The sequence below is a fragment of the Gymnogyps californianus genome, chromosome 4, assembly GCF_018139145.2.
Source record: "Gymnogyps californianus isolate 813 chromosome 4, ASM1813914v2, whole genome shotgun sequence".
In the NCBI taxonomy this organism is placed as follows: Eukaryota; Metazoa; Chordata; class Aves; order Accipitriformes; family Cathartidae; genus Gymnogyps; species Gymnogyps californianus.
In genome coordinates this window covers 50893236-50954183 of record NC_059474.1, presented here as the reverse complement: position 1 = coordinate 50954183, position 60948 = coordinate 50893236, and the positions used below count along the sequence as shown (strand labels likewise).

The window sequence follows — 60948 nt, the reverse complement described above, 5'->3', positions numbered from 1 at the left end:
GTTATGAAGGAGAGCACGTAGAATTAACCAGCCAAGCTTGCGAAGAGAGAATCACACTGCACCGTGACCCAGGGGGCCTGGCTGGTTTTCTAACAGTCCGGATGGGGACACAGGTTTCGCCTACATAAGGAAAAGAGCACTTCACAGCTGACAGTAGGTGTCAGCAGCAGATGACAATTTGTGCTGAACAGGATCTCCTTGACTCGAAAGCAAAGACAGGAACAACTTCCTGACCTGTTTCAGCCTACTTTGAGCTTGATTTTGACCTCAATTTCAGAAACAGCACAGATCAGTTCGTTTCTGTCTATGCTGCAACCGCATGAACTTCTGCGCTGATCTAACTTCACTTGTTACTGCTACCAAGTAACAAGCTGTGTATCAAACTACAAAAAGCCCCAAACAGGTCTGAGTTTATTGAACACCAAACCTGTTACAGTTCTAAGTCTCCCACTCTTGCTGGAGTGGTGCAGAAAGCACTGGTGGTATTATTCAAATCCATAGCAATAAAGTACTCCTCCTCCTCCTGGAAAAAGAACATTGATAAAGTATTCCCAGTGTGAAGGTCAACTCTGCAAAGTTGTTCCACCTCAACATTTTATCTACATTCATTATGCTTTCTTTTTTTCCCTTTTCTTTTTCCCTCAACCATAATTGTTTTCTGTCCATTAAAGCAGATGTGATGCATTTACAGCTGCTAAACGACATGAAAATGACTACAGGAGTTGACTGGGAGGTGATAACTCCCATCATTACTCAGCAGCAGCAAAAGGTGTTTTGGATTGCTGTTAATTCCAGTGCTGCCTCAATAAATACATCCCCATATGCTGATTACAAGGGCACAGGAGGCCTATAGAATATGGCTAGCAGGGGCCATGATCTCAGTGCTATGATCTCAAGGCCAAGTCTCAGACGATCCTGTACAATGACATCCAAATACAGTTGCAGAGCAAAGACTGCACAAGAGTCTCAGTGCCAGGGAAGTCAAGGCAAATCCAGGAAACGAGCAAAAATTCCCTGTGCAGTAGCTCACGAGAACCTGGTCTTTAAGCAGACGGTGATTTGTCTCCGCCAAACGTCACAGTGGACAGTTTGAAGACTGAATTGGGCTATGGCTCAGATGGTCCTCAGAGCAAAAAGTGCCAATACATATCACTGATTATTGCCCTTAGGACTTCTCCAGGGACACAGGATGAAACTTTCAAGCCCAGTAAAATAATCCTGATACAACTGCTATTAGAGCTGCCTAGTATTTCCTGCTGTTGTGTGAGAAGAGCAAACAGACAGGACATACTGGGGCACAGGCTCCACCTGCAAGCCTGGCTTTGGGTAGTGCAGGTTTAAACTTGCTACCCTTCATCACGCTTACTTGCTGCTCTTTCCATTTCTGGCCTTCTCTGTTCATTCCAATACACACTGCAGTGGGAAGAAACACGGATGCAGGGCCAAGCCCCCTTCTTGTGCTCAGCACTAGCATCATGGCATTTTCAGAAGCATCTGATATCCTTAAACATACATCTACCTACAGGATTTGCAATGGCATGCCTGTGGAGTGGCTGAGCCAGCACGTCCTAGGCCAGCTTTCTGGTTATACAAGTCTTAGTCATTCCTAAGGCAGGATGGAGAGGATGTTTCCAGGTCTTCTCCATGCTGCTAGTTCACCAGAACTTAATCTGCTCCAGCCACCAGCTGCCAATATTGCACCCTCGACAAAAATGCCTCTCTGACAGAAGGCTGAAAAAAGTTCACACAGACATACTGCCCACAAAGGTCAATTCGCAGCCTGTTTGCTCCCTTGACTTCATCTCAATCTACTCCAGCTATCCCCAGCTCAATGTACTTTTTGCAAGTGCTTGTCACTTCCTTACTGAAGAAACATTGACACTCAGCAGGAAGAGAGGAAGCCATAAGACGGAAGACAGTGGGAGATAAGAAATACAGGCCACATAAAGGGAGTCTGCTGATTATTTTCATTAGCACTAGCAAAACACAGCTGCAATAGATGTCAGAAAGTGAAAACTACTGTAGTCAGACACGATATTGGGAAAGCAAGAGAATCGGCTGCAGAGGAAGAATTCAGCAAAATATGCCGAGGGATATGGAGCCTCTCCCACGCAGCACTTAACCCTGAACTGCCCCAATAGGTATGGGAGGAGAACAAGGGACCTGACAATATGTTTCATTACACACAAGAGACAACAGCATCGTCTGTTAGTACAGACTGCATCTCCGTGAGATTTTTTTTTTTAATTTTTGTGGTTTTGCTCATATACTTTAGTTTGGAGGCAGCTGGGCTATTTCTGTACCAGAATCACTGGTTGATAGGTACTCTGAAAACATTAAGAACTAATACTAATTTGCTTTACTAAGGAGGGAAAAATACAGCACTTGTAATTGGTGCTAAGTGGACAGCCTGCGTACAAATACTGCATTTTCAGCTTTTAGATGGCTGTGCAGGCAGGCATTGCTTGCTACTTTTTCAGCAATTTCTCTGTGCAACAACTCCTAGCATTGGAAATTGTGCCACCTGGCTTAATTTCCCTTTTGGAATTTAGTGATGTAAAGTGATGATTACGGAAGATTTTTGTTTTTTAAAACAATACCATCTTGCTTTGCTGATAAGTCTAACACACACCTTGCACCCAGAGAAAGGAGCAAGTTGCATAGCATGACAGTCTGCAGAACTAGCCGAGATCTGACCTGGGAGCTGAGTCACAAGACAACAGTGGCATAGAGAAAGCTTATCTCTGCACATCTTTTTTTCTTTCATCACATGCTTCAGGGGAAGTCAGCTGTAAAACCAGGAGTTTCATTCCTGTAATGAGCTTTGTGTGAGGATGTAAGCCAAAGCTATGTCAGAGTATGAGCAGAACTAGTCCCAGGTGCCAAGTAGAACTGCAATTATCCTACAACAGCATTTAACAGTTTAAGCATTTACATATGCCTTGCAACTATGAAGTTGCTGTGAAGACTCTGCCAAAACCCTGTCCAGGAGCAGAAGGAAGACTTAGGACCTTCCAGATCAGATGTTCAGGAATGAAGCTCAAGGTCTCTCACCAGTATGAGCTCTAAGCTGCCTTCCACAAGTTCTTTTCATTCAGGAGCCTCACCACCACCCTTGACCTTCGATCAAGGAAATTTTGATATTAGAATTTGCAGGCCTCCATTTAACCCTACTTTACTACTGCCAAGAAGTTGAACTGCCATGTCTCTGTTCAGCAGGGACACATTCTCAGTATAAGAAGCAGATCCATCAGCTGCTATCCCAGGGTAGAGTTCTGCTATACCCACAAACGGGAACAGCAGCAGGGATCGTAACTTCTTTTGGAGGGTTCAGCTAATCACCTTGTAAAATCAGGAACTCACCAACATAACAGAACTTTTCTGCAGACTCAGATGTGAAACCTTGATTTACAAGAAATCCTTAATTTCCTTACACAGTTCAGTATTTAGTTATTGAAAATCCAATCAATAAAATAACTCTATTCCCAGTATTGTTTTATTTTGTTGAAACAATATACAGCTTACCAGCTCTGCGTCTGGGGGTAAAGGATGTTATTACACCACCCGTGAAGTGGATGAGACATAGCCACCACTGAAAAACAGACAGTGCCATCCCTGCAGGCCTCAAGATACTGCTTTAAAGACATAAGAACTCCTTATTCACTTATTTCATTACTTTATCAAAGGGAAGGGCAAAAATATCCTACAAACAAATTCAGAAACTATGGTAATTCATCAGGTTCATGCATCAAATCACATTTCATGCAGAAACTATAAATACAAATGAAAAAATTGCCTAAAACATTTCATAACACACCATAATTTGAGAGCAAACTTCAGCTTCAAAATACCCAGTTAGCAAAAATCCAGTTTAATTGTTATCTAATTAGTTGGCAAAGAGAGTATTGACTGTGACAAGTTTCAGTCTGAATACACTTAGAAATAAGTAAAAATTCCACATGTAAAACACATTATTTTGCTGTATTTGATCAAAAAGATAAAGATTTATCACATACTTTTCCTCATAAAAGGTAAAACTTTCTAACAGGCCAATAGTAAGGTCTATGCCATTTCCCTTTCTAGGTTGATCTTAAAGATTTCTTTTTTTTGTTGTTGTTGCTTAAGCCAGACATCAAACTCAGGCATTATCATTTGAGCCAATTATTTCTGGACTCATGAATGGACATAGTTTCTTTATGATGAGTAACACTGAAGTCACTTTCCTAGACTAACCATACCTGCTAAATCTCCTTGTGGAGATGCAGCTTTTATCAGCAAAACAGTGCTCTGCTTTTGCTGTAAGAGTTTACATCAATTCCCAGACACAGTATTTTCACAAGGATGAAAGCTATGCTTCTTAGACTGCTGCCACCATAGAAAAGCTGCACACACAGACACACGCTTCTAAGCTGTATTAGGATGGCCTCTGGAGAAGACCTGGTGGTCAAGCAGCCCATTTTTCACTCTTCCCCTCTCCCCTCCCCTCCTAATTCTGAGAAATTTCTGGGTTTTTTCAGCAATGCCTCTCCCTGGGCACAGTCCATCACACAAGAATCATATGACACTTCTCAGAGCCCCAAAATACCATCACAGAACAAAGCAAGGCCTCTCTGCTTCCCACTCTTTGACAGCACTTTGTTTTTAAAAAGTACATTTGGGAAAGTTTACATCCCATTAGACATTCAATTTCCTTCCTTTGCTTAGTCTCAAGGCCTGCTATGTTCTAGAGATACTACCAGCTTTGGATTAAGAATGCTCCCTTCCCTTCTGCAATGAGCACCTTTGGTTTACTGTGTCCTGGAGAGTTCATCTAGCAGGACAGACCGTTTACATCAGAAGTTTTCACAGCATTGCTAACATTCACCGTAAAAAGAAAAGTTTGGAGCCTGAATATGGGCAAAGTGTCTGTAGCCACTTGAATTTACATGACCTTAGTCTTCCAGAAAAAGGTCGAAATTAGAGAAGTCTTGTCTCATTTCAGGTTATTTATTTTTTTTCCCCACCACAATTTATACACAAAATCCCCCAGGTTTGCACAGCCACTTGGATAAACCCTAAAACATGGAATGTCCTCGAATCTGCAAATTTTGGCTCCAATAGTCACATAGCACAGACACAAAGATTATATTAATGTTAGTCTCTATACATATATAGTTCTGCTCTTTTCCACTAAGGAAAAACCCCAACACTCATCTGCGTAGCTGACTGCATTTACAGTAATGTTCACATGAATTTTACAAAGACAAACAAAAGTAGCTTCAAAGAGCAGCACCTCTTAGATATCAGGTGGATTACACACTAGGTCTTTCAGATGCTGGACCACCAAGAAAAAAAAAACTCAGAAATTCTGGATTAAATGAAATTAAGCCCATAACATGAGTAAGCTACTTGCTTTGAAAAATCTGGTAATGCTACCATTGCCACAATCCCTCAAGTATAGACAGATATAGAGGCACTGTAACATCATTCTTCTTAACTTGGATGAGTTTATTTTGTATCTTACGAGAAGCCGCTGTTTTGAAATAGCAGATGTTCCAGCACCTATGATACCCTAAACAAGAAGGAGAGTCCACATTTCCACAGGAAAAGAGAGGAATTCTTTGCCTAGTCCTTCACACCTCTTTTCATATCCACTTCTGAGGCCTACTGCTAATTAAAAAAGGTACTAGTACACAGGAAGATTTAGTTCAATCACTCAGATGTAATAATGTCAAGGATTTCATCTTCTTTTTGTGCCCCCAAAGCCTGCAAAGAAAAAAAAAGTGTCAGCTCCACCATAGCCTTTCCACTCGGCTCTCTAGTTCTAAAAAGGCTAAAGGTGGCAAGCGAGATGAATTAAACATATTCACATAAAGCAGAACAGCAAACAACTGTGGGCTGACTGGCCTGAAAAACATTCTGTTCTTGCAGATTAGACAACCTGCTTTCTACAAAGAAATCACATTTGTACATGTTTGCTAGAGAAGGGCATGTGTAGTGCACACCAAAGAGGAAAGCCTTAAACTAATCTACCTTGCAGATGAAGACAAACCCAATACTGGTGGTACCATGCCCACTGTAGGCCTGTGGGGCGTTTCATGCCCCACAATGCTGCCCTACTTTCATAGGAAACAGAAATAAGGGACATTGTTACATGCCCACCTGTACCAACTGGTAAAATAAAACAAAGAATGCTTGCTGAACCTCAACTACCATCTGTATATCTTTGATAGTTCAAAGTCTCTCGAGGTTCAGGAGATTAAACGGTCTTTTTGCCTTACCAGAAGCAGTTCTGGTTCCTGAACTGCTGCCTTGTGTGTAATTGCTTGACTGCCCATTCATCGGAGGTGCAGCTGTGGGATCTGTCCACATACTGTAATATGGGGAACGTGGCTGTGCTCTGATGAGAAACAGAGTAGAAGGAAGGCTTCATTAGTGACCTCATGAAAAATTAAGAAGTTACCATTCCAAACAAAGGGACTGCATCTCTGAAGGAAAACTGTAAGCAGGCAGTTGTTTCAAAGCTGGAAATCCTCCTGTTTAATATAATTAACATGTTGAGAGCAAGGATATCCAGTGTTGTCACAGTAACATCTGTAGACTTTCAAAAGGAAATTAAACCTCATTCTTCAGGATAAGCAATTCTAACAATTGCAAATGAGGAAATTTTTCCCTCTGAAATTCTGACCTTAGATTCTGTCAGACAAGAAAGTAGATTTGACATCTGAAGCTTAAATGCATTTTGGCAACACCTATGTCCCAGCCATGGAAGACAAAAGAAAACATTCCTCTGTTCTGTTAACTATTTTGAAAAGGTTGTATCAGTAAGACTAGCATATCATGACCTTTGACTCACTGATTTAAATTACTTGCTTCTATGGATATGGAATTTCCTGCTGTTGAAATTTACAAATAGCTATCTCACACTCTGGCACCACCATTTTCAGGCACATCATTTCAAACGACTGGAAAAAACATAAAATAATAGTGGACCAAAGACTGTTTTCAAAGAAAAGAAGCCCAAGTTAGGAAGCTTGTTCATGTATTTGGACTTAAATATTCAGTTAGGCCTCTAATCTTGAACAATAAGAGGTGGCTACTGAAATGGGGTGTGTGTGTGGAAATCAAGGAACCAAGCAGTATGTAGATATTCAGCCTCTAAAGCTCTACTCAAAGTGAATTTATAGACAATTTCTACTGTTGATGGCATCACCGTCCCAGTTTCATCTCTATGAGATCAAGACTGCACATTGGACACTTTAGAAATTCTCTTACATCCCAAGTTTTTACTTCCTTAATAAACAGGCAATCCTGATAAGGCTTCTGTCATTACCAAAAAACCCTTTACAATGGAGGAAGATGCTTTAACACACTCCTGTCCACATGATCTTACTCCTAAACTTTCAATATAAAACAAACATATGTGGTTATATTTAATCTGTTATATTACTGCATTCCTGCAGGATTAGACTTGATACACATGCAGTTATTTGATAAATAGAGGAAACTGCTTGGGCTCTAAAGAGTCCCTGCAGGAGCCACATATTTTCTCTAGTGAAGCCTAAAATGGGAGCAATTGCTCCCTTTAAACTGTTTATCTAAAAATGATGCATTTTAAATGTTTAAAAGTGTTTAGCAAATATGACCAGCAGATGTTTACTTCAACACTGAAACTGCTTTTGAACACTGTGTTATGTTTTTCCAAAGTGCAACTTACATATGACCTACAAGTCCTTTGGAAAACCACACCCCTTGGATTTCCATACATGGGCCATTAGGAGTCTGTAGACTAAAGGCTGTTTAATCTGACCACACTGAGTATCACAGAAGAGCAGCTGCCATCCAGACTGTCTTTAGGAGAGATGACACTGATACAAGAGATCTATCTACAGATGGTTCTATGCTCAATATTATTATCTATGTTTTAGGGCAGTCTGCAGATGGATTGTTTAAATGCTCATTTTAAATTTGCAGGCCATCATGTCAGGTCAGATTAATCAGCTAAAGCAGAATGAAGTACCTCAGCCTTCCCAATTCTTCTTCCCTAGAAACATGTTTAAAATGTCTCTGCTGCTGGAGCTATAGATTGCTCCTCAAAATTGTTCTAGAGGTAGGATTTTATAGGTTGAACGATACAGGCCTGAAAGCTTAGAAACAATGTAAACATAGTATATGCCATACCCCCGACAGCTTAAATACTTAAAATCTGATAGCATGCATATTTTACCTGTGACTGCCAGCCAAGTAGCCTAGCAAGCCTCCTGCTCCTAATCCAGTCCAAAATCCTGGTCCTGAATTCGTTCCATGATGGGAATGAGTCCCAAAGCTGTTGCCTTCTTAAACAAAATGAAAATGGAAAATATACCAGTTAGTGGCACCTAATCCTCAGGCCAGCTGTTCCAAGATGACTCTCTTCTGTTAAAGGTAATGGAAAATTAGACAATAAACTCCCCCTGATTTCAGTAGATTCTTGATCAAGCTTAACTGTGAGGCCTTTCAAGTTCAGAAAGCAGGACAAAACATAGAAACAAACACTAATTTAAAGAGTTTTATGTTAAAAATTAGCTTCCACTCAATCTCACAGCCCTGATGTTTGCAAAATATGGTAAAGAGTCCCTGCCTGCAGATTTATAAACAGACAAGTTAGATTATTCTTTCTTCATTTCCTTTTCTATTTTTAATCTGCTCAAGGTCACACAGCAGGCCAGAAGCAGACACAGGAACAGAAATCAAGTACATAAGACCAAACAGTGAACTAACCACTAAGACACACAGCTTCTAATCTCACTCAGAACAGCTGCACATTTTGAGTAACCGTGGCTCAGTCTAATGGCTAATGTTACTTTGTACTGTTTCTGGTAATCCTAGTCTGGTATTTGTTATCAAAAGACATGCTAACTGCAATCACACTGCAAAGTTTTTATTATGCATGAGTCACCAAGCTTGACAAATACCTTGATGAAACTGCAAGCGTATCAAGTGGGTTGTGGGCGGAGGAGTGTCACAGATTTTTTACATGTGACCTGCACAACAGGAGGTTCTGACTCAGAACCAAATGCCTTCCATTTAGAAATAAAAAGAGAAAATGCAAAACCAAAGTAGAATAATTTTCTGGTCTAGAGAAAAACACAGATGCAAGAATAAGCTCAACCACAGGTTTAACACATAAGGAAGTGTAAAAGGCAAGGACTGAAGATAGCATTAGGGTCTCCCTGAAATATGCCCACCTAAACAAGTGGACCAGAGATTTTGTATGTAAAAGTTATACGCTGCCTGGTTTGTCTTCAAACTGGCGTGGATTGTCTGAAACCACGCAAGATAAAAAAAATTTAAGTAATCAGTTTAAGTCTACATTGGATTTGATGTTGAATTTCATTTTGAATGCATTGGGAGAAAGAAACTCTCATTGGGATGATATACCCATTAAACTATGCTGATTTGGAACAAAAAAAAAATAGTACTTACTGTAAAAACAATGTTAATCAGGGAGATGAACTAACTCATTTGTTCAAAAGCACCATGGCTGAACGTTGACTCAGAAAACTGAGTCATTTTTTGTTGAAATATCTAGAGTAAACATTAAGGATCATGTCAAACCACTAACAGAGAAAAAGTAGAATTTAATTAAGATAGGCTAGCTCAACAGGTTTCACAGGACACATTGTGCATGTTAAGGGGATTTAAAATGAGGCAAATCAAATATTAACAGCAATAAGTGAACAACATTGCTTTTCATTACCGTCCAGATTTTCAAAGACTAATACATTCCTGGAACACATGGACATACACACTCAGAGATGTGATTTTGCTCCGCTGCCAAAATTTAAGGCAGACACTAAATGTATGAAGTAGCATAACACTTAATATTTTTAAGCTGGCCCCACATTCAAGAGGTTTTCCTCCTTACTCTGTTCAAAATCTAAGGAGAAATCATTGACACTCATTATTAAAAATGCTGTAAGTTAAGCCTTATATGGCTCCCAATGTGCGTTTTAAGTGTCTCAATTTTCAGTAATCATCAAGAAAACATATTTTCAAGGCCCTACCCTTGCTAGATTTCAGACTCCGGCAATGAAAAATGCATTGGTGCAATTAATTGACAAGGAACAGGACAGAAAAAAAATAAAGTAACTCTTCACTCTGTTTTGCCTGCACCCAGTATGACAGAGTCCTGTTTTGTGATCAGGGCTCTTAGTATGTAACACAATAATGCCAGTGGCAAGTGGCATGCTCACACAAGGTCACAGATGCACATGCAGCATAGACAGACTGTCTGAAGTCTGAAATAACTACATGGAAACCAATTTGCAAAGCCACTAGTAATACAGAAGCAGAATCCCTTTAATTTTCTGCTGCAGCTATGTCTGAAAATTTCTGCTGCACGTGCCCTGCACAAGGGTATCCAAAAGAGTTATATTGGCACCCTCTGTTGGCCAAGTGGCTTGAGCAAACCTGGAAGAAAGCAGTAACAAGCATTACTAAAATGTAAGCTTTTGACTAAGGAAACTTAATCCTTGCGATTTATTTACTTGATAGAACCCATTCTCTATCTCACAAAAAAAAAAAAAAGATGGAAATTATGCAACCTGTCAGAATACAATTTGAGTTTCAGTGCTGTGGGCCTCTCACATGTTCACAGGGTTAAATGAGTTGGTCAGACACCAGATGAATAATGTTTATTTCCCTTAGACACTATGACCATCTAAGGCAGACCATTTATTAAGTGACAAAAGTCAGCAGTTTTCCAGGAAAAGAAAAAGTGCATCTTTTCCTAGCAGCAGCCTTGTCACTGCTCATACAATTTCCAGCTTCAGATGAAAGGCACCACATGAGATTCAGGTGCTGCACCTCTAATGATAGTTCACAGACACTGTTCTCTGCTCTGGAAACCAAATCTTTCAACCACTGGGACAACACTGAAGCACCTGTTAAACAGAGGACTGGTACATGATACTCAACTCCATCAACTGTTTTGTGAATGAAATAAGGGGTCAGGTAGCCCAACGGCTGAAAGACCCTTCTGTAAAGTTTCAAAGCGCTTCTTTGGCATAAGCTTGTTTCTGCCTGCGTGAGACCTATTTCTCTTCCACGTTACTTATGAAAATTATTCTTCCCTGTCACAATCCTCCTATTTCACAGAGTATGAAAAGAATGTTTGCAGAACATGGGGAGATGGATTTTCAAAGGTTCAAACGGCAGCTTGCTGCACAGCGTGCCCTGAAAGCCTGTTGGAAACCAAGTTCTTATTTTCACTTTTGAACAAAGAACAGAATGCAAAGCTGGCTGCAGCAGCGTCAACTGCCAATGCATTGGTTTTAAGTCTATCCCACCTGCGCTTACTGCAGATAAAACAGTACAATCCTGCTTGCTCTTTTGAGTACTATAAACGGCTTAGAGCCCTACCTGTGAAGCTGGACTTAAAACCAGGCGGAGGAGGAGGAGGTGCCTGCTGACTCTGCCAGGAAGGCCTAGTGAATCCATCACTGTCACCAAAACTCTGCTGAGGCTGCTGGTTACTGAGGAAGAGCTTGTATACACCAAAAGCAAGAACCAGAAGAACAATTATAACAATCGCTCCAGCACCAGAATCAGAAGAATCCTTCCTTGACTGGTAATAACTAGAGCCAAAGCTTCCAGAGTTCTTCACTTTCCTTTCACCTTCCTCAGTCAGCTCCAGTCTGAACAGCAAGCTACAGGAGCCTCTTAAGATGTAAGGATCATCTGGATAATCGTAACCTTCACAGCTCACTTCGATTCGTCCAAAACGGTAGGTATTTTCCAAGTCTGCTTTGCACTGCCACTGAAAAAATAAACACAATACAAAGTAAAACATCCTGCTCCAGAGATGAAAATACCTGTCTGCTTCCCCAAATATGCTCTGAAATAAAGCTGTAATTGCTAACAAATCACCTAAAAGGCCACAGGGTAAGAAATTTCTGAGCACTCTTATTTTGAAAAGGACTAGGAATTTGAAGTGAACTAAGAATGTTTTTTTAGAATCCTAAAAGTTAAAAAAATTCGATCTTTCAGAACACAGAAGAGTTGTAACTCTGGAAGATTTTGGTTTTCTTCACTGAACCGTTTTTTCAAGTATCCCTTCTTTAGGTATAGGAACACTTCTAAAAATAACCTGTACCCTATGCAACAGTTACTTAATAAATGCCTATCCCATGTAAACTAGATGGCAGCTACAAAAACATAGTATGGCAGACTGAAATCCAGTGCACCTGATTCCATTTGTGTCCACACAGAAATCAAAAGAAGTTGGGACAGACATCATTAGACATTCATATGCAACACTTAACAATCAGACTGCGATTCTGCAGTTGAATATATGCAGATTCCTCAGTCTCACATTTCCTTGAAGTACCTGAACTTAGGTATCACCTCTAACTGCAAGTGACACGTATTTTGGAAAAAAAAAGAAAAAAGTAGTTTCTAAATTAATAATGCAGGACAGCAGTACCAACTGCCAATTCAAATTTGACTGTACTTTTACAATACTGTATCAGTTTTAACAATTATCTTCAGCCTTGCTTCCTGGTTAATCTATTGGCAGAAGCCTAGGTAACAGCTAACAAAACAGAAACACACAACTATTTACTGACTAGTACTGACGTACTAACATGCAAGAGGAAGTCATGTAAGGCTGAAATTTCATTTTTAAAAGGTAGAGCTGAAGTGCTGCAAATATCTATAGCCCTTTCTACTCTAATAAAAACTGGAAATCCACGCAGCAATATCACATCAAGAGCATCCTCTGGGGTTCACAAGAGTTTGATTTTTATAAACTGGAGCAACATTTTAATTAAAACCAACAAAGGTTGGCTATGCAGTGTTTTTATATTAGAGCCTTCAGGGATATTTCAAAGATATACCTACAGCAGTTCTGGAAAGTCCAAACCCAGAAAGTATTTAGGTTAAGTTTTTGTTGTCAAAGGTCCTCTAACAAAAAGCAAACTGAACTGACACCCTAGCCCATTACTCTTTTCTCCTTCAGGAGTTACCAAGTCTGGGGGAAGATGATTTCATTACATGTTTATCAAACTTTTAACAGTTACCTGTACATCATAGCCATCCCAACCTTTGTTGTAACACTGAACAACCTCAGGGACATGGGAACATCCAGCAGCGCCTCCTGTGCACTGTAACTGAGGGACTGCAGCTGTCCGCCGGGATGTCGTGTACTGACCTCTGTGGAGAGTGAGCGCCTGCACCTCCCGCAGCAGAACCCTCCCTGAAACAGGTAGCACAAAGGTCAACGTTTGTCCAGATGCGTTCCCCTTAGCCGCAAGGGCCTCCTTTCAGGAAAAGGCTGACAATACAAAGGACGCAACAGCGTGCTTCTTCAAGAGGCGAAGCTCTAAGAAGCACCAGACGCTCAGAGGGGAACGCGGCAGAGATCCCCGTTTCCTTCCGAGGGGGCTCCGGGTTATTCCTCTCGGAGTGTACAACCACCACCGACCGCCCAGCGGGATTACTACTGACCGCGGCACAAGCCGATTTAAAGGGAGCCCAAACCAAAAAGCCTTCCCGGCGCAGGCCCCGGCACGCCCCCTCCCCCGCACCGGGCCGCCGCTAACCCAGCGGCGCTGCACAGCGCTCCGGTGTGAGAAGCCACCGCGCCCCCGCCCCGCCGCCATGGTGAGGGGACAGGCAGAAGGGGCAGCTGAGGGGCTCGAGGCTCCTTCCACCGCGAGGGCCTCGCGGAGACACACCCAGCCCCACGGATCTCACCCAGCTGGTCCCAGCACCGCGCGGGGCCCGCGGCAGCGCAGAGGAGGAACAGGAAGAGCGCGGCAGCAGCCCCAGCCCGCCCGGCGGCCGCCATGACAGCCCTCAGGTGAGTCGACCCTCTTCTCCGGGCGCGGCGCCTCGCATTGGATGATCCTACCGGAAGGGGCGGGGCCGGAAGGCGAGCATGCGCACCGCCAAGCCGCCCTGAAGCCCCGCCCTAGTAGCCATCAGGGCCAATGGGTGGCGAGGGAGCGGAGCTCCGCGTGACGGCGCGGCAGCTTCCCGCGCTTCGGGGAGGGGGCGGAGCTGGCGCCGTGGGCCCTTCACGCGCGCATCACGTAGCGCGCGTCGTGCGGCCGGAGCGGGCGAGGAGAGCGGGCGGGGCGCGCTCGGCGCCTGCGCGCTCCCCTCCCGGAAGCGGCTCCCGGCCGCGCTAGTTCCGCTTCCCGGCGCGCGCCCCTCCGCCAGTGCGGCTCGCGGGACGGGCGGCGCCATGGCCGGCATCAAAGGTGCGCGGGGGGCGGGGGCGGAGCGGTTGCCCTGGCAACGGCGGCGGGGCGCCCCCCCCCCCCCCCCCCCCCGGTGGGCCGCGCAGCGCCGAGCGCCCCGCCGCCTGGCGGAGGCCCTACGGCGGCCGGGGCGGGGAGGGCGGCTCTGGGGCCTCCGCCGGTGGGGCCGCACCCCCGCGGGAGACCCGGCCGGCCGTGCGGGCGCGGGGCGGGGCGGTTCTCGCAGGGAGGGGCGGTGAAGGGGCCGTGCGGCCCTCGTCGGGCGGGAGGGGCCGGCAGCCGCCGTCGGAGCCGGCGAACCCCGGTCTGCCGGACGTCCGGGGCTGCCCTGAGCCGCCCTCTGCCTGGAGAGAGGAGCGGGGCTTCCCGAGGGGCTGCCCGCCCTGCCACCCCCGGGCCCGGGGGGGGGCGGTGGGAGCCCTGCCTCGGCAGGGGGAAGGCAGGGCGGCTGGCCCCACTCTGGGCTCTCGCTGTGGCAGAGCCGCGGTCGCGTCTACTTGAAGGCTGCGGTCGGTGTTTTATGCAGCGTATCGGATACGCTTCATCTGTTGTCGATTTGTGTTCTCGTTGTAGCCTTGATTAGCCTGTCCTTTGGGGGAGCAGTCGGACTAATGTTCTTGATGCTTGGATGTGCCCTTCCCCAATACAAGTAACGTGCACTCTCTTCCTATTCTATATTTCTTTTTGCATGCCTGTAACTGCAGAATAGCTTGCCTTTCATAATGATGGACTGGTAAGTCCTCTGTGTGTGTAGGAGGCTTTGGCGTTGGTTTTTTTTCCTGGCTTCAAAAGATTGGGGCGGGAAAAAAGACCATCCAGGAGTTAATTCACCATAAAAGTGAAGGCAACGAAAGTTAAATTACCAGGCCTGGCTGCAAACTGTTAAAGAACGCACTGTCCTAACATGTCTCCAGTGTTGTCCCTCTGTGGCTGATAAGCAGATAGCATCTCCGCAGTAGATAGCAAGCGTGTATTCTCAGGGAAGCGTTTGCATTTTCTGTGGCTACTTAGTGGTAGGTGGGCTGTCGGTGACTATCAGGTGGACCCTTGGCTGTGTACCACACTTGGTAGCGTAGTGTCTGGAGTAATTGCAGCTGCTGTCGTACTTTCGGTCTCTTGATTCCTATCTCTTGGTTTCCAGGAGATAAGAAGTAGTAGACCAAAAGTTCAGAAAGCTAGGCCCATGGCTTTGACCCTTTGGAAGTGAATGCTGACTTTACAGAAAATCTTTTAAATCGACTTACTTAATGTTAAATAAATATCAAATATCCTGTTGATAGTCCCGTTAGTGGTTGTGAATTGCAGTTCTCTACATATATGACTAGCTTTCTTATGCCAGCTTTCTTTTGTTATAAAACCAGGGCTGGTGACAGAAACCCTTAGGAAGGAGATCATTATGCAGTCACCCTTCAAACAATGCAATAAAGTTTTATTGAAACAATGTGCAGTTGCATTGGTGTGTCTGAGAAATCTACTTTGGCGAGCTGCAAGCAATAAAAGAAAATGTTGCCAAATATGCTGGTGTAATTTTTGTAGCTTTTTGTTGGTTGCGTTCAGTTTTTAAAAAAAAAAAAGTCTCGGTGCCCCGTGGCGGCTGAGTATTGGCTGAGAACAATACTCTCTTCCATGTATGTGCACTGAAAGCTTACAGGCAAAATGACGTGAGGGCTCTACAAAGGTATCTCTGCAATTCTTAAGTAAAGCTGACAGGTTAAACTGAGAGTTAAGCTCATCTTGTGAGGTGGCATTAGATTTAGGCTTGCTTAGTGAAATCTTGCTTTATGAATATCCTGTTAGTGAGCTCTCTGCTGCTGCCGTTGAGGTCAGCTGAAGCCGCTCACAGACATGGTCTGTTGGATTAATGTCAGCTTGTTCCAAAGCGAAGGATTTGCCTTTTCTGGTCTTGTGTCTGTCTTTCCTGAATGTGGATGCTGGATGGGGAAAATGCCTTGCATTGATTTTAGGAAGAACAGGAAGTAAATCAAGTTAAATTTAACTTTTCTTCTCCTTTCTTTTTCAGCCAGTACTGGCCACTGTTTGTTCTGTTTTTTTACATCCTTTCTCCTATCCCGTACTGCATAGCAAGAAGATTAGTAGATGACACAGATGCTGCGAGTAATGCCTGCAAGGAGCTAGCAATATTTCTTACAACAGGCATTGTTGTCTCAGCATTTGGGCTACCGATAGTGTTTGCAAGAGCAGAACTGGTTAGTAATATTTCAATCTATGATTTATTTATTTATTTTTTGCTCGAAAACTTTGTTCTGTATCTTTTTTTACTGAAGGTAAAGCGTTCATGCACTAAGCAGCTCTTACAAATACGTACTTAAGATGCTTGCAGTGGAAACAGAATAAGAGTTCTGTTGGCAAGAAAAACTAATACTAGAAGTGGAAGCATGGCAAAATGTTGTGATTGCCAGTTGCTTCACATGGTCGTGGAATAAACGCTAACATCCTATATGCGATGCAGAGAAAATGAGATAGAAAATAGTGTGAAAACTTGACAGGCAAGTTACCAAATGTAAAAGCATATAGAATATTTTGAAGGCAATTTGTGGAATAGTTGGGCTAAAGAAGCATGAATAAACAATGCATTTTTGCACTCACTGTAAATGATACGTGGTGTTATTTTTTAAACCTCCGAGTTGTCATTACATCTTTCCCAGTGTACAGCTTTTCACTAAAATCCTTTAAAAGATGACCTTGTTTGTATGAATTTCAGAGAGCACTACTAAGTCAAAAAACATGGAGTGCACTTTCATAAAACCTCTTTAGGCAAGAACAGCTCAGACGGTCAGTTTGAATGCCTCACACCCTTTGACTAATCCACTTACTCTCCTTGGAAAACATTTACCTCCTTTTTTGTTACTGGGATATCTGCTGGCATTTTGAAGACCTGCACCCTTAAATGTCTGTTTAAAAAATCTTATAGCGTGGTTAGCAAGTATAGCTGGGCTGCAGATGTGTTTGATGCTGTTGCCTAGCCTTACTTTACTATTTTTGGATGTTACAGCAAAACAGCTGTGCCGGCTAGCCAGCGCTTTGAACACGACCAGAAGAAGCTTGCAGTGCTGCTTGGCTAACTGTGAATTGGTCGAGTCATTTTGGGTAAACCCAGCCTTCTTGGCGTAACCACAAATAATGAGCTAGTACCTTCTTGCATCATGGACCTGTTGCTGAACTTTGTAATGGGACATTAAGATGCTACCTTTTGTCTTGTCAGTATTCAGTTCAAAACGTGTCTAACTAAATTCCCCTTGTTCACAGATTTACTGGGGCGCGTGCGCACTTGTTCTTACGGGGAATACAGTCATCTTTGCCACGATCCTAGGATTTTTCTTGGTCTTTGGCAGCAATGACGACTTCAGCTGGCAGCAGTGGTGAAAGGAAGATAAGAGAACTATCACAGGCATCTTGTCATGCAGTGGCCATCCATACAAATGAGAGAATGGGCAATAAAGAGAAGTAGCGTAGCAAGCCTCTTGAGTATTCTAGATGCTCCTTTTCACCTTGTTCATTCTGAGTGTACTACTGTTGCTGACAGGGATTCTGCATTTTTATGAAGTGGAGAGATGATTGATTTCATTTTTACCTATGGTATGTTTTTAGGTGCTCTCTGGGTTTAAAATTGTCATCCTTCTGTCCGGTGTTTATGTGAAGCTTTAAATCTGGAACAAGAACATTTAAACGTGGTTTCAAAGAAGATTTAAAGTTGTGTTTCTGGGGCTTTTTTGGTTTTGTGGTTTTGTTTTTGGTGTTTTTTTTTTTTTTAAGTTAAGCATTAATACTGTGTTTCAAAATAACTTTTTTCATATAGTGATTAAATTATGTACAAGCTGAATGGAGGTAAGAGATTGCACACCACCATTGTCAATTACCAGATCAATAGATTGTTGCTATGTTTTAGCAGAGGCAAGGCGGGGAGTACCAGTTGCAGATTTTTCTTCTGCCCATACCTCAAACTGGGTGATGAATGTTGACAGCCTTCATTTCAGGAGAAGGCTGAGGAGCAGGTAGAGTTATTTGGGAGAAGTCCTAAATTTTAACACCGCTAGCACTTTTACCTGCTTTGTTATCAGTTCTTGTGTGGATGTGACATTCAAATACTCTGTAAATGTATTGATGCTATGACATACAAAACTGAAGTGTATTGTAGGAGAAGGGAAAATGATGTTTAAATTCCATTTTTTTAAAAAAATCTTTTGAACTCTTTCTATTTATAAGTATTGTATGGTTTTGAACTTTTATGTCAGCTTTTTACCACAAAGATGGTAACATGTTCATTTATGGAACTACTGGTCTGTGTTAATTTGAAGCATATACAAAGCTATTTCCTCCTTCCCCTTTTTAATTTATTTTATACATAGTATATATATAAAATAAAACAGCTTTTCAAATGTAGATTAAAACTTTGTGTTAAACTTGCCTAAGAATGATCCCCCCCTCCCAATGCAGTTGAGGCACGACTTTTTTGGAAGTCACTGGCTGAACTGATTTCACTGACTGTTTTTAAGTTCTTATGCACTATCGGTTAATAAGATTTAATGTTATGTCTGTAACTATAGCTTGTGTTCTGTAAGACTGCACACGTAGCTTCAAATATTTAAGACAAGTTTTCTGCATACCTCTCAATTGTCTGGATTTTTCATTTAAAGAAATCTGCCATTAGACATTCTATCATGAGGTAGTTGATGAGTGCCAGTTAACCAGGTTTGATTGTACCACATGCAGTGATAAACTTGACCAAACGTACTTCTAAACTATATTTTTGTTCAATTCTTTAAAAAAAAGTCTAGGAAACTTACTGTGTATAACTAAAAGCTGATGGTTGCTTAGGTTTTGCTGAACAATGGAGCAGTATGAAAAGGCACAGAATTGCAGGTCTCAGCTCTGGTATTTGTACACAGGTGTAAACAAAGTATAAAGCTTGAATATTTGAAGTCTGATGGTAACGGTAGTTACTTAGACGATATGCTCAAGGAACTGATACCAGAGGTAGGGGCAGCAGGGGGTAGCTACCTACACGCGCTGCTGTGTTAATGTTGTCCTGTGTATAAAATAAGAGCTCAATTTTATCCATGGTTGTAGAGGAACAAATAGGTGCCAAGACCCTAGCACAGAAGCCAGGCCATAGCAGATGGTCTTTCAGCCATAAGTACGTGCTTCACCAGGCTGCCTGCGATGGTGACGTTCGGAGGTGCCTAAGGGCTGTAGAATCACTCGTTCCATCACCTTTTTCAGTGAGACTTCTGCATCCCTGTCCCCAGCACGACGGATGCTTCGGAATATCTTCCAAACCAGTGGCTAGATTTGCAGTCCTTTGCAGTCCTCGCGAAGGAGGAACGCTTGGGACTTGTACAAATCTTCTGGATCTGTTACCAACGCCTTTTTTGTGGTCTGGAACTGTGTTTTCTTCTTCATTCCTGTGCTGCTAAGCCCACTTCCCCACGTGATGCTACTCTCTGGATCACTGGCCATAGAGCTGACCATGGATGTGTTGGCAGTGCATCTTTTGTATGTTAATTGCATTACAGCGTTACCTTCTTTTGCTTGCACGATTGAGTACGTGCAGTATTGCTCTGACTGATGAGCTAGACACTTGAGAGGTGTGATCCTTCCATATAATATGCACTGAGATAGCATTACCATCCTTCTAGAGGGCAGAACTTTGAACGATAAAAACTTTAAATAGAAATCTTGAGTTCTGTATGTTTAATCAAAAATACTCTAATAAAAGAGTATTTTGTTTAAAGTATTTTTTTTCTTTCTCTATTGTGGTTGTCATTCCTGTTGAAGAGATGTCACTAGATTACTCAGTAGTCCTTCAGAGTGAGTATTCGTGTCCTTGACCTTGGACTACTCTATAAAAAGAGGCTCCATCGTCCAGCGCTGTATTGGTTGCAGTGAGCTGGCTTTGCTGGCCGCGTCTCTTGCATCTGCAGTTTATCTTCAGTTTGTGTTTGAAGTCCAAATTCTGGTATGTTGGTGGTATTATTATACAAAGTGATAGCCACCTTCACCCTCAAGACGTATTTGTAACTTCGTAATTTTTATTTAAAAAACCCAGCCTTTGTAATATTTGTAATCATTCATGGCATTTCTGAAATTTGGAAACTGGTGACTGATGGCAGTCTTTTAGCAGAAGAAAGTAATGGGAATTGGTGGAAAATCCTTTTTTGGGAGGGGGTAATCGCACCCTTCCCCCTCCCCACACACACTCACTTTGGTCCTATCTGTTGGTTTTATTAACTTTTTTTTTTTTAGTTTATTCTGCGGGGAAAAAAGTTGGTTAAAATATTAACAAATAAAAAAAAATTTCTTCAGTTAAAACATTGGAAGTGGAGCCGAGTAATTTGGCCATAACCGAGATGCCACAGCTACACACATTTTTTTTTTCATGAAATCGAACTAAACTCACAACGTCGCGTGCACGAGTAAAAAGCCTGAGCGTCATGAAGAAAATTACAGTGCATCAGCTCAGCAGGCGGGCACCCCCTGCCTACGGCCACCCGCCTCATCGGGAGGCGGCCGGATCGGGGCGCGGAGGGAGGCTGCGGGCAGGGACGACGGCGGCGTGAGGGGCTCGGGCTGCCGGAGGAGCGGGAGGACCGGCGGAGGGCGGGGCCCCGCCCGGCCCTTCGCGACGTGGCGGCCGGCGCGCGCGGCCCTTCCGCTTCCGGGGCAGCCGCCGGCCCCGCCCCCTCCCGACGTGTTTCTCCTCCCAGTTCCAAGATGGCGGCGGCGGCGGCGGCTGGCGGTGCGGGGGCCGCGGCGGCGCTGTGGAGCGAGGTGAATCGCTGCGGCCAGAACGGCGACTTCGTCCGCGCGCTCAAGTCCGTTAACAAGAGTGAGTGAGTGCCGCCCCTGCCGCCGTGTCGGCGCCGGGCCCTGCCGCGCCGCAGGAGACGGCTGCGTGCGGGCCGGGCGCGGGGCCGTTCCTGGCGTCCGTGCCTCCCCCGCTTCATATCTCTCCCGGTCGGCGTCGCTCCCCGTGGTCTCTGCCCGGGCGGGCTTGGCTTTGTGCAGGGCCGCTGTGGCGGGGGCACGGCTGTGGTGGGGAAGGGGCGGTCTCCGTCTGTAGGCTTCGTGCCGGGCGGCGGGAGCAGGGCTGCGCGGCCGGCGGCGCTCCGGCGCGCTCCTGGAGCTTTTCCTGTGCTAGGGGAGAGGCGAGAGGCAAAAGCGGGTGGGGGAGCCGAGCGGGGCAGCCGCCTAGGCCCCGCTCCTGCACCGGCACCATCCGTTGCTTCTGTTGCATCGCGTAGCCCTTGCTGTGGGCCAAGCTTTCGGAGTTACTCGTGGGTTTTCCTTCAGTTTTGATCGTGGGAGGAAGGAGGGCTTTTCCCCCTGGGAACTGGAGGAGTGGTGGTGTGCATGTGGACCAGGTGACTTGGGAGCGATAACTTGCTCGGGAGTGAGAGTCCACATTGAGATGCGTTGTTTTGATAATTTGGCATCCAAAATGGGATTGCAATATAAGGCACATTATGGCTAGAAGTTCTCTCTTTGCTGTTTGTAGGGAGTAGGGACTCATCTCCTGTCCTGGCAGATCTGAGAGTTGGGATCACGTGAAAAAATCAAATACCAAAACCTATTTCTGTCTCCTAGTTCTCCCTCACTGTCTTCCACTGGTAGAAAGTATTAGCATACAAAGTGACTACCTGTCTAGAGCCATACTATTCTTCCATATCAGGTGCTTTTCTTCCTGTATACGCTTTACGTGGCACTCAGGTTTTAGCACTGTGTTCTCTGCCTGGAAGTGAAATGCCAATGAAAGATTTGTCCAGGTGTGTACAGCTCCTTTGGTGCAGCTCTGTTCCAGGCACGTTAGCACAGCGGTCACTTTGGGTAAGTTCAGTATTTATACTGAATTCTTTTATGCTGACAGGATTTGTTTCATGATCTGAGCCAAAGCAAGCCATGCCAGGACCCTTTTAAATTGACGTGACTGCTCTCTATAATGGGTTTTTGCAACTGTAACAACATATGGCTCTTGCAAAGCCTTAATGTGTCCGATAATGAGTTAGATTGTTGTGTTGAAACTCGTTTCTCCTCCAGTACTGCAGATCAGCAAAGACGATGTGACTGCACTTCAGTGTAAAGTAGTGTGTCTTATCCAGAACGGGAACTTCAAGGAAGCCCTCGGTGTAATCAACACTCACACTAAAGTGTTAACCAGGTGAGTTGTGTCTTGCTGTACTCTACAGAATATGAAACCACAAGTCCTTGAGAAGCTGCTGCAGCTTCAGTGGAAGGGACTAATAGGCAGCAAAATAAAGAGCAGGAGGTGCTCAGAGCCATTGGGATTGGGCTGCTCAGTGAAACACCGATTTGTTCTGGGTGTGAGAGGTGGTCTGGATGAGTTTAAGACAGTCTTAACATCTTGCTGTTACTGTTGAAGGGATTGTCCCTAATCTAGTTTTCTGCCACTTTCATGAGCTGATTCTGCTTGTTGACGTGATTGAGCACCATAGCTGGTACAAGGGAAGAGGACAGATCTCATGGGGAGTGAAGGGAGAAGCTCTTGCCAGTGGCAGTGAGCTGTTAGCTTTGCTTGGCTGTCTCATCATACTGTTCCTTGGGGTCCTTTTCTTTGCCAGCCTGAAGGTACTGCTTCAGCTTTTGGGGTGGTGCAAGCCCTTTGTGCATGTTCTCAAAATCAGGACCTTGGAGACAACTTGTGTTTGAGAACAAGTCAAGCTTCCCATTTGTGTCATTAAGCAGACTCTAATTTTCTTCCTAATAAAGATGCTCTTTGTGCAACGACTAGGATGAAAATTGCTACCCTGCCTGGCAGCAAAATTTTTGTATTTCAGATACTGCTGTTGTTAAGGAACTTCCCAGAAAAGTGTGTTGTAGTATCAGTGTGATGAAACATACCCTCGTTTATGTTCACATCTGAATAAAACATAATAACCTTATTCACGAATTCCTTCTTTCCTGGGATGGAAGGGATTTAATTTAAGTTTTTTTAGCTTGTTTTTTTAGTATATGGTGAGGAGGAGTAATATCTCTAAATTCAACTGGCTTCAGAGTTCTCCCTATAATTTCTTTAGCTTGGCTCTACTGTGTGTCTGTCTCTGTGTCCTGCAGAGCAGGGAAAGTGGTGGTTCTTGCTCTGTCTTGAAGTAGTCCTATCCTGCACTGAGGCTGGCCCACTGCTTTGCTTTAATTCTTAATGCCGTTCATTTGTTTTCAGACTCCCTTAATAGTCAGCTGGACTGAGATCATTTTAAATAGGCAAAGAAATAGCTGGTGACAAGTGGCACCAGCGATGAACTAAGGGAATCACTGATTAATTTTCCTTTGGCTTAAGTGGTAACTCAGGGGGTAGGGAGAACACAGCATTCAAGGTTCTGCTTGTTTGATAATGCTTCCCTGCTGCTGCAAGCTTGCTTTGAAGCCAAATTTATGTTAACATCAGCAAACCCTTTTGCTGCAGTTCTGTGCTGATATTTCAAAATAGGTTAATGTTACCGTTGGCTTAGTATCAGACTATAAGAGGGACTGTGTTTTATACCATTTCCTTTCTCTCTCTGTGCAAGTCGATTGTCTTTGAAAGTTTGCAATAACAATCTTTTGCTGTAATGATATGCCTTCTCCTTAAGGAGGAGTCACATAAGGAAGTTTGGTATCGTTTTACCTTTAAGCATTTGATTTGCATAATCAGTAGGAGGCGGGGGGGGGATTTGAAATGCCACATGTCTGGAAACACCAGAAAAAATGAACCTCTTCTTTTAGGTGAAATTTTGATATTCCTTCTCTGTTGAACACAAAGTAGGTTTAAGATATTTTCAGTGCTCAACAGATACATAATTCAGTAATCTGGGATCATGTGCTCACCTCTGGTGTTTGGCTCTTTGGGAATGTAGCAGTCTGTGACTAATTAGGGCTGCTTAAACAAGTGTGTTCGGGTGGGTGAGTGCTGTTGAATGAAGACTACAGTGCATGCTGTCAGCCTTTGTCTTGTCCTTGCAGTGACATTATTGCCTTTGAGAAGGCCTACTGTGAATACAGGTTGAATCGTATTGAAAATGCTCTCAAGACCATTCAGAGTGCCAGTCAGCAGACAGACAAGCTGAAGGAGCTTTATGGACAAGTGGTAATTACAAGCTTTTCTTCCTGGTGGGAGTTTCATATGCTGGATGCCTTGTCCCTCCTCTAATGTGAGGCAAGTATGGGGACAGTATTTCCTTCTCTGTCTTGAAGGTAAGGAGAGGTACAGTTCCCAACTGCTCCAACTTCTGTGGAGCTTCAGTCACCTGTTGCTGGAGGCAGAGTCGTCATCTTATTGCCACTGAACCACAGCAATACATTTGTGACTCCCTCTCCCTTCCTGGGTCTGCCCTGATAATAGCCATCTGGCTGAAGGGATGGATGATGGAAGAGAGCTGATGAGATTTATTTGTGGTTGAGCCATCTGCTTGCATTGGATACCTGTCCAGGAATGGTTTGCGGGACCTGACATCTCAGGCGTTAGAAGTGAAGCAGAAAAGGAGTTGCGTTTCTTCTCTGGTTTCTCTCTGGTTGATCAGAACAGTTTTGTGAAGAATTGGCTGTCTTCTCTCAGCTGCATGAAAGACCATTCATTTAATCTCTCTCATAGAGAGGTGATCTAATCTGGAAAAAGGCTGTTTGAGGACAAAACTGTAAACTGCTGCTTTTAAAGAAGCTGTTTTAGGAGTAAGAACTGTGCCGTTTGTGTGCGGGTATCTGGTGTCATTGCTTGAGTCCTTGCAAATGTAATCTATAGAGTTTGCTCTTAAAGGTAGATGCAAACATTAGTAATGTTCAGCTTAAAACATATGATGCTCTGCTGCTGCCAGTCCATGGGGAGGGAGGAAGGAGGCTGTAGTTACTAGCATATACAGGGAAATACTCTTCTGAAGGCTAATCCCTTCCCCTTCTCAGTTGTACAGGTTGGAGCGTTACGATGATTGTCTGGCTGCATACAGGGATCTCATCCGCAACTCCCAGGATGAGTATGAGGAAGAGAGAAAAACCAACCTCTCTGCTGTTGTGGCAGCACAAAGCACATGGGAGAAGGTGATGCCAGTAAGTAAGTGTGTGTGTATATGTGTGTAAGAGTGAGAGCCCAAGGAATAAAGGATATGGAATCAGAGATGTTTAGCAGGATAGAAACGTGTTCCTGTCTCTTAATGACTTCTGAGTGTATTGAAGATCACCTAGTGGTTTCCCCTGGATGGAGGAATAAACGCTGTTATTGTTCATGAGTTATACTTCACCTTTGATCTCTAGGAGACTTGCATTAGTAGATGTCACAGCAGAGCAGTAAGTACATCTCTCTGAGTCTGCATTAGGCAGAACACCTGTGGTGGCTAACACTTTCCTCTGTCTCATTACCCTCTTGCCCAGGGTAAAGCTAACTGCCTGGATCAACCAGCCATGCTTGGGAATATTTTTGTTAATGAACAGTGCAGATTGTAATGTTCTCATTTTTTCAGAAATCTTTGTCCTTGGAGGTCTGCACAGCATGCTCAGCTTTCTGTTCAGCGCTGTGGATCCACTTTCTAGTTCTCTAGAGTAGCGGTTCTTACCTGCCCTCTTTCAGCAGCCTGAGTAGTCCCCAAGTTCAGGCTGGAGTTGCATTGCTGCCTTGTCAATTGCCTCTGACTTTGTTGTGCAGTGTGAAGGAAGATCCTTTGCACTGTGACTTACTTGCCAGGTGTGTGCCCTTTTAAAATTGCCTCTAAATTTATTTTGCAAGGAATAGTTTGAATGTACATGAAAACTATAGTTTGTGTCCGTTGCCTGTCAAATCTGTATAGATCAGTTGGTGTTTATGCAGTGTTATATTTGCTTTTCATGCTAGGAGGATTTGGGCCTTCGAGAAGCTACCTACGAGCTGTGTTATAACAGTGCATGTGCATTGATTGGGCAAGGAAAGTTGAATGAAGCAATGAAAAAACTACAGAAAGCAGAAGGTAAAAAACATGGTGAGGTGAGAGGGAAGCTTTGTGCGATAGAAGTAGTTACTTGCTCTCTATAGACACACTTAATCAGAGAGAAAGAGGTTTTGAAAATTTAAAAACTGACCAGCAGCAGGATTTGTTTTAAGTTTCCAGATGGTTCCTGACAGAACTGGTGTTTTTGTAGAAGCGTTCCTCTGCAGCTCTTTTCCAGAGCCATGTGGCAGGTACCATCTCCTGGCTCTCTTACAGCCCCCTGATTGGTGTTCAACGCCTTTGAGCAGTTTTTTGAAGTAGGAAGTAGACGTAAGGGTAATCTCATAAGCATGAGATGTTTCATCTATTCTAACTCCTGGTTTTGTTAGTATATGTATATATATAAACATATACTATAAAAAATAAAAATACTTCATGGTCTGAATTAGGTATGAAATTAGTATAAGCCAATAAATGAGCTTTTTTGCAAAGAGGATTTTTTTTTATATGGGGTGGAAGGGGGATTTTGTGTGTGTTTTAAAAAAAAAAAAGAAAAAAGGCTGGGGGGGAGAATTAGGAAGAATTGGTTTCTTTCTGATCTAATTGCTCTTGCAGATAAATAGGTCAGTTCTGTCCCGATTTTGATGATAGAATAGCAGCTCTCCCATACAACTGATTTATTAAGCATGTGTAATTTGAGCCTATGTGCTGTGATAGTTGTCCTTTGGAGAGCAAAACAAGTGATGTTCTGGTGAGGTATACGAGAAAGTTAAGAAGTGACTGGTGTGTGTACTGAAAACCGATGGAATTGCTGCCCCGTAAAGGGTGGTGTAATCTGAATATTGCAGGCTTGGAGCACTTAAAATAACTCCCAAGATGGTGAGCAGTTGCAGCCGAGTGATCCCTATGGAAAAGATCAGGAGCTAGGTTTAAGGAAATTGGCTCAGGAGAGAAAATGAGTGTGTGACTCTGCTGTCAGAAGGCAGCTCTGGGAGGGACAGTATATCCTGTGCATTTGATATTTCTTCTGCATCATCTAGTCTTCTCCCTCATGCTCAGTCCCATCCATCATCAGACTTGTAGTCTGACGTGCCCTTGTAATGCTGCAGAAGTTTCAGGGATACATGAAAAAAGTATATGTTCCCGCATGCTTCTAGGCTATTTTTTTTCCCCTAAAGCCTTCTAAATTGTGTTCTTCAATTTGTTTTTCCTTCTAGAGCTGTGCCGCCAGTCGCTGTCAGAAGACTCTGTAAGTTCTTGATGATGTTCTGGAAAGTGTTCGCTTTGCACCAGCATGAACGAGGGTGCGGTCATAAAGCGTCCTGCAGATAGCCAGAGGATAGCCAAAGCTGCTGTGCAGTGTTGCCCAGCAAGATTTGCCACTGCTGCTGGTACCCGCTTGTGAGGCTGGGGCAGCAATCGTGGTTGTTGCAGAAGGGTAGCTAACACTGCAGGCTGTTTGCTGCTGTGCTCCTTGCACAGTTGCCTATGCTGGTGCAGGCAGGATGGGTACAGGTTGTCTGAAACCTCCCTGTGACCCACCCCTGCTATCGATGAACACGCTGAGTGGGTGGTGGGAAACACAGGAAATTGGTAATCACTGTCATCGGTTCGAGCAGAGGGGCAGATTCAGTGCACAAGTTAAGAGTATCTTCAGATTCTTGCAAGAGCAGGTGAACTTTTCTTTTCTCCTGACTTAAGCCAGATACGCTTGTATTTGTGCTGTGGCTACAACCTTCACCTGTAGTAGCTGGGGTACTTTGCTGCTAATACTGCCCAAGAGAGCTCATAGACATTTGCCAGCAGAATGCTGAAGCCAGGGGAAGAGAGGTGAGATGGCAGCTTTTTTTCTTTTTGCCTTGATTTTCCTCCAGGATGTGACAGAGGAAGACACTGAGGCTGAACTGGCCATTATTCATGGTCAGATGGCTTATATCATGCAACTGCAGGGTCGTACAGAGGATGCTCTACAGCTCTACAATCAAATAATCAAGTTGAAGTAAGGGCTTTTCTAAAACAAATGCTCAGTCTGCCATCTGTAGAGAGACCACTGTTTAATAACAATGCGCTTTCTACTTTTCTTATCTGCAGGCCAACAGATGTAGGACTGCTTGCTGTCATTGCAAATAACATCATCACAATTAACAAGGTATAGAATTACCTTGCTGCTTTCAATGTGGTTACTCAGCCTGCTTCTCTGCTTCTGTGGAGAGAAGGGAGATAACCAGGAAAGACTTTTTCCTAAACAGTAGTTAAATCACAGACCCAGAGACCTTTTCTTCTTCAAGGTATGTAGTGAAATCTTCTCATGATGTGTGATTTCCCCAGGACCAAAATGTATTTGACTCAAAGAAAAAGGTGAAGCTGACCAATGCAGAAGGCGTTGAGCATAAACTCTCCAAGAAACAGCTCCAGGCAATTGAATTCAACAAAGCTTTGCTGGCAATGTACACTAACCAGGTAGGGGAATCTGATCCGCAGTAAGTAGATACAGATTTCCTCCACAGGAGTTTGGCTAGGCAAAACTGGATATGCAGCAGTTCTGTATCAGAAGATAAGACCACTTGCTTTAGGCATATAGGTGAGGAGAAAAAAAAAAAATCATCCCTAAAAGAACAGCCAGCCAGTTGTGTAGTGACTTGAGTGTTGCTGTAGGGAGGACGGTGTGGAGATGACTAGAAGACAGAAGGGGTGTGTGGGGTTGTTAGGTGCATCTGAAGTGCTACTAAGGGGACTTGTTCTTGGTTCTGTGTACCCATTTCAGGGAAGCCATCGCTAGCATCTCTTCTTAGATACAACTGGTATGTTAGCCCTGCATTAGGTGCTTGCAGAGATTGAGAAAAGTGTATTCTCTCTTCCCACTCCTCAGGCAGATCAGTGCCGCAAGCTGTCGGCAAGCCTGCAGTCGCAGAGCCCTGAGCATCTGCTCCCTGTGCTTATCCAGGCAGCCCAACTGTGTCGCGAGAAGCAGCATGCAAAGGCCATAGGGCTTCTGCAGGTAGGTTAAGAGAAAGTACTCTTTTGGCCAAGCTCCATTTAAACTTGTGCTTTGTGTTCTCGTTTGCTGTTTCCCTTAGCTTGTTTTGTCTGGTTTAAATTTCCAGGGGTATCTGACTGTGCTTATTTTGGTTTGGTTTAATGCTGCTGGAAAGCATTTACACCCAACTGAACAATGCCACTTTTAAAGGCAAATAGTTCCCTTGTACCTCTCATTTTTATGCTTAGGAAGCTGTAGTAGACTTCTTCTACGGTAAGCAGTGGGCTCTGCTGCTCTGCTTGCAAGCAGTTTGCAATAGCCTCCTTTTTGAAGGGAGTGAGTGGCCTGGGATGGAAATTTGAGAGGATGATGGGCCACTGGCACACTTTGGGGCCCTCCTCTGCTGTGTGCTGAAGCCTGCCTGTGCTGGAAAGCTTCCTTTGGCTCTTGCCAGCCTGCTGTGACTGAGCATGAGATATGATTCACCAGAGCAGCTGCCTGGTGCCCACACACATATTGAATTGTTCTTTCTTCTGACTCTCAGGACTTTGCAGACCAGCACCCTGCCAGTGCAGCTGAGATCAAGCTGACGATGGCCCAGCTAAAAATTGCTCAAGGTATCCAGTGTCCTCCTTTGTTGGGAAGTGTCTGCACATGATAATGGTACAAGGGGTGAGAAAAACAGGCTTTGGGACAATCTTTGCTGCAGTCACTGTTGTGACAGGGGTGCAGAGCAGAGGTGCTTTCAGTCGGGTATTCTGTATATATGGCTATGGCAGGATAACACTCATAGCTTAATGTCTGTATGTCCAGGCTCCACAGATCCCTGGCAGAGATGCCCATGGTCTTTGTGAGTAATAGGGCTGAATCTGTTCTGGGGCAGGAGGGTCTTGGGAGCAGCGTGGGGCTCCCTGATGCTACCATTCCTGTGTACAGTTGGGCAGTGCAGAATTGCTCCTGGAAGAGAAGACCCTGCTTGCAAAAGCTTGCTCCTGAACCCTTGCAGGATGTGGCAAGGGCAGAAAGATCCTTTGTGTGGAGGCCTGTCCTTTATTCCTAGAAACGGGGGAGATATTCTGAGAAGGGGATTGTTATGTCCCCATTGCTTACCTTTGGCTGGAAGTTCACAGGCAGGGGGAAGTGTTACTGTGTCACTCAGAGCATGTTCCTCCCTGTCTCTCTTCTAGGCAGTGTCACCAAAGCCTGCATGATCCTGAGGAGCATAGAAGAACTGCAGCACAAGCCTGGTATGGTAAGCAAAACTCAGTCTGAACTGTGTGAGGTTTTTCCCTTGTAGCACAGCTTTGTACTACCTGCTCCCTGTTGCCTCTTCCCTGTGGTTTTCACTTGACCTGAATGTCTGCAGGGAATTTGAGCCCATCTTCCTTGTCTTGGACAAAGGCGGGATTATAACTTGCATCAAGTGGCCTGAATTTAGCCACAGAAGTACTCTGCCTGTCAGCAGAGATGCTCTCTGCCTATGTTCCCACTCTCTCGTAATCCCTCAGACCTGTGTGTTGCCTGGATTTACTTGCATAACATGACTGGAGAAGCTGCTTCCCTGGTATGTACTGTTGAGAAGTTTTTGAAGCAGCTTTAGGACAACAGGCATTAGGGAGAAAGTGCCATATGTTCCATCCCCACAGCGTCACCCTGGTCTGCATGCATGTCCACATCTGGTATTCGGAAAAGCTTGATGACCTTGAAAATGCTCAAGTGTACAGCGTAAGCGTCTTGAGCAGAGGCTGACAGTCGTAGGTCTGTTCCAATTGCAAGTGTGAATGATCAAAGTAATTTACAGGGGCAGTCAGCAGTACCAGCTCCTTGCCCTGGGTCACCTCTAGTTGTGACTGGGGTGTAGACACACAGGTGGTGTCTGTATCATCTCTTCAGTGCTGATTTCTTTTTTCATGGCTCTTGGGATAAAGAATAGGGGAAGAAAAAGGGTTTCTATGAAACTGTGTCCAGTGGCAAGCAAAGAAAGTGTCAAGACAAGAAGGTTCTTTCTGTGAATGCAGTCTTAAGCTTATACCATAGGAGAAAGATTGGTGGGGACATTTCCTGGGGAGGGACCTGGGTAGGAGGGTCTCCCCTAGGTATCCTGCCTGTTACCACAGCTGGTTTTTAGGGACAGAGCAGAAAGCTCACATTGACCCTGCTTTTAGGAAATCCTGTCACTTAACTGCTGACTCTCTGGCTATAGGCGGCTTGTGTGAAGACCTGCTATAAGCTGCTCTTGAATGTTTGCAGGTGTCTGCGTTGGTGACAATGTACAGTCATGAAGAGGACATTGACAGTGCAATCGAGGTCTTCACACAGGCTATCCAGTGGTATCAGCAATTCCAGGCAAGTCAGACCAGAGGAGCTAATGCTCAAGGATTTGTCTCAGTCTTTTCTAGCTAGTCCAACTCAGCTTTTCCTGTTGATGCATAGCCCCAGCAGCTCATCCGGTTGGGGTTTTGGAGACCTGTGAGCTCCTGTTTTGTGAGCATTTGTTTTATCGCTGTTGCGTGGTTTTAGATGTGTTGCAAACAGGGAGCAGCAGCTCCTGTCAGATTAGGAAAGTGGCGTCAATGAGTGCCCAAATGTAGCAATCAGGCCTTCTCCCTGATGAGAAAGCATTGTGGAGCAGCAAGCTGCCTTGTCCCACACAGTTCTGCCTCACATCCTAGAGTGCAAAGGTGGTTTACTTTCTGCATGACAGGGCGCTAACTCAGTTCTTCTTGGCCAGGTCTCAGGGGTATTAAAGCCAGCTAGAGCTGGGCTCCATGCTGTGATAATGAGGAACTAATTATGGCTGCTCTGTCTTTCAGCCAAAGTCTCCTGTCCATTTGTCGCTGATAAGGGAAGCTGCCAACTTCAAACTAAAGCATGGCAGGAAGAAGGAAGCAATCAGCGACTTGGAGGAGCTCTGGAAGTGAGTTGGGTGGTTGCTGAACAGGACGTCTCTACCCAGAGCCCTCTGCAAGCTGTCTGGTGCTAGGCAGTGTCTGCAATGTTGGTTGGCTGGCAGCCATCCTTTAGAGTTGCTTTTGCACAGGGGCTCCAGTGCAAAGCCATATTTTGGAAGGAGGGGGGATAATTCATTTGATCTATAGCTGATGTTCACTTGAAAACCTGGTTGACTTGTCCCAGAGGCCTCTTGTGTGCAGTGACGGTTGCTTTGGGAACTGGGATGCATCATTTTTTCTAGTGCTACATAAACCATGGATGTCTAGGTTTTAGCTTTTATTATACACTTGATGGGATTTTTTGGGAGGGACTGTTAACTTGGCTTCACTACTGGGACCTGAGGGATTTTTGCTTTTCATTGCCTGCTTCATGATGCTGTGGAGATGTCTGCACCTGCCTTCGTCCACAGTAGTGATGTTTGGTGATGTGCTCTGGAGGACACCACAGACTGACATGCCTGTCCCCACAGACAGCAGCTATGCTGCAGCAGCAAGCACTGCATGGTGATACCAGTCTTTGGGATGAGCGTGTACCTTGGTAACTTGGTCCTTTTTTTTTTTTTTTTTCCCCCTACAAAGGCAAAACCCAAAAGATGTGCATACTCTGGCACAGCTCATCTCTGCCTACTCCCTGGTGGACTCTGAAAAAGCTAAAGTGTATCCTTTTGATGGTGGTATCAGAGCAAAGAAAGAGGCGTTTGGGCATTGCTCCCTTGGATTTCAGCTGTGTGGGGAATTCAGACCCACTCTCACCTGAAGAAAGGCAAGGAACATCTCCAGAACAGCTGCATATCCAGGTCAAGTTGTCTGGAGCTACATTATTTCCCTAATTGGTTTGATTACTGTGGGATCCCAGGACCCTTTTGTCTTTGGCCTCCTTCTCTCTGAGAATTGATAACTTCAGACTAGGTGGAACCAAAAATAGGAGCGCCTCCATCTTTTCTGCTGGAATCTTAAACCTGTGGTAGTAACGCAGGACTGTGCCCGATAAAATATGGCTAAGCTCTCACTGACCCAAAATGTCAGGTTCACATACTGCTTTTGCCACCCTGAGCAGCTTTCAGAGGAAGTTGTTGCTTCTGTCCCCATATCAAAGAAGGGAAAAATGAGGCAGATAGTGATTAAGCAGCTCATGCCGCCTTGTGTAGGAAGCTGGTGAGAGAGCCAGACCTAGCCCCGTAGGCCCGTCTGGTGTCTGCATTGCTAACAGGCCGAATTTGTTCAAGCTGAAGTTGCCCGTTGCTGTCTGGACAAACCTGGGTGTTTATCTTTTTGCTTGCCGGTTTGCATCCCTGAACTCTTCCCTTGCAGTCTTAGCAAACACTTGCCTTCCTCGGACACCATGTCACTGAAAGTAGATGTTGATGCGCTGGAGAACTCCCATGGAGCAACCTATGTTCGGAAGAAAGCTGGGAAGCTCACTGGAGACAGCCAGCAGAAGGAGCAAGGGTAAAGTGGGCTGCTGTAGCTCTGGTGCAGTTATTCTTTGGGGTGGCACAAGAATCATACCTGGTGTGGTGGGGGCATTGCTGTAGAAGGCAGGCTGGTGGAAAGGGAGCCTGTTGTTTAACTGCAGGGAGCTTCAGGTAGCAGCAGACCAGGTTTTGAGAGAGATGGGAGTGGTTTAGCTTCTTCCAGAGCTAGTTTTTAGTTGACTTGTCTGCTATGTCCGTGCTGCGTCACAGCGGCTGTTTCCCTTCTTGCTTTTCAGACAAGGGGATGTGAAGAAGAAGAAGAAAAAAAAGAAGGGTAAGTTGCATTTCTTAGCTGTTGACACAGCACAGCTCCAGAGAGCTCACCAGATTGTTTCTTCAAATAGCCAGCCTTCAGCTCCCCAGGAGCTGGAGCCCTTTGCTGGGACTGGGTCCCTGTGAATCCAGATCTTCGTGATAGCTTGTTTGGATGGGGCATTTTTTCCACAGAAGTGAGAGCAACACCCTGATAGGATGATGTGGGTTGCTGGGCTCTTTGCACGTCCTGGCTGCTGACATCCCATGCGTATCCCTTGGTGATGCCTGTCTAGTGTGTTGACCCCAATCTCATTTCCTGGCGCTGGATGTTCTGCAGGAAAGCTGCCTAAGAACTATGACCCCAAGGTGACTCCCGACCCTGAGCGGTGGCTTCCAATGCGAGAGCGTTCCTACTATCGTGGACGGAAGAAGGGCAAGAAGAAGGATCAGGTTGGCAAGGGGACTCAGGGTTCAACCACAGCTGGCTCCTCTGAACTGTAAGTACCCATTTTGCAGGCCTTGGTGTGGGGAATCACTCCTGGGCGCCGGGGAGGGCTGGGTTTGTGCTGCTTTTCTGTGGCTCTGTCACCATGCCAGCCGTGGGTAGCGCAAGTGAAACTGCTCTGCCACTTGAACCTTCTACTAGCTGCTCTTCCCGAAGATCCCTATAGGTTGCTGAAAGCCAAAATAGTATGATCGGCATGCTTAAAGGTGCCAAGGTGCAAATAAAATTCCCATAGTCTTTTAATGTGCTTTTCTTAGCTTTGACGATGAGATGAATGTTGCATGCTTTCTCTCGAGCTATTTGCTTTCAAGTCTTCTGGCAGCTGGAGAACCGTTAGCCATGGTTTGGGAAAACACTATACTTCCTTCTAAGTTGACACTGATTATTTGAGCTGGAATTGGGGTTTACCGTTGTGTGTGAGGCCTGACAGCAAGATGGTGACTTACTAGCATCTGAGAGAAGGAAATACTTCTAAAATAATAGCAATGCAGGGAATTGCCAGTGCTGTCTGATAGTTTCTCTTTACACAGCTGTCTCAAAAAAGAAGCATGAAAAGCCTTTCGTGGCACTGTTGGCTTGAGCAGTGTTTGCAAGGAGAGCTGGCATAAAGATGCCTTTGTGGTTGAGGAGAGAGAAAGGATGTTGGGTTTGCACTGCCTAAGCGTGGGGGCCAGAAAGACTTCTCTTGTGTTGCATGAGCTGCCACCTGTCTATTGAAAAGTTAGCCGTGCTTTCGTTGTTGGGAACTTAAGCTATCTAGTGAACATCAGTTAGAAGGTGATTGCCTGCCCTTTGAGACATGTTCTCATCTATCAGCCCTTCTATGTTTGTTGAAGATTATTTAAGATCTCCTTGCATGAGTGCCCTCCCGTACATAAGGCTACCTAATGCTATCTTACGGGGCAGCTGCTATTTTTCGCTGTCAGCTTCCTGCAGTAGTGCCACATCTTGCAGGTGGCGGTGAACCCACGTGGTATCTCTTTCTCTCATCTTCTCTGCAGGGATGCCAGTAGGACTGCCAGCAGCCCACCTACCTCCCCTCGGCCCGGCAGCGCTGCAGCTGTATCGGCCGCAAGTAACGTCATCCCTCCCAGGCACCAAAAACCTGCTGGTGCCCCGGCCACCAAGAAGAAACAGCAGCAGAAGAAGAAGAAAGGGGCTAAAGGAGGGTGGTAAAAAGCACGATGTGTAACCTCCCTCCTTCAATAGGTGATGCTGGTTGCAGAATAAAGGTCAAAAGCAAGTGCTGGCGAAAGACTCTTGGCATCCGGATCTTTGTCCTGCCTGTCAGTGGTCTGGGGGGAGATGGGCTGGTATAGGCACCATGATGTGTCTGCTCACCACGTTGCCTTTGTCACACTTGCCCCCACTGTGACTTAGGGTGTTGCCATCAAACTCAAGTGTAGCCCCTAAGAAGAAATCTGTCCACGTTGCCAAACAGTTAAAAGATGTGGAATAATCAAGAACTTCTTGAAGTGTAGTTTTATGCTCTTCCTGCATGTGTTAGTTAAGGCCTTTAGCAGATTTATCTGACAATGTGTCTGACTATGCATGATGCAAGCACTGTCTTCTATGTCTTGTCCCAGTCAGTGATTGACCACCAAAGAGCACGGGCACAAAGGGTCTTGGAAAACAACATATGGGCTAGATTATACAGAAGATAATTTGAAGGGGGAGAACAAGGCTGTTAGGAGAAAGCATGGCAAAGTGTGTGGCAGCTGACTTGGTGTCTCCTTTTCTGTAAGCCAGCTGCCTTACTCTAGTGGGCTTGGCAAAACAAGAGTGAGCTAAAGCAAAGTGGCTGGTTGTGATGGTGGGGTGCATTGAAGAGGCATTGCACTTCTCAAGTGGAAGCTGGTGGTGAGACGGAAGATGTGTCTGCTCTCCTAGCACCCCACAGGTAGCCCCCAAGCATCTCTTGAAACCTCTGGTTTGGTCTGAATGTAGCAAAAACATTTTTCCATACATGGACTTTCAATGGGTAGAAATAGCACTTCAGGGAGAGTTGTCAGATGTCAGCCCAAAAGGAAAAGGCTTCTGTCTCTGAAAGAATTTAAAGCAAAGCCCTGAAGAGGCTGGGAGCAAGGGAAATGTTACTGTGGCTTAAAAAAACCCCCCGAGTCCCAATGGAGTAAAAATCTGCGAAGTAGAATCCAGTCTTTATTACCTTGACTGTACACTGGGAGCACCTGGGAAAGGGGGCTGAATGCATGTTGTGCTCTGAGTGAGAAGAAAGAAGAACAGAGCATAGAGAAAACAGCTTTATGAATGGCTGGCAGAGTCACTTGCTGCCAAGTGAGTGCTGAATAGAAAGGATTGTTGTAAATGACTTGCCTGGGTGACGTGCCTCCTCTTAGCCAGCAGCTGGTGACTACAGGGGAGAGAGCACTGTCCTGTAGCGATGCAGTTTCTGGAGGGTGAGTTGGAGAGAGGAGAGACTGGAGGAGAATGCAACTCTCTGTTCTCCAGGCGTCTCCTCTGGTCAAACCCGGCTGAAACTCTGATCAGATGGAAACGCTGACTTGTGGCGCTGCTGGAGCCCTGACCAGGCTGCCTGGACAGTGCCCCGACTGCTTGCCCCGGAGATGGGTGCCCAGGTAGAAGCAAGATGGGAGCAAATCCCATTGGGGGGGGGGAGGCCGGCAGCAGCTGTGGGGAAAGCCTGCCTTCCTCGAACAGCAAAAAACCACCTGTGAAACGGTTCGCTCTTTAATTTACTGAAACTAGTAAGTTCTCAGCTTGGCGTTGAGAAGCCAGCCGATGGGGGAGGGAGCCGTGCCTTCAGGGCTGCAGGGGAGCCGTGCGTGCGCGCAGGGCTGCAGGGCGAGCTCTCTGCGTGTGTCCGGCTGTGCGTGTGTCCGGGCGCGGAGCGGGCCGGGCCGGGGCGGCCATGGGCACCCGCCTGCGGCCCGCCGCGCTGTGGGGGGCGGCGCTGGCCGCGGCGGGCGGCGCGGCCGTGGCGGCCTGGGCCTGGGCCCGCCTGCGGAGCCGGGCCGCGCCGCCCGCCGCCCGCCCTGCCGCTGCCGCCGCCACCGATCAGGTACTGGGGCCGGGTCGGGGCAGCGGGCGAGGCCGCTGGGTCGGGCAGCGCCAACGGGGCCGCCTGGGGCCTCTCGGCGGGGCTGCGCCGCTCCTGCCCGCCTCGGTGCGACCGGGCCCCGCCGCCCCCTCCCTCGCGCTCCCCGGCAGCGTGGCGCGGCCCTGGGCTGGGCCGAGCGGCGGGGCCCGAGGCCGCGGCGGGGCGGGCAGGCCGGGGCCGCTCTTTCCGCTTCCCTCCTCAGCTGCGTGTGCTCTGGCCGGGCGGGCCGGGGCCGGCGGGTGTCCCTGGCTTCCCATCGCCTCGCCTGCGCTGCGGCCGGGAGACCGACCGGCATCTCCTCCCTCTTCACCGTGAAGCGGCTTTTGCTGTTCGCTCCATACGGGCGCGGACAGACCCCTTGTTACGCCTCCTTTTTCCCCCCCAGCCCTGCTAAGCTTCGCACATGCCCCGGCTGCCTGGCTAAGCGTGCTGCCCCTCGCTTTGCAGGGTAGAGGACACAGCAAGCAGATACTGGTGCTGGGCCTGGATGGGGCTGGGAAGACCAGTGTTCTCCACTCCCTGGCAACTAACCACGTCAAGCGCAGTGTGGCTCCCACCGAGGGCTTCAATGCCGTCTGTGTCAACACCGAAGAGTCCCAGATGGAGTTCCTGGAGAGTAAGTGAGCCTGTTTTAGTACAGAACATAAAATAAGTTCCTATCCTGTGCCGTAGGGGTCAGACCCATATTTTAAAAGCTCCATGTTCCTTCGTGCTTGCTCTGATAACGTGAAGTTGTGATTATTTTCTCCTTGGGGATTCTGCTTTCCCACCCTGCTTCTTGAAGGAGATGATATACTGGCATTGGAGGAGGTCTGTGTTTGTTCAGCCCTGTCCTCCAGGGAGTTCTGCTCCCAGAGAGAGAGAGGGGTAACAAGCCTGATTGCGTGAAACCAGCCCAAAGCAGAGGTGTCCCCAGTAAGCCCTGTGTTGTGGTCTGTAGCTGTTGTGTGTTGTACAGCTGCTCCTTAGTGCTCGTGCCTGGCAAAGGGCAAGAGCCAAAGAGGAATAAATAATAAGGTGAAAGAAGAGAGGAGAAAGAGAAAAGCTGTGTACCGTTTTTGTTCAAAAGCCTCATAAGTGGCGTTTTCTAGTCTTTAATGGCTTTTGAATGTAGGCTTTCGCTAACTTTCTGTGTTGTCCTTAGCACTGATTTTTGGTATTGTCCGTGCCTGCAGAGAGCATCTCCTGTGATGCTTTTGGGGTGTCACAGCTGTTCTAGGTGCAGCTAGCTGATGGGCAAGGTAGAGGCCCTGGAGTCAGGTCAGTCACTGGTACAGAGAGGCTGACATCCTAGCCTCGTCAGTGCCTGCCTTCTGTGGAGGCAGAAGCTGCCCTTTGCTTCCTGCTATTTCTGCACTGTGCTGTACCAGCGCTCGGCTGGCTCAATTGGCAGCTAGCCCGTAGACGCCTGCGTACCTTTGTCAGCAGGCCTAAAGGAGTGGTGCTGTTCCCAGGTGAGTTTTTGGGATGTGAAGATGAGGCCGCTAAGGCAGAGTTTCATTCCCAGTCCTACTACCATAGGATTCTCTGCGGTGTCTTGGGGAAATCACTTCTGCAGAGATGCTTGGAGTCTGTGCCCCTCTCCTAGTAGGTATGAGAGAGACACCCGTGTCTGCTGCTGGGAGATGCTTTGTCTGGCTGAGCCCAGAGAAACCCACGGTATCTCTGCTCGTGCCTGGGGATGGCCTGGGCCCAGCGCTGTGCACCCCACGTCAGAACCTGTTGTTTCTGAGTCATCCTTCCCTCTCTGGTCCAGGTTGGTAGTGACTGAGATGTGATGGCTGCGATCTGACCCATGGGAAATGAAATGTCTCAGGCCAGTTTCAGCCAGGTAAATCCATGCATGGCTCTCTAATCTGGTTACTTATCCAGTCTGTACCATCGCCTAGTCCAGGGGTTAGCAGCCTATGCTGTGATCACGTGGCACAAGATGATCAGCAGACAGCAGGGTTTTTATTTTGCTGGCTTAGACAGATAGAAAACTGTTCTATCTCTTTCTTTGTACCATCGTATGGGTAAGTGGGTGGTATCTTGCCTCTGCAAGGGATAGGAGCTCTTGGCTTCTGCTGAGTTCCTACTGGTTTGGGAAGAAAAAAAATGTTCTCTGTGAGGTTGCTGACCCCTGGGTTATGCTATGCATGAATGCACTTAACAAAGGGAACGGTGGTGAGCCCCCACAACGTCACAGTACAGAATCACAGGCATCTGTCCCAAGCGTGACATGTCAGTCACAGCCCTTTGGCTCCTTTCCACGGTGGCAGACTTGCAGTTCTGCCTGCAGATATGCTGGGGCTCTTGAAGAAGAGGCAGTCACGCCCTAGCAGGAAATGTTGCTTCCCTTTCTACAGTCTTGAAACTACGGAATGGTTTTGACTTAAGTGAAAGCAAAATTGCTTTGAAACAGAACAAAGTCACTGAGGGCAGTAAAAGACGGCTGACTAGCAAGTCAGTTTTGAAAAGACCTCCTGTGTAAGGCAGGAGACAATTGTAGGGAACCCTAGATGTATTGCTTTGAAAACTTGCTACTTTTGGGAGTCTCACCCATGCCTTTTGAGCACCTCAGTACTCTTGGGCGAGTGGTTCTGCAGTGTACCTAGGAGAAGACCTGGAGAGCTGAAAACACATCTGAACTACTTAGTATACTGTTAGCTATTCCTGCTCCTATTAAACTCAGCAAACTACCAAACTCTTTTTGTCCCCAGATGGGAACAACAATCTCGAGCAACTTGCTGCATATGGTTTCACCACAGAATTGTTATAAGGCCTCGTTTTGAAGGTGGACAGTTTTCCTCTGTATCCAGCAGAGAAGAGCTCAGGTAGAAATGTATCCTGTGCAAAGATTTCTCCCAGGGATTGCCTGAAGAGTCTGCTGGGGCTTGATTTTTCTCTCTTCCTAAGCACCTCTGGTTACTGACAGTGTGAAAGCTGTGGGAGTTTTGAACTAGTTCCTAGTGTCATACAAATCTGATGAGAGCCCTCCCCACCTCGGAGCTAAATTTCTCCTTTGGAAATTGTAGGCCTGCTTTGTCTTAAGATGAGATGGGCATGTGGAGATAGGTTATATGGGGACATTCTCACATGGTGTTTATGGACACTGAAACTCTTTCTCCTCTCCCTACTTGCTTGAGAGCAAGAACCAATGAGGCAGAAAGCAACCATAAAGAAACTGAACCCAGAATCCTCTCAAAATAAGAGCTTAAAATGGAAGGATTCCCCCCCTCCTCCCTGCTGAGCATACACATATGCCTGCATGGGACTTGACTGGGGAAAATAAAGCTATTTCCAGTCTCATATACAGTAGCCCAAATACTTTGAGGTTTTGGTAACCCAAATACCTTGGGTTTTCAGCCCAGGGCCTCTGGGAGCAGTGCTGCTTGGATTACTCGGTGAATCTTGTGCTGCTGTCTTCTCTTCCAGTCGGGGGCAGTGAATCTCTGCGTTCATACTGGAAGATGTACTTGCCCAAAGTGCTGTTGCTAATCTATGTCGTGGACTCGGCCGATCATGCCCGACTGCCTGTGGCGAAACAGCTGCTTCATCAACTGATCCAGAACAACTCCACCCTGCCGGTGGTGGTTCTGGCCAATAAGCAGGTAAGAGTTCCCTGCTGCTAGCTGAGCTGGGGCTGGCAGCAGCTCTGAAAACAGCAACAAAGCCTTTCAAAGGGGGCTTCATGCCTTTAAGGAGGCCACGTGGCTGGGAGCTGGGGGTCTTTCTGGGACACCTGTTGACCGCAAAAGAAAATAATCTGAGGTTGAGTTTTTGGATCTGCAAGATGCAGGTCCTGTGCTCGGAGATCGTGCAGTCAGACCTGTGGGTGGAAATAATGGTGGAAACTGCTGTAGAGTTGCAAGGTTTGACAGCTGCAAGGGAGACCGCAGTTAGACCTGGAGTTAGGTTTCTGTTCTGAATGTCTGTCTAGAAGTACCACTTCACCTAGCAGCAGCCGAAAAGCGAAGCACCGTTGTTCGCCTTCAGATTGTCCGGTTGGTTGCTCCTAAGGCTGCTGCTGAAGCATGAGAGAAGAGCAGCTTTTCTCACAAGGCAGTGCTTTCTCCTAAGATCTTTGTGAAAGTGTCAATGACTGGTACTGCACCTGGAATAGAATTGTACCTGTGGTATGGTCAGATGATGGAACAGCCCCAGGTTTTCTTTTATGAGGGCTGTGTGGTCGGTTTGCTCTATGTTGTTACTTCCTAAATTTCTAGTAACTTAGGTATGTTACTAGTAGTCCTTTGTGTTAGCCTTGAACGCAAGTGCAGGCTTTGGCTTCATCAAACACAAATGCTACTAGTGATTCTCTAGATCCTGGAGTCAGAAACACTGGTGGCTGAGAAGGTACGCAGGGAATGACTGTTGTATGTTTGCCTTGTTCTTGTAACTCTGTGCTGGGCGCTTGGGGTCTTGGGCCAGCGAGACTTTTGTCTGCCTTGTGCAAGTAGTCTTACGTTATTATCAGAAACACTGGAATTACTAGAAACAGAACTGTACCCTTATTTCTTTGGGAAGAAGTTAGGTTAAGGATAAAATTTTTTTTTTAATTTTTAAGAATGGTGCCCCCAGAGCCTTTGAGACCCTTCCCCTCCCTGGAAGGCAATGGCTCAAAGCGGGAATGGTGCCACCCCCTCATGCAACTAACAGGCTTGTTTTGTTTTTGTGTATCAGGACCTCGAAGGTGCATATTGCATCACCGATATCCACGATGCTCTGGCGCTGGCTGATATTGGGGACGAGAGGAAGATGTTCTTGATCGGTACCCACGTGGCAGAGGATGGCTCTGAGATCTCCTCCAGCATGAAGGATGCCAAGGAGCTGATAGCGCAGCTGGTTTTGGAAACACAGTGACAGCTCTTTTCCTGCAACGTGATATTTGCAGCTGAGGGAGACGAGGTGTTAGTGTACGGTCAGTTTGCCGCGTGGCGACTGAAATGTACAGGTATCTTTTCCTTGTGGGTGTGGAATTCCTCTGAAAATGATGTCTAGTTGGTAAGAAAATCTAATTTATAGTGGTTTGAAAATACATTTGAAAAGTAGTCTGGTTTTTAGCGTACTTGTAGGGGAAAATTAGTCTCTCGGACAGCAGAGTTAAGGGGATGTATAGCTTAGATGGGCTGAGATGGCTTCTTGCCAGGTGGGAATCAAGCAGTGACTTCAGTGGAACAAAGTTGTATCCAGTGAATTTAACCTGGCTTGATGTCTCAGGCTTAAATTGAAGTATGTTTACTTCACAGGTTTTACAGAACCCTGTTAACAGTGGTGTTCTGTTAAAAATGAGACCTCACTTCTTGACAATGTCAGAAATTTAAAGTGCTGCGACCGGTATTTTTGACAGTGACAATTTTTGTTGTTGCTGTATTGGAGCGGGCTTTTAAGGGAGTGGCAAATTAGTAATCTCTGGAAATTGGGTTGGTTACCGCTTCTTTAGTGGGTAAGAACAAGAAAATGAAAGCAGTAAGACATTAAGTGTTTCTTTGCCTACAGGGAAAAAACAAAACAGTGTAATTTAAGGTAGTGACTGGAAGCATTTAAGTTAAATTGGCACCAAAGGAGGGAGGCTCCTCCATCAGGCTGAGCGGCTTATTTCAGTTTAGTCCAGGTTGTCCTCAAGCAAGCAAGCAGTCTTACGTGTGAAAAACCTGTTGTTTTTTGAAAGTGATTTCTGTTAGCACAGCAGGTGAGGAAGATGAGTTGCTGACGAGCGTCGCTCTCCCAGTGTCCTCGTAATTACGCTCCAAGAATGTGACCCAGGAGCAGCGCTCTGTAAAGGACCCGTTTTGCAACCGCATTTATTGTATGAGGTCTTTACGGTTTTGTCCTTCGGAACAGATGCATAAAGCAGAAAATTTTACCCTAACCAGTGGTCCGGGCTTCATTTACCCGAACGAGGAGCGCTGCAGGAGACGCTCGCGGCCGTTCTGGGACAGCCGCCCTCGAAACGCCTCTCGTCACCCATCTGAGGAGGTGCCGGCCCCTGCGGGGGCCCTGCACGCGCTCCCCTGCCCGCCGGGCCCCGGGTTCCGCCGGCAGCCATGTTCTCGCTGCCTGGGGCCCGCCGCAGAACCACACGCCGGAGGAGCGGTTCCCGCTGCTGCGGGGCCGGAGGGGCGCGGCTTGCGGGCGCCGCCGTTGCCGTGGCGACGGGAGCGCGCGCGCCATGGCGGCGGCCGGGCCGCGCGCCGGTGGGTGGGGACGGGGCGGCGGCCTGCGGGGAGGGGTGCCGGGGCCTGCGGCCGTTGGCGGGGGCAGCAGCCCCTCCCGCTCCGGCGGCGGAGGCGGCGGCTCCCCCGTGCCCCGGCCCCTCACCCAGCGGCGGCGGGAGGGCTCCCGGGCAGGGCAGGGCAGGGCTGGCGGGCGCCGGCAGGCCCCTGGCACCGCAGCTGAGAGCGTCTGCCGGGCAAGGCGATGCCAGCCCGTTGCGTGGCCGCTGCCGCCGACGGGGCCCGTGGCTCCCCGAAATCGCGCCTCGTTTCCCCGCAGAGCCGGTGTCGCCGCGTCTCTGGTTTTCCTGTCCCGTTCCCCCCCCCCGTAAAACACGGCGGCTTGTTTTGTACTGCTGTGGCGTCCCGGTTTAATACAGCCGCTACTCCCCCGAGGCTCTCAGAATGTCCCCTTGAAGTTACTGAAGGCAATAATAAGAGGTAGCTACGCTGAGCCGGGTGGGAGCCCGCGGGTCAGCAGTGGCCGCTGGCGCTCATCCTGGGAGGAGGACGCTGGTGGGGGACGTGGTGCTGGGGGTGCTCCGTCCTGCAGTCTCGGGGGGGCTGCCAGCACCCCGCGGTGAGGAGCAGCCACTGGAGAGGAGCACTTCATGTGCAAGTGCATTGCTGTGCAGCTGCACTGGGAAGGTACCAGGGAATACCTGCCAAGCAGTTGTATCCTAAGGAGATGCACGAGCTTCATCTGCCTTGTGGTTATTTCACACTGAAGAGCGGGCAGCCCAGGCTGCAGGTCTTACCAAGCTTTTAAATTGACCTCTTCTTGTCTTTGCAGTTTCTTGTTACTTGTCTGCACGCTCACGGGACAGGTAAGAAACCCTCCCAGCCCTGGCCTTCTGGCTGGGTGTCCAGGCCGTGCCCCACGTCTCTGGGGGAGCGCTCGGTCGGGGATTTACGCTGAGCAGCGAGTTAATGTATCAAATGACACTGTGATAAACACACGGAAGAGATGATGCCTGGTTTTGCCCTTTCCCCTGCTTCTCAAGACAAACATTGTTTGACCGTCCTGCCCCTTCAGAACGGAAGCTGTGACCCTTTACTTTACAAGGAATTGATCTCAAAGGGAGTTGACCCCCCTTAAGCAATGAGTCTGTGTGAGCTCAGGCAGCGGAGGGGAGGTGTTTCTGTGTCTGGCTGCAGCAAAGCCTTGTTTTCCCTGCTGGGAAGCGTGAATGGGACCAAATGGCAAAGGCTCCCCCACGGCTGTCCCCTTGTCAGTGAGGTGGCTTAACTCCTTCAAGTTGCAGAGCTGCTGCACATGCGTCCTGTGTGGGGATGCATCTGTCCATATGTCTTGTCCGTAGCTTTTGCCATGATAAAAGAGTAGAAAGTCATCTTTTTTTGTAACTGGGGAAAAAAAAATACTTAACGATTGTCAAGTGAGTTGAGGGACCTGATTTGGAGGTCCGTGTGACTCATCCCTTGGCTGGGTCATGATGCAAGCTTTGCACAGCAGTGTCCAAGCCCGCGGTGTGGGGCAGTAGGGCCACGTGCACTTTGTGCTAGGTTTGGCTGTGGCTATGTGGTGGATCTGTGCCAGCCGTGGAGGAAAAGCGATCAGCCTGCCTGCAGAGAGAGGGTGCCAGCTCTGCGACGCAGCTAGGCTGGCGGGGGGGACCTCCGCGTGGTTATCCTTCACCCCCTTGCACCTTTGCAAGGAAAAGCCTCTGGGGAGCCGCTTGGGAATGAACAGCTGAAACTGGGCTTTGGCTCCTGAAATGACTGCTGCCTTCCTGAGCGTGTCCTGTCTTGAACTGGCGGCAGGGGGCCAAAGTCCTACAGGCAGTTCCCTCTGTGGGACCTCAGTGGGAGCTGTGTTTGCGGTGTTGTGACCAGCGGTTAGGCGTGACGGGGAGATAAATCAGCAGGCATCTCGCGGCGAGGATGCTCTAACAGCAGCCTGCCATTGCAAGGGTCTCTGTGGTGCTGAGCTCTCTGGCAAGCATTTGCTGGGGCTCGGTGTGTCACTAGAGGGATCGGCCCCATCAGAGAAGCCATAGGTGTGTCCCCAAAGCACAGACCGTTTTCTGTCAGCAAATACCCCTCTCTATTGGTGTCCCCGCTCTTCTCCAGGGCTATGCTGCCTTATTGCCGGGTGATACTAAGCAGGGAAACGATACCCCAGGCTTTCACCTTCTGTGCTTTTTCCATGGTGGGGCACTTCCACAGCTGCCTGCATCGTGTGGTTGTTCCCCAGCTGGCTGGGGGCAGGCACCTGCAGCCCCAGTGGGTGGGTATGGGCTTGGTCCGTGACACCAGGGAGTTCTGCAACGCACTGTGGCACTGGCATCGTCTCGTCCTTCTCTTTGTACCCAGGCTCACAAAGCACAAGTGCTTCCCAGCCACTGGGATTTCAGGCCTGCGACACTTGAGCAGCAGGAGCAGACAGCGATGTCTGATCTTCCTGAAGGGTTTTGGTGTGATGAATATTCAGTAAAAACATTTTCAGTGCTGCTACTAGGGCACAGACTATGTATATTCCTGTGTCTCTGTAGCATCCAAGACCTCTGTGCTAAACGGACTGAAAGAAAATGATAAATAAATAGAAAAACATGTCTTCACCTGTGCTCCTAAAGCCATGTGGGAACAGTGCTGTCTCCATGGTGCCTTTTAGTAAACCACAAGAGTGTTGATAACAGGTGTTTCTGCTCATCTGGGCTCCTGTAGGCTGGGAGATCATCCATCTCCTACCTTCTGGGGTTGCATGGCATGTTATTAACCAGAAAAGTACCTTCCCCCTCTCTCTGCCGTGTCCCAAAGAGACCCTGCAGTGAGGGCAGAATTGCAAATTTGTGTCTCTGCAATCCAAGGGATAGCACAAAAATCCATGGGCTGGTGAGTTCACCAGATTAAATGGATGGAAAGTTACTTGGAGAGAGAGATCTCTTAAATGCACTCTTGCAAGGGATGGAGGCAAAGGCACAGGGGTTCGAGAGTATGTTATATGGCTTTGAGTACAACAGTAGCTTCTTTATGCTTTGTTGGTTTAACTGTATGTTTAATGGCATGTTTGTCCGTTTCTGCAATTTTGACAGGATACGAGAACTTTCAGAACCCAAGAAAGCAGATTGTGCAAACGATCCCAGGTAAGGAGGCGCCCAGACAGCCCTGGCTCGAGGGCCTCAGCTGGTGCAGACACTTTGCCTTTGTCTTGCTGCTGCTTTCCTCTCAAGAGCAGAAGTGGCTCCAAAAAACCAGATTGAGATGTTCAGTGCTTGAGGGGCTCTCTTCAATTTGCTCTTTCTTGTTTTCAATCCAAAAACTGGACTTGACCTGAGTCTTGCCTTTGCTGCCCCATCTGAGCTGCCCCACTGAGATGTTGCGGGGTAGGATGGTGCTCTGGTGACTGGACCTCATTGGAGCTGCAGGCTGCTGTATCCTGGAGGACACAGTCCAGCTTTAGGAACAGAGTTGCTGTCTGCATTATGTGGTCAAGATATGGCTTGACAAGCCAGGGCAACAGTCTCTTGATATTGTCTATTCTCCACTGTCTGGATGGGTGTCACTGTGCTCGGAAAAAGGCTCCACAAACCCATCGCCCTGCTGTTCCCTGTCCTGACTACCCTGATACCCTCTCTCACCACGACCTCTCTCTCAATGGGGGAAGAGCAAGTCCAAATTTGCCCTGGGCACAGGAGAGTAACCACTAACGTGCTGCAAAACCTCACCCACTTTCCATGGCACACCCTGACCATAACGTTGTTATTATTTTTACTGTCATACCTGTGGTATAGTTAGGTGGTAATGGTAAAGCAAGAAAAATGCAATCATGAAACTCCCCCAGGGGTTTCAGAGATGTAATGAAAACGACCCTTTCTGCACATCCACTGGGAACTGTACAACCAGACTCATGACTTGAAGGCTCTTTTCTTTTTGAGTTGACAACAACCACCGGGACAGCGTTAGGAAATTCAGTGCCAGAGAAGGTGAGTGCTCAGGGGACGGCAGCAGCACTTTACAGCTATGGGGAGCCATAGGGACTCTGTGTGTGTGTGTCGCATCCTAGGCAGGGAAGGATAACCCCAGCAAGCACATTTCACACTTGTGCATGTTTCTAAAATTTCACACCCTTGCTATTCTTGCTAGGCTCGTGTGGGGAAACCAAGAGACGATCTGGACCCTCTCGCGGGGTGCTGTGACAGCTCAGCCATCCCCAAGAACAGTGGCACTGGCCAAGCCCAAGCAAGATTTTGGCAAGCACCAGTGCAGGTCAGTGATGTAGTAGCACATCCTGGGGAAGGAGGCAGGTCAGAGGGTGCTCTCTAATCAGGGGGATGTGCTGGCTCTAGGGGAAGGGGAGATGCCATCTCCTGTCCTGCCACCGCTGCCCCACAGGGAGCTCCATGCCACTGAGACCCACCAGGCTGTACTGGTGCTTGGAACAGGGGCTGTCTGCAGCAGGGAAGAAAGTGCTATGGGAGCATAGTCACCCTGAGTGCTTGACTTCCAAAATGAGGAGGAACTGGGGGGTGCTAAGTTTTGGTGCCCTCTTATTTCCTCATGCTGGCTTTCTGGCTGTGGCAAGGGCTTCTGCAACACGTGGTGGTTGCTGGTCTGATAAGAGCTCTGGGTTCGAATCAGCTGCCATAGGAGCCAGCCTTGATCTCAGTCTCCAGCCACATGGGAGCATGTTCCTCTGCTGTAACAAAAAAACCCAACCAACACCTCTGCTTCGGCTTGGAAGCAGAGACATCATGTGCATACATGCATGCCTTGATGGAAACATGTATGTGTCACACCTGTGTGTACAGAGAGACTGTCTGTCCCTAGAGTGTTCCCTGTCCGTATTGGAGCTGTTGCAGCCCAGCCAGGCGCCTGGACACAATTACTGATCCCCTGCATCCTCTTGGAGCCTGGCCTAAATCTTGAGGATAAAGGTTAGGAAGTACTATGAACAGAGAAATCTTGGAGCATCCTGCTGGCTGGAAGGAATGCAGGTCTCTTGCCTTGAGTTAAACCTCTGCTGTCACTGCATGGTGAAAAACTGGTCCATGTTTGGGAATAGGAGTGAAAAATGATGTAAAAAACGCAAACTTCAGTGGCACTGGGTGATGCTGCATTACTTGAAGCAACTCATCTGTAGCTCTGTTGGAGGGGATGAAGCTCTTTTGGAGACAGGATGGTGGTTGCTAGTCTGTAAGAAGTCCTAGCAATGAGAATGGAGATGAAACCGTGTTGCACTCCTGGCTTTCCTCTACCAGGGATGTCAAGACATGCGTGTGTGTAGTTTTCTCTACTCTGCCACTGTCATCAGTTCAGGGGCTCTCATCCTCCTGAGAGCTTCTGCCTCTGACTAACGATGTCCGTCTGACAGCCCTTCCCACCTTTTCTGCTCACCTCTGCTCACCTCTTCCCTGGTGATGACAGGCATCTTCCAACAGTTGTGGCTGATGGAAAGCTGGATGAGCATGCACTAGGCAAGCCTGGGGAGATCCCAAGATGAAAGGAGCTGCAAGAGCACAGGGTGCTATTAAGCCATTGCAACAAAGAGGTTTCTAAATTGGCAGAGCTGAACAACAGAGATGCTGCCAGGTTTGTGTTGTGGAGTGGCTTCTTGAAATGGTCCAGGGAAAGGCCTAGACTTTGAAAGCGATGCACTGAGGGTGCTTAAAAGAGGACTCTGCATACGCAAACAGCATTTACCTTTAAAGTCAGGAAATCTCAAGTGTAAATGCCCATTCGTTCATGGCTTTTCCATGTGCGCCGGTGCCAACTTTCGTACATGCAGCAGGCACGGATGTTTAACCAGACTTAGGAAACCATCTGCCAGGATCATGTTCTCTGTCAGTTGCCTTTTACTGACTCTTCTGTGCTGTGACTCAAGATCCCTCTTCTTGTACAGCCGGGAATCAACGATCTGGGAGCGTCCCCTGCTAGTGGATTTTGGCTTCCCTTCTGATCGGCTGCTGAAGTTGTCTGAACCTAAAAAATACCAGGCTGCTTACCTGCAACAAAGGTGAGAGGCCAGAAAGCCTGTAGGGTGCTACAGGTAGGCCCTTGGGTCTCGTAGCATCATTGCAGCTTCAAAGTAATAGATACAGGAACAGAGGATGGGTATAACAGAGGGCAAAATGCAGAGCAGGGACTCTGCTGGGATTAGGACCTCTGGACTCTCTCATGGGATGAGTGGGTTCTACACTGGAAATGGCCACAGGACAAAGCTGCCTTCTAATGCAGCAAACATGAGGCTTAAACATCCCAGCTGCAGCCTGGTTTAACCAGTGTGGGGGAATATCCGTGAGTGGCGGTGCCATGACTCTCTGCTTCCAGACCTCGCCAGTCCCCTCAGTGGCCCGTGTCGCCAGCTGCACTGAGCTATAAGGCCTCCCCACGGATCCTGGAGCTTGCCCGGCCAAAGGTGCTCCACCCAGAGTTCCTGCTGGCCAGAGAGGTGAGGAGGTGGTTGAGTGAGATTTGGAGGGGACAGCGATGCAGCAAACTGTCCTGAGTTTTTACACCCTGTATCCTGCCCCTGAATGTGCCCAGTGCGTACTATGGAGGGGAGAAGCTGTCTGGTTCTGCTGGGGTTTGTTATACTGAGAGAAACTGTCTTTTCGGAGTGAGATGCTGTCTTTGAAAATCTCCTTGCTGAGAGACAGAAAACAGCCAGGCTGGAGCGGCCTAGAATAGCAGGAGAGCCAAGGGAGGCGTCTGGGCTGCATCCCCTGTTAAAGCAGCCTGGGAAAGTGGAGAAACCTGATGGGAATGGCCTGTTTAGCTCCTAGGGAGTGCAGTCATGTTTGTAGTTGGGCAGCTGTGCTCCTATCTGTGTATGTAGGGTGCATGAGGCTGCAAACACTATGTATATTTTAACAGTGTTTTACCAGAAGCCTAATTTAGAGACATATTTCTGAACTTGCTCCTTTTAGGCGGGTCATTGCTTTGGCAGGGGTGGAAGGGCCTGGGGCAATCTCAGATTACGCTCATTTCCATGGCAAAGGCTAGGTTTTCTGGCTGCAGTCTCTGGGTTGGGAAATAAGGGAGGCTGGGCTGGAGCAGGCCTTGGCATCAGTAACCCTGCGAAAAATAGGGGAAGAAGTCTCATCCTGGAGCAGCAATGACTTTTGCTGTAGGAATGCAGTTAACTGCACCAGCACTTTTACCCTGAAATCTGAGCGTCTCTCCTTAGCAGGGAAATTATTTGATTCAGCCAGGAAGATGAATATGAAAAACATTACTCTGGAAGAAATTTCTCTGCACTTTTACCTGGCTACACAGGCTCTCATTACAGGCATTTGTTTCCTGGCTATGAGTGGGTGACAGCTGGGGAAAAAAGTATTATTGGCTAAGACATACAAATCCCAATAGCGCCAAAATTACCTTATAGTTCAAGTGAAAGAAAAGTAACGGGCACTGGGAAAGTATGAGTGCTCCTTCTTGTGACCATGTCTGTGGAGGAAGGGTGCTGGGTGCTCATCCCTTTGGAGAGGGAGTGTGTACCTGTGGGCTGCTGTGGATGAGCTCTGTGTCTGCACGTCCCTCTCCCATTCTGAACCCATGCAAGTGCCAACACAGGTTACAAATGCTGCGGCCTTGGCCAGAGCATCCTCGCGGTTACAGCGTCTTGCAGAGCCCTGCGTGAGGAAGGTGACCTGCTGCTATGAGCACAGCTTTCCTGAATCTGTCATTCGTCCGGTAAGGCAGCATCACCTGGGACCATGCATGACAGGGACGCTGGGCAGAGGGGAGGGCGCGGGTGCTCTGTCACTGGTGGCTCTCTTCATGGCAGCCCTGGATGTGCTGCTGTCTGTGAGGCTGACGTAGCTGCTTCCTGGGCCGGAGAGCAGGACTCGTCCTCCATCCAGAGCATGAACTGACTTCCAGCAGACATCCCCAGAGAAGAGCAGACCTGTGCCTAGCCTGCAGTTGTGGGGATGGGGAGAGACGGACAAGTGTGTAATTGGGATCTCCTGTGCTGGGGGATGGTTGGACAAAAGGCTATGAGTAAGAGGAGGCTGGAGGGCAGGTTGTGGGACTGGCCAGGCAGTGATTTCTCCTTCCATAGCTTGTCTGATGCCAGACACAGCTGTGGACAGGATCGTGTCCCATCTGTGTGTGGTCAGTGGCTGTGAACCTGGGGGCACTGAGTTGCAGGCTCCTCGCCCTTGAATGCCAGGAGCACCTGTAAGGGCCTTCCTCCCCATTCTTCCACAGGTTTCCAAGTTGGCTCAGGAGGCAATTGCGAGCCCTCGGACCCTGGAGCTGGCTAGGGCAAAAAGACTGCATCCTGACTATGTGCCCCTGCGGGATGCTGAGTGGCCAGTGACAAAGGCTGCAAAGCACGCAGTGGCCACACCAAGGCTCGTGGAACTGGCCCAGCCTTGCAAAAGGTAGGTGCTGCTTCCCTGCCATGGGGGAATGATCAGCTGTCAGCCCATTTTGTGCAGGCCAATGCACCTTGTTAATTTGGGTTTGGCCAGTGTGATTAAGTCACTGCTCTTCCACTTCCAAAATGCATGGATTTTATATGGCTGGATGTGCTAATGCTACATGGATTGTGGTTTAAAAAGCATTTCTGAGGTGGAAGGAGAATCAAAAGAGAAGAAATAAGAACTTTCTTCTAGTAGGAATTACTGGTTGGGTGGTCTTAATTATTAATTGCAATTATAAAAAGCAACCAGCTGACACGTGGCACAGTGTAGCACATTCATGTTGTCCAGCGTTGTCCTGCAGCTGGCCTCAGCCTGGGCTGCAGGAAGTGCTGGGTAGGATGTGTCACAGAGGGTGAGGGAACGCCTGGCTGTAGTGCCTGTGACAGCTTCAGTGAGAGATGGCGCATCCCCTCTCACTAGTGTCCTGGTGACAGCACTGGAGGCGTGACTGCTTTTGTCCTCCCTTGACAGGGAAGGGCAGGGCTCAGGTGGAGGTGTGTCAGCGGGCAGGCAGCTTTGAGAGCTGGCCCTGCTCCAGTCGGAATTGACCGGCTCTGTCCTCGCTCCCCCAGGCCTCCTATGGGCTCGGCTCAATTCAACCCAGACGCGTTCACAGTGAAGGAGGCTGCTAAGAAGGCAACTTGTTCTGCTCGGATCCAAGACCTGGCTCGTCCAATTAAGCGCTGAGCTCCCTCGGAAACACAGCCCACTGCTCGTGCCAGCTGCCCCCATCACTCCTTGGAACATCACCCTCTTCGGGCTGTGCCGTGGCTGGAAAACCTACTTGAACACGGCGCAGGGGCAGCACCCAGCAGGAACGCTTTCTTACGAGCAGCCACTTTTACTGGGCTTATCTGGGGAGTTAAATAAAATGGTCATTCCTTAAGAACAAAATAGTCACCAGGGGAAACGAGCAGAATTTGACCTAATATGGGAAGCCTCTCTCCCTAGGACGGGTTATGTCTGGAATTTATCACTCTTCTTATTTTTTTGCTGTAATAGTTAAAGAAGTGATGAAACAACTGCTGGGGGAAGCCAGCACAGGAACTGTTCTTTCACATAAAGAAGTGTGGCAAACCAAAGCTGACAGCATGCAGTAGGTTGATGCAACACAACTCCTGACCTTGGGTTTCAAAATTTTTGCTAAAGTTTAGAGATCATCTTAGTGACACTCTAAGTTTTGTGCTTGTGACAGAAGTAGAAATACAAAAGGCTGCAAAATTCCAGATCCAGGGCTGGATTTGATAAGGTGCAAAGCTTTAGTACAGACTTTGGAAACGCTGGGGTGGCATGTGCATTGAGTTGGCTTGGATTTGGGACCTATTTTCTCAAATGCCTGGAGAATGGGCAGATCCAGCCTTTTGCTTTGCATGCATCTTTGATACAAGTTACACAGATGAGTTAAATCTGTGCGGTTCAGATATTCAGTTGTGTGACCCTGGGCAAAATAATGGAGCTCTGCATTGGGATTTTTGGAGCCTAACTCAAAAAAGCAGAGTTCCCCTCAGTGTAAGGGAGAAGGCACATTGCAAAGACTAAGAAGAAAACAGATATCTGTGCCAGACTCTGCAGAAGAAACTCTGAGCTCCAGGCGGGTCTGAGGGTGAGTCAGTTTGGCAGCTGGATTGCAGGGGAACAACACAGCCTGTGTGGGACATGGCACAGGGAGATTGCTTTTATCTGTTTCCAGTGACTTTGGTGTGCTTTGCACTGGCAGCCCAACCACTGGCGATGGGCTGGAGATACTGAGGCAAGAGAGGTGCTCTCCAGCAAGGGACAAAAGCCATAAATGAAGGCATGTGGCAGTTTCAGTGCCAGTGCGTCTTAATCTTCCCTGTGTTTAAGCTGATCTCCTTCCAAAGGAGTAGAGGCGGGTGACCACAAACCAGAAGAGGATTAATCAGAGGATCCACTAATTGATTTGATAATCCACTAAGCAGAGGATTTTTGAATGCTTTTGAACAAGGTAAGGTCACTGGGCAACAGTGCTGGTTATTTTTTAGCCCATGCATTGTGCTGTACCAGGATGGATGAGAGTTTGGGCTTTGTGCAAGAGCCCCAGCACAACTGCGTCCCTCAGGCTTGAGAATGGCCAGAAGGAGGCTGGGGTCTGGCCCCCCCCAACCTGCAGGGGAACCCCAGCACTGCCAGCCTCTGCCACCTCGGGGCTTGGGGTGCGCGTGGGGCTGCGTGGGCTGCCATGGATGGACCCGTGAGTGCCCTAGAAGAGGAGGTTGCCCATGTCTGCGGGCTATCCCTGTGGCAAGAGGGAAAACCTACGGTGCCCACTGAGGCTGCCTTGGAGAAGTGTTGCGTTCCCAGGGGAAGGAGTCTGCCTCCTGCCATTGGGGCAGGGAGCACAAGCAGGGACATAACACAGCTCCTCTCATCAAAAAATTTTCAGTTTTTATTAACGCATTGGAAAAAAAAAAAAAAAAGACCAGTTCTTTCCCTTCAGTGACCTTTAACAGAAATGTGAGAAATGCAGTCAAGGGAGGCTTGGCTTGGTCTGATTATGGTGTAGGCACTCGGTTTGCCAATATCCAGAACTGACTCAGGCATCTTGAGCTAACCAAGATCACCTAAACAACACATCTGGTTTTCCAGGTACCCTCCTCTCTGGATGATCTGTATATTAAAGCTAGCTCACATACTTTGCCTCTGGGGATCATAAGGAAAAGAAATCTTTTTCCCCCCCCTTCTATGTTTCAACCTTTCATGGCAGCTTTTCTGCAAGCCTGGGACAAGGGCATGAGATTGCCTTGCCCTGTATAGCCGCTGTTAATGGATGGGAATCACTAGACAGGTTATGCAGCCATTAGAAGCTGTATACAAGTATATATATAATATTTTTTTCCTGGCTATGTACACTTTAAATAAAACTTATGTTAAATAGCAGGGTATTACTTTATATCTCAAAACCTATTGCAACAGAAGAACCCCAAGAAAACCCACTCTGAAGAGCTTCACCATCATTTACAGCAGGCATGGGGATCGGAGCAGCATCCTCTAGTCCCTGACAGACCCGCTTTCTGAGGGCAGCCCTTCAGACTTCCTCCACTCCGCCAGGCGCTGCTTGAACCATTTCTGGAGGAAAAAAAAACAGAGATTGATTGCACTGGGCTGAGTGAACCCTCCGAATAGCCTTGCTAAAGGTGCGTCAGCATGTGGGACCAGACAAGGGAAACTCACAGTACTGCTATCTTGTAGCACGGCGCTGCACTGTTCCCAGGCAGTGCAGGCAGCAGGACAGCCACTCCTGACTGAACGGTCTTGTTACCTATCTGTGCACCTCTTTCAAACTCATTTCTCTTGCTCACTTCAGACCTTGACAGCATGGGAGAGTCCTCATTTTATTGCTCTGAGTCCAGGTTTTTCTTGCAAACAGAGTAAGAGATTGGCTAAGGAGCTGCTGGATGGTGTCTGTTTAAATGGCTGGAGCAGTGGAACAATCACTACAGGTCCAAAACCGACAGGAATCAAAAGCTGACCTGCTTCAGAAAGGATGAGAGGGACAACACAGTGGCTCTCAACAAATTTAAGAACAAATACATTTAAAAAATGGGTTAAAAATGATCTTAGTCTTCAAGCAATATGCATGGCTATGTTACTCTGTAGTAACTTAGCATCTCTAAGCCAGCTCCCAGAGCTGCTGATGCCACTTCAGCACAGCCACAATTTCAAATGTTAGATAAAATGCAGCTGGATAAAGCCCCACTACCTCCGTAAGGAGAGAGATATAACTCATGTGAGCCGGAAGCACAGCTCAGCCTTTTGTTTGAGAATGTGTCTGTGATTTGCTTTGTTGCTGCTCATTTTGTTGCTATATTTGTTCATGGCTATTTTTGAAGCTATTGTGGTCCGTAATGATACAACCACAGTGCTCTCTGCAAGTGGCTCTCGCACTAGCACTGCCTTGGACCATATCCAGTCAGATGATTGCCTGCCTAGCCTCCTCCCAAAAATTTTACTTCCTGTCCCAAACCATTGTCTCCTGTCGACTCAGTACCTCTTTGCATCTCATTTTTACTGAATTTTTTATTAAAATGGATACTATATCTAGCTGATAAAGCAGTCCAGATGTCAGGAGCGATGATTCTTTGTCATACGCAATGCAGGCACTTTGCAGCTCACCATCCCAGTCTCGATCCTGTCCCTAACATGACCTTCATCTCCAGATCTTCTAGGAGCACCCTGGATTCATGGAAAAAGATGGCTATCAGGGAAGATTTTAAGACATCTCCAGAGGTGTCCTGGGCATATATGGCCTGTGTTGACAACTTGCTTTAGGAAAAAAAAAAATGGAGCAGTGCCATTTCTAAGGAGGAAAAGGTATGTCAGGGGTACTGCCTCCTTGCTGCCTCAAACAAGCAGTGGTACCTGCCTGTCACCAAAGCATAGTAGAGGAGGGGTCTCCTTTTCCACTCCAGCCAAGGACTATCAGTGCAATGGATGTTATACCAGCATCCTTCCCTGGGACAGGCTAAATGCTGGCATTGCCTGCTCCGCTCTCCTATCCCTTTGGCTTTGCCCAGGGAGAGCCAGGCTTGGCAGCTCTCTGCAAAATGCTGCTAACTTTTCAGAAGGTTGGATTTCTTTTGTATACCCATCAACGCTTCTATGGGTCTAGTAGCTTATAAAACACCTGTATCAAAAATGGCTGCACTGCAACCTGAAGGAATTGGGAAGGAGCCGTTTGCTTCTGAAGCCCAGGGTAGCCTGCGGGTAGCCTGCAGGCAGCCAGACGGAGCACAGGGCTTGGTGGAAGTCCCAGACAGTGGCAGCCTGTCCCTGTGGAGGGACATGTGGAGGCCTCTATGTCTCCTGGAGAGGCTGACAGGCTTGCCCGACATCTGGGCTTGGGGACGTTGAAGTAGCTAATTGCAGTGAGGGGGAGTGCGCACAACCTGAGCATGTCCCACAGTACATCCTGCAGGAGTTGCATCTATCCTGTATCTGTTTTAAAATGACTGTAGTTTCTTCAGACCATAAAGCCAGCAGCGGTTTGGGCACCTGAGACTATCAGAAATGGGTTGGAAGGAAAGGACAGCATGCACAGGTTGTATATTCAGGGCTCCACAGCCAGCCAGTGACCCTTGGGGTGTGCCCTTGTTCTAGCTGCGGGAAGCACTAGCCTGGTCTCCAAGCCCAGGCTGGGGATGGGGCTCCTGGGCAGGGAGGCCACAAGGATCCCAGTGGGGCACAGGGCTGCTGTGCGGGAGGCCACGGCTGTGGGATGAAGGGGCTGCGATTACAGGGGAAGGGGCTTTGGGGATGCAGGGGCAGGAACATGGGGTGCAGGGAGGTGCGGTGGTGCCGTAGAGCTCTGTGGGTGCAGTGTGGTGTTAGGGACACACTGGGGGTTGCAGAGGTGCAAAGGAGACTTGTGGGTGCAGTATGGGGTGCAGTAAGGAGTATGCAGTGTGCAGGGAGTGCAAGTAGGGAGTGTATGGGGCACAGAGGGGTGCAGGGGGTGTGGGAGGAGCATGAGAGGTGCAGGGGGCGCAGTAGGAACCATGTGGGGCGACAGAAGGGTGCAGGGGGTATGATAGAGAGCTGGGGACAGGACAGGCAGGAGATGCGGGGGGAGTGTGTTGGGCACAGAGGCATGCAGGGGGAGCAGAGCTGGTGCCAAGGCGGGGGCGAAGGGCGCACACTCACCAGGGTCTGCTCCTCGGAGAGCCCGGTCTCGGCCGCGATGAGGCACAGCGTGGTGGGGTCAGGATGCTTGTTCACCTTGCAGAAGTTGTACTCCAGGATCTCCAGCTGCTCCTCAGTGGGAGTCACTGGCTTCTCCGTGGCCATCTCCTCTTGGGGCAGGGCTATGGGGCCAGGCACTGTGGAGAGGGGCCGGTGTCATTGCCCAGGCTGGGAGTGGCCAGTGGGGCCACACTTGCTGAGCCCCACGTTTGCCATCCCTGTCCCCATCAGCTCCCCCCTCCCCACTGGCCTCTGGCTGCGGCAGGGCACAACTCCCTTCCCAAAGGCATGCCGGGGAGCTCAGCCAGGAGCCCCAGCCACCCAGCAACTCCAGCCTCAGTTTCCCCACTGTGGCGACCGCACGCCAACAGCACCCAGCTGAGCTGTCTCACCATCCTTAGCTGGCAGGAAACTGCAGCCTGTCCTCTGCTCAGCACTCCCCTGTTGCTGTATTTATAGCCAGTGTGACTCCCGTGGGGACAATTCCTGTTTACAGCCGTATTTAGGCCTGGGCGTCACTTGGGAGTGATGTCACAGCAACGGACATGTTGAGCGGGTTAATTTAAAGACATTAATTAAAAAACATTATTTATCCTCTGGGTGAGGGGACAGTATCTGGCATCCAGCCTAGTGGTGGTTTTTTTTTTTTTTTCCTTCTCCCCAGCGACCAGGCAAGTTTGTGCAGGGAAATCACAAACGAGAGGATACAGGGTCTTTTGGGAGCATGGGCTTGGACCCAGCAATCACCCCATTTTCCCTCCTGATCAGTGTCCTGGTCCTCCTCCTAGCAGCGTGGCCAGACATCACACAAAGCTGGTGATGAGCAGGTGAGCTGCTTTGTTTTTACTAATATTTAATGTTATCACGCAATTGCATAAACAGTTAGTTGCATTGTTCCTGAGCATTGCTGAACTCTGTTTGTTTTTTGGTGTATAAGTGAAGGGTCAGTCCTCGGAGGACCATACCCCATGCATGTCCATTGCCCAAGCACTCGCTGCCTTCGGCTGTGATCAGTGCTAGGTGCTCCCGGCAATGGCAGAAGCAAGGAGCCCACATTCTCCTCCAGAGTAACGTTTGTCCCACTTGTCCTTTGCACAAATCTCTGGCAGACTTGGCACAAAAGCACAAGCAAAACAAGTAAGTACACCTTGGGTAAGTCCCACACCTCTCTTCTGCAGGGCTCCAAGTTTGCTCCCGCGTGGCAGAGGGTCAAGCCTGCCAGTTCAGTCAACTAAAACACGAGGCGTTGCCCCCACAAAGCATGCAGAAGTCCCTTGACGCTGAATCATTTTGGTGTTTCCGAAACCAAGCTGTGGGGTGTTGGCGGGGGAGGTGCTGGATGCAAAAATGTGGCCTTTCTTGATCTGCTCTCCTGCTGTCCGAGTTGCCTGGCCCGTCTGTGTCAGGCAGGCTGGTTGGTGTTGCTGGCTCTCCAGTGCTGCCAGGAGCCCTTGGCCTGCCTTGGGACTCCTCTGGGCCATCCACTGCAGACCTGCCCTGCCTCCACCTTGCAGTCCAGCTTCTCCTTCCCTTTGGCTCTGGGATGTAACCCAGGCACCTCCATCACATTGCACGCGTACTGCGTAGCTTTAAACCAACTGCTTTCCTGGCTGACAGATAACTCACCTTAACCCACTTAGTACCCCGGGGTGTACTGAATGCCCCACAGCTCTCGCTTGCTGACAGCACTGCTGGGATGGGGCTCAGCTCCAAAACTGTCTTGCAGCTTGCAGAGAGCTAGCTCTGCTATTCACAAGAGGCTGGAGAGATCCTCTTCTTTGAGCTTTACCTCAAAAAGCAAAGGCCCCACTGAGCCTTGTCTGCAGGAGGTGCTTTGACTAATAAAAGGATCCTTTGGCATTTGAGTAGGGGCTTCTAAATAGACCAGGACTAGTTGTGAAACAGCCCACTCTGCTTGAGTCACTTGGTACATACTGATTGTAACACAGTGGTTGCGTAAGGCCAGAGCACCTCTGAGCATGACAGAGTGTGCTGGTAGACAGCATCATCCACCACCCCTGGATGGACTGGGGAAAGACCATCTTTAACCCCAGGTGCTGCAAGCCGAGCTGGCCTTGTCTGCAGACTGTTGTGGCCACAGATGTGCGGCAACTTTCAGCTCAGTTCAGAGGTGTCCATATAGAAAGGGGGCAGACAAAGTTCCGTCCCTCATGTGTGTGAGCTGGTAGGGACCAGGTGAATGCTGCTCACCTACCTTGGGCATTTGGAGACCTCTGGAAAAGATGCAGGGGGAGAAGGAGATGCCCTGGGCTTGAGGTGCTGCTCTACAGCACTGTGGCTGCCAGGCTCTCCATGAGGTCAAAGTACAGATGAGGCCAAGCTCAGGCCACAAGTCCTTCCTCTCCTCCTTAATCAGCACCCCACTGAGCCACCTGCCCTTCTCCTAGAAAGCACAGTCACCACAGGGCTCCTCATCGCCTCTGGATCGCGCATCTAGCCTGGGCCACCAGCAGCAACATGTCCTGGCAGTTCATAAATCATCGTTCGCAGCCTGCTGCATTAATGTACATTAATGTGTGTGCATTGATTTGCATAGGGAACACGTGCTTCAACTTTCATGTTTCATCTGCACAGCTGTTTCTATTTCTGATAACCTCCAGGTTCCTGAGGTGTTTCCCCGTAGGACACAGTATCTTCTACTGGCTGGCAGCTCAGGGTGCCCCAGCATGCAGGATGTGATGCCTGATGGTTTTTCCTTGTCTCCCCTCTACCCCTGCTCTGGAGGGAGAACAGTTCCTACCTCTCAAGGCTGTGAGATGGCTTTCAAGAAAAGGTGAAAACCCTGGGGGTCCTGGAGGGCTCTGCAGGTCTCCCCACATCACTCCACTGGGCCCTGGAGGTTTTCAGGAGCCACGTGGCCCTGTGCAGCATGTGGCACCCAGCACTTGGCACCTCTTGGGTGCTAAAAATTGGGGGTATATGACAGGACTTGAGGGCACCAGGAGTCCCTAGATGTCCTGATTGGCCGTATCTGGACCCCTACTCACCTACCCGCTACTTAAATGGAGCCCTGTTTAAGCCCAGGCCTGGAGCCTGGCCTTCAGGCTGCACAAGACCTCTCCCCTGTACAGGAGAGGTGATTTTCTTGCTTACATTTATTTAAGCCTGGCAGACATATGGAGAATCACAACTGTTTTGCTCAGCTGCTGAAAAGCACCACTGGTCACTGCTTTTTTCTGCCTAAATTTTTGCAAGCATTGGAAAAAAAATGGCTTTTTCAGTGCAAAGGATGTAAACCATCTCTTCAGCTTTCAGAAAGGCTGGGGGGCT

General features: G+C 47.9%; 5 protein-coding genes across 9 annotated transcripts in view; 3 read left to right on the top strand and 2 right to left on the bottom strand.

The window, feature by feature from the left end:
* Positions 1-3490: 3490 nt before the first annotated feature.
* SARAF (store-operated calcium entry associated regulatory factor) lies at positions 3491-13810 on the bottom strand. The gene is made up of 6 exons (XM_050896401.1): positions 13717-13810; positions 13041-13216; positions 11383-11779; positions 8207-8315; positions 6261-6379; positions 3491-5745 (listed from the first exon to the last, which is right to left on the bottom strand). Exons 1-6 carry the CDS (start codon positions 13808-13810, stop codon positions 5720-5722), a joined length of 921 nt encoding a protein of 306 aa, XP_050752358.1. The 3' UTR covers positions 3491-5719.
* A 357-nt stretch (positions 13811-14167) lies between these two features.
* On the top strand, positions 14168-19980 carry LEPROTL1 (leptin receptor overlapping transcript like 1). The gene is made up of 4 exons (XM_050896743.1): positions 14168-14225; positions 14799-14874; positions 16246-16432; positions 17493-19980. The coding sequence occupies exons 1-4, from the start codon at positions 14210-14212 to the stop codon at positions 17607-17609; spliced, it is 396 nt and encodes a 131-aa protein (XP_050752700.1). The 5' UTR covers positions 14168-14209; the 3' UTR covers positions 17610-19980.
* A 977-nt stretch (positions 19981-20957) lies between these two features.
* On the top strand, positions 20958-35555 carry SRP72 (signal recognition particle 72). The gene is made up of 19 exons (XM_050896400.1): positions 20958-21072; positions 22281-22401; positions 24201-24324; positions 25134-25277; positions 26056-26167; positions 27346-27377; positions 28003-28127; positions 28220-28277; positions 28457-28588; positions 28998-29126; positions 29650-29722; positions 30293-30357; positions 31356-31451; positions 31919-32022; positions 32636-32713; positions 33368-33505; positions 33768-33805; positions 34124-34283; positions 35293-35555. The coding sequence occupies exons 1-19, from the start codon at positions 20958-20960 to the stop codon at positions 35465-35467; spliced, it is 2019 nt and encodes a 672-aa protein (XP_050752357.1). The 3' UTR covers positions 35468-35555.
* A 1278-nt stretch (positions 35556-36833) lies between these two features.
* On the top strand, positions 36834-43218 carry ARL9 (ADP ribosylation factor like GTPase 9). 5 transcript variants are annotated; one of them, XM_050896741.1, is made up of 5 exons: positions 37923-37986; positions 39127-39201; positions 40073-40186; positions 40788-40963; positions 42036-43218. In XM_050896741.1, exons 4-5 carry the CDS (start codon positions 40823-40825, stop codon positions 42213-42215), a joined length of 321 nt encoding a protein of 106 aa, XP_050752698.1. In that variant the 5' UTR covers positions 37923-37986; positions 39127-39201; positions 40073-40186; positions 40788-40822; the 3' UTR covers positions 42216-43218. The 5 variants fall into 5 exon arrangements, with proteins under 5 accessions (XP_050752697.1, XP_050752696.1, XP_050752695.1 ...); XM_050896740.1 differs by lacking the exons at positions 39127-39201; positions 40073-40186 and adding an exon at positions 36834-36888 and having other exon boundaries at positions 37818-37986; XM_050896739.1 differs by lacking the exons at positions 39127-39201; positions 40073-40186 and adding an exon at positions 37182-37316 and having other exon boundaries at positions 37818-37986.
* Positions 43219-54818: 11600 nt separating this feature from the next.
* The window catches only part of HOPX (HOP homeobox), a 7743-nt gene continuing 1613 nt past the window's right edge, over positions 54819-60948 (bottom strand). Inside the window, exons 2-3 of the mRNA XM_050896744.1 lie at positions 57619-57794; positions 54819-55044 (exon numbers count right to left, since the gene is read on the bottom strand). Coding sequence (XP_050752701.1) covers positions 54967-55044; positions 57619-57762 — 222 coding nt within the window. The 5' untranslated portion in view covers positions 57763-57794 and the 3' untranslated portion in view covers positions 54819-54966. The remainder of the gene's footprint in view (positions 55045-57618; positions 57795-60948) is intronic.

Excerpts from the sequence above, each read along its gene's own strand:
- SARAF (XM_050896401.1), bottom strand. The coding sequence starts at position 13,810 with ATGGCGGCCGCCGGGCGGGCTGGGGCTGCTGCCGCGCTCTTCCTGTTC. Across the intron at positions 13,217-13,716 it reads GCGGTGCTGGGACCAGCTGG|GGAGGGTTCTGCTGCGGGAG; the intron begins GTGAGATCCGTG and ends TACCTGTTTCAG. Across the intron at positions 11,780-13,040 it reads GGGATGGCTATGATGTACAG|TGGCAGTGCAAAGCAGACTT; the intron begins GTAACTGTTAAA and ends TTATTTTTTCAG.
- LEPROTL1 (XM_050896743.1), top strand. Across the intron at positions 14,875-16,245 it reads TGTGCCCTTCCCCAATACAA|CCAGTACTGGCCACTGTTTG; the intron begins GTAACGTGCACT and ends TTTCTTTTTCAG. Across the intron at positions 16,433-17,492 it reads TGTTTGCAAGAGCAGAACTG|ATTTACTGGGGCGCGTGCGC; the intron begins GTTAGTAATATT and ends CCTTGTTCACAG.
- SRP72 (XM_050896400.1), top strand. The coding sequence starts at position 20,958 with ATGGCGGCGGCGGCGGCGGCTGGCGGTGCGGGGGCCGCGGCGGCGCTG. Across the intron at positions 32,714-33,367 it reads GACTCTGAAAAAGCTAAAGT|TCTTAGCAAACACTTGCCTT; the intron begins GTATCCTTTTGA and ends CTTCCCTTGCAG. Across the intron at positions 33,506-33,767 it reads AGCCAGCAGAAGGAGCAAGG|ACAAGGGGATGTGAAGAAGA; the intron begins GTAAAGTGGGCT and ends CTTGCTTTTCAG.
- ARL9 (XM_050896738.1), top strand. The coding sequence starts at position 37,182 with ATGGGCACCCGCCTGCGGCCCGCCGCGCTGTGGGGGGCGGCGCTGGCC. Across the intron at positions 37,987-40,787 it reads CCAGATGGAGTTCCTGGAGA|TCGGGGGCAGTGAATCTCTG; the intron begins GTAAGTGAGCCT and ends CTTCTCTTCCAG. Across the intron at positions 40,964-42,035 it reads TGGTTCTGGCCAATAAGCAG|GACCTCGAAGGTGCATATTG; the intron begins GTAAGAGTTCCC and ends TTTGTGTATCAG.